We start from the raw sequence: 72,089 nt of genomic DNA, 5'->3' as shown, positions 1-72,089 counted from the left end.
AGAAACTCCCAAACCTAAAACACACTAGTAAAAGGATTTAAGTATCTTATTGAATTAATGAGCTAAACTTACATCAGTAGAGCAGGGCTTATCAATTTATGTTCCAAAGAATGTCAACATTTCCAGAAATAACAAACCTCATCATAAAAATTTCTTGATTCATTGTCAGAGAAGTATTAAAAACTGTGCATATGTGTTCAACATTAAAGACATCTTCTTACCATTGCTAACATCTAGTAGAGAATATGTTTTCTTTTTTTTCCACTTAGAGCTATATTTCCTTTGATATTCCTTAGCAATTTTGCTTTTTTTAAAATTTATTTTTATTGTACACAAATGGGATACATATGTTTCTTTGTACATGAAGTAAAGGCATACCATTTGTGTAGTCATAATTTTACATAGGATAATAGTGTTTGATTCATTCCATTATTTTTTTCCTTCCCCCCACCCCTCCCACCCCACTTTTCCCTCTACACAGTTCCTCTTTCCTCCATTCTTACCTCCTTCCCATCCCCCACTGTGTGTCATCATCCACTGATCAGGGAGATCATTCGTCCTTTGGATTTTTGAGATTGGCTTATCTCACTTAGCATGATATTCTCCAATTTCATCCATTTGCCTGCAAATGACATAATTTTATATTCTTTATGGCTGAGTAATATTCCATTGTGTATATATATATATATATATATATATATATATATATATATATATACCACAGTTTCTTTATCCATTCAATTGAAGAGCATCTAGGTTGGTTCCACAATCTGGCTATTGTGAATTGAGCAGTTATGAACATTGATGTGGCTGCATCTCTGTAGTATGCTGATTTTAAGTGCTTTGGGTATAGGCCAAGGAGTGGGATAGCTGGGTCAAATAGTGGTTCCATTGCAAGTTTTCTAAGGAATCTCCACATTGCTTTCCAGAGTGGCTGCACTAATTTGCAACTCCACCAGCAATGTATGAGTGTACCTTTCTCCCCACATCCTTTGCCATCACCTGTTGTTGCTTGTATTCTTGATAATTGCCATTCTAATTGGGGTGAGATGGAATCTTAGGGTAGTTTTGATTTGCATTTCCCTTATTACTAGGGATGTTGAACATTTTTTCATATATCTGTTGATTGCTTGTACATCTTCTTCTGTGAAGTGTCTGTTCATTTCCTTAGCCCATTTGTTGATTAGGTTATTTGTATTCTTGGTGTAGAGTTTTTTTGAGTTCTTTATAGATTCTGGAGATTAGTGCTCTATCTGAAGTATGATTGGCAAAGATTTTTCTCCCACTCTGTAGGCTCTTTCTTCACATTGCTGATAGTTTCCTTTGCTGAGAGAAAGCTTTTTAGTTTGAATCTATCCCAGTTATTGATTCTTGCTTTTATTTCTTGTACTATGGGAGTCCTGTTGAGGAAGTCTGATCCTAAGCCAACATGCTAAAGATTTGGACCTACTTTTTCTTCTATAATATACAGGGTCTCTGGTCTGATTCCAAGGTCCTTAATCCATTTTGAGTTGAGTTTCATGAATGGTGAGAGATATGGGTTTAGTTTCATTCTGTTGCATATGAATTTCCAATTTTCCCAGCACCATTTGTTGAAGAGGCTATCTTTTCTCCATTGCATATTTTTGGCACCTTTGTCTAGTATGAGAAAATTGTATTTATTTAGGTTTGTGTCCATGTCCTCTATTCTACCATTGATCTACCTGTCTATTTTGGTACCAATACCATGCCATTTTTGTTACTATTGCTTTGTAATATAGTTGAAGTTCTGGTATTGCGATACACCTGCTTCATCAGTTGTTAGAGTGCTTGCTTTGCAAGCATAAGGCCCTGGGTTCAATCCCCAGCACTGCAAAAAAAAAAAAAAAAAAAAAAAAAAGAAAGGAAGAAAAGAGAATACATTTTCATAGCAAACATTCACATTTGTGGAATTAGAATAGCAGAGAGATAGCTCTGAGAGCTTTCCAATATCATTCAAGCTTCCATCCTGCTACACAAACCCTCTTGATTCTATTTATGATGTCAGGATCCCAGACAGCAATAAAAGAGAGAGGCTTCAAATGAACTTGATTGTTATTCCTAATTGGTACCTGTGTTTTCTCCTATGATATGTGTTAGAAAACTCAGTACTAAATGTATTCTCACTTAAAATGATAATCCTGGGAACCTAATGCACATCTCTTTTTCCAAATTCTTTTTTACTCTGGTTCCATTTTAATTGCTAAAGTTATTTATATTTGAGGAAAATATAATTTAGAAATTTTGTGTATCAAAAAATATTTTATACTGCTACTCATGGATTATTTTTAGCATCATGAAAGACTCTAAATCACCTGCATTTTAAGAGGCAAAACTGAAGTAAAAGATACAACATTGCTTACAATATGTATATGCTGTCCATCTCTAACCAAGAGTAACCTAATAAAATTTACAGAAATTCCAATGGGAGTATGACTTTTATATTATACATAAGGAAAAAACTTTGAAAAACATCAATTTATGAATTCTAAAATTCAATTTTATTTCAAAGAGATTAATATGGTCCATAGCCCATATCATTGTAAATTAATAGAAATTATCATGCAAACTGCAAAATTTTAGTCAAAATACATTTCAAAACAGGAGTCATAAACTCCTTTATAGTGGCAAAGTGAAAGCTGCCGTGTATCTGCAACAAACTGAAGGACATACATGCCCAGTATGAAGGGGGCACCCTGTGCACCACACAGTAACAGGGGCTCAGAGGAGACCCCGTGTGGTTCTTCAACAGAAGCTTGAAATCCAGATTTCTACATGAGTTTCCTGAACTTTAATATTGACTCAGTTTATATAAATATATAAATATATCCATAAGATTAAAAAAAAGATATTTCTATTCTAATCAAGGAAACCCTGCTTATAAACAACATTTGTTTGCCCACGTCACTGTTAAGTCAGATGTATTTCAAATATTTTTGAAATAAAGGTGGTTGATGTTTACCATCTTTGGTACTTCAAGATTTTCAATGCCTGAATACAGTTTTGCTGCCATTGTTGTGTCCTTGCAAAAGAGCATGATGGAAAGGAGTTTCACCCCTGTAATTTCTAACATTTAGATCAGTACCATTTTTCTAGAAGAATAGGTGCACATTCCTCTTCCTGCTGTTGGATGGTCTATTGGTTTTGTACCAAGAAATAGATTGTAAATTTCAGGAATTTACGAAAACATTCCACAGGTTTCACTAAGGAGATATATTTATATGACATTAAGTAATTTTTATCCTAAACATTTCAGTTGAATTCATTTCCTGCAGAAATCCTTTGCTACACCTACTGTAATCAGTGGTGTGTCGTAGTCACCATCACAGAGGTGAATGTTACAGCTGTCTCTAATAGAAGAGCCACCACTTCTGCTGTCCGTAGGCACTATGAAAGTAAGGGGATATCTTAGGAGGCCATAGTGATCCTGCTAAAATATAGAATTATTCATGTAATTGTAAACATTAAATATCATGAAAGTCTTGCCCTCCAAAACAAATAACTTTCTTCTGAAGAAAGTACAAAATTTACTATGCAATATTTACTAGCTATTATTACTTATTGAATTAATCAATGAGCTGTTTATTCCATTGATATTTTCATTTTCTTTCTTTTTCTTTTTTCATTTTGTACTGATGGTGATGGAATCCCAAGGCACCCACCCCAACCACTGAAACATATACTGAACCCTTTTTATTTTTCATTTTGAGACAGTGTCTCACCAAGTTGCCCAGACTGGCCTCAAACTTTCAGTCCTCCTGCCTCAACCTTCCATGTCACTAGGATTACATGCATATGCCACTGCTTCTGACCCACTGAATTTTGATTTTTGTCTTGTTTAGTTTTTGTGGTGCTCGGGTTAAAACCCCGGGCCTGGATCATTCTAGTGAGGGCTTTATCACCAAGCTACATTCCTAGCCCACATCTGCCCATTTACATAGAAAGAGCTTTTTTTTTTTTTCTTTTGAATTTAGCTCAACTTGGGTTGGAATCCTACTTTAATCTCTGTTACATACTAGCCATCCACTAACCCTTCTATGCCTCAATTTCCTCACCTATAAAATGGAGATTCATATTAGTAGTTATGTCCCAGGACACCTCAGTGATAGTAAATGAGAATATATGCAAAGTATTTGAAAAGTTTCTAGGACAAATAACAATTCAATATTTGTTAGCTAATATAATTATTACTACTAATTAACAAGGTAATATTTCAATTATGAAACAATACAATTATACTAATTTAGCATATGTCTCTTAAGTACTCTGTTTTTCAGAGTCTTAGATGATCTTTTCCCTAACATTTTAACATCACTGACATGGAATGCTACTCATAATCCATGATACATTGTAAATATAATTGGCAGCATTTAAAATATTTTTTCATATACAAAATAAAGGACCATTGCATAATCCATAGTGCCTTACCTTAAGTGAATTGTGATTAAACAACAGGTCCGTGACAATTTTAGTCATTTGGGTGGCATTTAAATAAATTTTATTTATTAAAAAAGTCCTATGGGCAAAGAGGGCTGAATAACAACAACAAAAAGACCAAATTAAAAGCAAAGTTATTCTTTCTTTATTTTTTCAAGGAACTTAAAGCCAAAGGAAACATAACTCAAATGAATTAGTATGGCTCACTTTATTCAATATTTAGATTTATAGGATGTATGTCATTCTGTATTCTCAATGTTTAATATCAGTATTACTATAGTCATAACTTTTTAGAAGGGAAATTCACAATTTCCTATCTCCAGAAGTGATTTTGTTTGAAAAGAGAGAGGAAATGCTTCACTTGATATTGAGTTCTATCATTTCAGTCCTAAATCTTTGGTTAGTGAAACATGAAGTTCTTAAGGATAAAGGATTCTGAGAGGGAGTAAAATATGTCAGCTGCATGTTAGACATTCAGTTTATGAATGGTGAATAAATGGAAAGAAAATATAGGTAAATAAATTTGGGGCATTGGTATTTTTAAGCAAAACTTTTATAAATAAATCAATACTTTTGTAGTAGTAATAATCTTTTATAATTACTCTTATTTTCACAAGGATGCAATTAAAACAAAATAATAATCCTACAATTACATATAAGTAACAAATCTATATGTAAAAATCATGCATATATACAAATATATATGTAGTAATATCTACAACCACAGATGGACAGACTCCTTTCACTTCTGAAGAGGTTAAAAATTGGCAGATTATAGTAATCTATGCAAACACATACACACATACACAGAAGTTAGAAGAAAATGAGACTCTTATCTGCACAAGATTCATATCTCTTCTTTCCTAAGGATTATTTTATTAAGAAAAAGCTCTCACTAGAACTTTTACACATAGTCAACACAGAAATAACAGGGATTAAAAAGAAAAAGTAGAAGCGAATGTGGAATTTTACATAAACTTCCCCTGTGGTAGGTAAAAACAAGCAGAAGATAGAAAATATCAAAATATTTACTTAATACAGGATATATTTTCTGCTATCAGTGAAACTAAGCAAGAAACAAATAAAAAGATAAGGATAAATTGTCAAATATTGGAAATAAACAACTATTGCTAAAAAGGAAAAGAAATTTTTACTTGTATCTGAATGCCTAAAAATAACAAATTTTACCACATTTTCTTTTTATTCATGACTAACACAAGACTATGATCTATTTTTTATGTATAATCAAACTCGTTTTATTTCAATTGATATGCAAAATAACATCTTCCTATGTCAACATACATTTATAATTTTGCCACCTTCACAGGTCACATAATATCCTGGGCTAGGAATGTACTGCATTTTATTTATACCAGCAGTAATGTGGGTGCTTCTTAATACATGACTATTTTAGGCAGTGCTGAGAAAAACAAACTGTATTATCTCTTATTATTTCCTAAAGATTTTTAGTATAATGGAATTAATGGATAGAAACATACACATTATTAAAATATATAGTACTGTCACGTTTTTGAAAAGTCATAAGCAACTTAAACTTTGTGCAACACAGGTAGAAATGCTCTTTCTTCTCACAAATTTTGTAGCTGAACAAACAGTATTTCATTTATCATTTAACTTACATTAATTCTCTTACCAGGGACACAGAATAATTTTTCCTACATCCATAGAACACTTGTGAATCTGGAAAAGAGTACTTTCCCTATTTAAATTAGAGTTCAGAGGCTGGGGGATACAGCTCAGTGGTAGAACACTTGCATAGCAGGCTCAAGGTGATGGGTTCAATTCCCAGGAGCAAAATTTTAAAAAATATAATATGAAAAAGAGAGAGAAAAGTAGGAACATTTTCTTTCATTTTTAAGAAGGACTTTACAAATATAAAATGTAAAAAGGAACATTTGTGTTTTCTTCTATCATTTTTCTCATTTTGTATTATTTGAAATTAGTAATCTATATTCAATTAGGGAATTATTTTTGTGACATAAAAATCTAGCTGGTTTTCTCCAAATGATTACTAGACTTTTCATTCACAAATATTTCTTTTCCTACTAATATGTCACCAATAGCACATTTTAATTTTTTCCAAATATTTGGATATTTATGGGGTTTTGGTCTGTTCCATGTACTTATTTGCTTTTTAGTCTGTCAGTGAACAAGTAGTTGGTGAAAAATAATAGTGTATTTTGATACCAGGTGGTAAGTCTTTATTTATTATAAACATTTTTCAGTGCCATCATGACCCTACAAGACTCATCTGTAACTTCAAAGAGTCCTTACAAGGCCCCTCAGTAGTCAGCATGCATACTACGTATACCCCAGTATAAATGACTACTGCATTGTAGTTGAAGAATTTTTTAGCCTGGTGTTGCTAGATTGTGAGAAATATTTTTCTTATAATGCACTTTTCTACAATGTATATAACATGCTTTTAAAAATGTTTGCATTAAAAATAGACTGCTGTGGTAATTAATTTGGTGAGTTAAAACTCTTCTAAACAGTCAATGGGTCACTTTATAGGGGAATCCTCAGTAGCTGGAAAACCAGCTAGTGTGTTTTCTTTTTGCTGCTCATTAAGAGGGCTTTGGTACTAGACTGCTCCAAGGTCTGCAGGTCCCAGGTGCTGAGACGTCTGTGGAGTATGAAAGCCAAGCATCCTGGTGAGAGGGGAGCTGGCCACCCTTCAGCACTGTGCCTCTGATCACAGCCTGGATGGTGCAGGCTTCTTCCCCAAGATTCCCTCTGTCCCTGCCACGCCCCCTTTGGCCACTTGACCCTCTGGTCCCTGACCTCCCAGGCCCTATTGCCTGTCCTTTTGGTTCATGTCATCCACCTGTCATTCCCCACGAGAGAGGAGATCCCTCACTAGGGCTACATCTCCCAGCCCTTGCAGCCCTGTGATCTTGCCCACAGGCTTGTATCCAGTAACCTTACATCAGAAGCCAAAGGTCATAAACTGCTTCCATGCAGAATCATTAGCAGCGTGAGAGGCCCGTTCCCTTATCGGGACCTTTCACTGCCTCAGGAACCCAGTGCTGGGGTTTATAGATTGACCAGCCGAGTCTCTCCTCAGCAGCCGACCCGGCCACTTGACCCTTAGGTATCAGTCAAGGGCATTAATAGTCGTTGCCAAGTAACACTGCGAAGCACTTGAGAGCGCCAGCGCTGCCAAGATGTGCCCAGCCAGCAGAGACGGCGCTCCAACCAGCGCCGGGTCCTCCGCGCAGAAGGTGGAGGAGTGGACACTCAGTTCCCGAGGCGGCGCTGGGAGATGACATCTGGAAGGGCACCGCCAGGTCCCTGTGGATTGTTCGGTAGGAGAAGGAGACCTCGCCCTGGGTTCCTGAGGCACAGCTTGCAGAGCAGCACAGGTGGAGTTGGATGAAGCTTAAGCGTCCTGCTGCCGGATCAAAAATTACTGAGCGCGGTGCCGGGAGAAGCCCTTCCCCAACTCCTGGAAGGCCAGACAGGCGCCGCCCAGGTTCACCAAGGCCACCTTGCTGCACCCGATAGTCGCGACTGGCCCCCCGAGATTCCCTAGATCCCCAGGCTGCGTGGGTTCCGGGAACTTGACTAGCGTGTCAGACAGGGTAGAGCGCTCTAGGGCCTGCTCTCCCTCTGCGCTCTAGGGATCCAGGCAGCCCAGAGGCAGTTCTAGGAATGCTCCATTACTGTTGCACTCCCTGAGGAGGACAGGAAGTTCTCTACCTCTCCAGAGCTGCCCACCACAGGTCAAGGAAGAGGCTGTCCCTTCAGCTGACCGTCTTCCCCAGGTGATACCCCTTCCCGGGCTGGGGCACCTTTTTCCATGCTGCAGCTTGCAGTCACCTACCTCCCTGAGGGGCAAAGGCAATGGGAGGAGGCCCATGGCTGGATAAGGGTCCGACCTTAGCTAGGGCAGTGGTCAAGCTGCCTTCCAGATGCCAGAGATCCAGGACTGGGTTTAAAATAAACAGGCATTTCAAGGTACTTAATGCCTGGTGTTATGGTTTGGATATCTGGTGTCCCTAATGCTCATGTGTGACCCAATGTAAGAACGTTTAGAGGTGAAATTAGATTAGATGATGACAGTGGTAACCTAATTGGTGCATTAATCCACTGATATGGATTAATTGGGTGGGAGCTATAGGCAGGTAGCTTGTGCCTGGGGGATGTAGGTCACTGGGGGATGTGCCTTTGGAGTATATACTTTGTCTCTGGTGAGTAGAGATCTCCTTCTCTGCTTCCTGACTGTCCTGTCTTGAGCAGCTTTCCTCTGCCAGGTTCCTCCACTATGATGTTGTACCTCAACTCATGTCCAGAGCCTGCACAGTCAACTGACCTCTGACTGAACCTGGCAAACAGTTACCCCAAATAAACTTTCCTCCTCTAGGTTGTTCTTGTAAGCTATACTGGTTACAAAGTTGACTAAAACACCTGTCTCCAAGAAAAATCCCCTAAAATAATTTGTGTAAATCTCCCTGTCCTTACCATTATTCCCTTCCCACATCTCCCTGGGTCTCAGTAGGTCTTCAGGGGAGTTCAGCACATGCACTGACTGAGGCTGTTTTAATGATTTCAGAGTCCAGCAATGTACCAGCAGGTGCAAACTTTTGAGGAGAAACCAGAGCACATTTTCCACATGAAATTAAAATGTATTTCTGCCTGCCTCCTGCCCCTCCCTTTCACCCCAGCTTTACATTTATGTTTTCTTAACTTTTATTTTAGTTTCCCTTATTAAATCAAATCATAATCTACCATTTATAGTGAAGCATGGTGGATAGTGCTTAGGAATGACTTCCATTTTCATTGTTATTTATTTATTATTGGAGATTTACCCCTGAACTACATGCCCAATCCTATTTGCATTTTGAATTTTGAGATAGGGTTGAGGCTGTCTTGAACTTGTTATTCTCCTTCCTAGCCTTCTGAGTTGCTGAAATCTCAGGTCTATGCTGCTGATTGAAGCCAGAACATGGCTCCTCTCTTCTCCTCCCTTCCTGTCCCTTCCCCTTGCCTCCCCTCTCCTCTCCTCCCCTCCTCTCTGGAACTCTACACTGAGCTACATCCATAGTTCTTATTTATTTTTCATTTTGAAACAGGGTCTTGTTCAATTGCTGGCATTGAACATTTGATCCTCTGTCTCAGCCTTGCAAGTTTCTGGGATTAGAAGTATGCACCACCTCTCCTGGCTTTTTTTCCTTTTTAAGAGTATCATTTTATTTTTAATTTTAATAATTGATTACATTTTCATTTTAAATAGTCTGGCTCTTATTTAAATCATGTTTGCAATAATTTATTTTGGTCAGTTATTTTAGAAATATAATACATATTTGATATTTATAAATTTCATATTCTATAATTTATACCTTTTTACTTGAAATGCACTAGCTACTTACTTTCAATGATTTTTTTTAACTATTAGAAGTTCTGAACATGATTTTATATACTCATTTTATTAGGGTGTACAGTTATAAATAATTGTAGGTTTCATTTTTACTTATTCATGAGTACATTTAGTTTTCTTCATTTCAATCCCCAGTACTTCCTCTCTCTCTCCTTTCCATTCTTCCCCTAATCCCTTCTTGGTACTTGATTGATCTTGCCTCTTTTTATTTCATTGGTGCACTCTAAGTATCTATAAAATTGGAATATATTGTGACATATTTATACATGCAGTAGCATAATTTGGTCAACTTTATTCCTCAGTTTTTCCCCTTTCCCTCTCCTCTTCTCTCACCCTTGGTGCCTCACTTCTACTCTACTGATCTCCCTTCTATTTTCTGGAGGTGACCTTTTATCATTCCTTTTCTCTCCCTCTTTCTCGCTTCCTCATATGAAATAAAATGTCCAACCCTTGACTTTCTGAATCTAGCTTATATTATTTTGCATGATTTTTTTTTTTTTTTGGAGAAACAGCTTCTTGGTTTGTCATTTTCCAAATGATCCATGCTTTCCCATTAGGTTAAAATGCTACTTTAAGGTGCTATGGGCACCACAGTCAGTGCTGGGTGGGAGCCGCCAAGATGCATAGGGATATAGCACAACCATCAGCAAATCAGTGCCTGTAGGTGAAAGCCATCATATAGAACCTCTGGCAGGAGGTTATTTGTTTCATGGTGTTGGGGATCAACCTCAGGGGCTTCCATGTGTACCTGTACAAGGCAGTTCCTCTACCACTGCTCTAGTCAATAAAGTATTTTGGAAGGTAGCCACACCCATTTACTTACTGTCCATAACGAGATTACATCACACTCACAGAGATTTAATGACTCACATGTGCATTATGAATAAAGCTGTTTATATATTTATCTCTTATCATATCCCAACCCAGTTTTAAAATATTGGTGATAGTTTTTGCAAATTTTAGATTTTCTAAGTGAACAATCTCAAGAGAAACAAGAACTTTTCATCTCTTTTTCTAGTATATATGCCATTGATCTCTTATACTTTCTTATTTAGCTACATACATCTATTTGTTATTTAAATAATGATTATTTACTTTTGACTGGTTCCAGCAATAGCTAGCATGTCTCAGATTCAAGATTTTAATTGAAATGTTACTCATGTTGTGCCATCTAAAAAAGGCACTTCTCCTGGTTTTTTTAGAGATGGTGCTTGTCCTATTTAAGGAATTCCTTTCTACTTCCACTGTTGTTTTGATTAGAAACACCAAGTTTTTCCTTCTCTTATCTACTGAGAGTTTCCTCTGTCTTCCTCTTTTAATCTATTGTTTAGAGTTGAATTCTCTGAGAAAGAATCTCTTTCACTTCTGGATTTATTTCCTTAGAATATATTTTTCTTGTTTGATAGATTCTCCTGGCAAATATTATAATTAGACTTTTTTCACTTTCATTCATTTGTGACATTTTTGGAACATTTTTGAGGTTTTCATATACATGTTTTTCCAAATTAATAAAATGAAACACTGAGGGTTCCATGTTAGATCCCCATGATCGGGAACATTTCAAAACTCCTTAGAATCTAGTGGCCTGGACTTTAGCCAGAACGCAGCTATTAACCATATGGTCCCCTTGCCTTTATAATGAAAACTCACAGTCCCCTTTCTGAAGTGAGATCGTATCCATTCATGTTTGTACCTACCTCAAAATGAAAAAAAAAAAAAAAGGGAGGGCCTGCACAGGTCATTTACAGTTAGAGGATCACAGTTACATACCCAGTGCTACAAACACAAACAAAACAAAAATTGAGAGTCACAATTTATTGATCACTTGCATTTTCAGTCAGATATTAGATAAACTTATTCCTGATATTGTATTTATTTTTTCACTTTAATATTTCATAATAGTTCTAATAATGAAGTTTTTGTGACATTACTTCTGAAAATAAGCCCTAAGAAGTCTTACATTTTTTGAAGTCCTTCAGCTATTGCAAAATCACATGGCTCCGTCTGCTGCCTGGTCTTGGAGTGCTCCTTAAACTGGTTTGTCCATGGCTGAGAATTCCAGTTTGGATCTCTCCTCCCATGAGTGACTTTATACAAGGGAAGACCTTCACCAGGGAGTCAGAGAGACATTTCAGGACTCTCCAACCTCTTCTAGGACCCATCTTCTCTGGGCTTGGGCATTTAGTTTTCCACGCAGAGAACTGTGCCCTTCTGTGAGAAGCACATGATCTCTTGCTCCACCTGGTGTCCGTGTACAGTACTGCAGGTTCCCTGGTGCTTAGCAAGCTACCAAGTCCTCCCCTGTTCTCAGTGATCACTGGTCATCCAAAGTATGCCACCAGTGCTGTCACAGGAGATAGAAAGCAATTCCCTGTAGAGCCGGAACATAGAAATTATGTTGCCTCTTCTCTCTAATCCCCAAGGGGAATTGAGAATTGGGAATTTTCTTCACAGCAAAGGAAACAATCAAGAACATGAAGAGAGAGCCTAAAGAATGAGAGAAAATCTTTGCCTGCTGCACCTCAGATAGAGCATTAACCTCCAGGATACGCAGAGAACTCAAAAAACTTACCATAAAGAAATAATAACTCGATCAATAAATGGGCAAAGCAACTGAACAGACCATTTTCAGAAGAAGAAATATGAATGATCAACAAATATATGAAAAAATGTTCAACATCTCTAGCAATAGAAGAAATGCAAATTAAAACTACACTGAGATTCCATCTCACTCCAGTCAAAATGGCAATTATCAAGAAAAAAAAGTAACAATAAATGTTGGCAGGGATGTAGATAAAAAGTATACTCATACATTGCTGGTGGGATTACAAATTGGTGCAACCACTCTGGGAAGCAGTATGGAAATGCCTCAGAAAATATGGAATGGAACTACCATTTGACCCAGTTATCCCACTCCTTGGCATATCCCCAAAGATCTTAAAATTAGCATAATATGGTGACTCAGACACATAAATATTTACAGCAGTGCAATTCACAATAGCTAAGCTATGGAACCAACCTAGGTGCCCTTTAACAGATGAATGGATAAAGAAAATGTGGCATATATACACAATGGAATATTACTCAGCCATAAAGAAGAATGAAATTATGGCATTTGCTGGTAAATGGATGGAACTGGAAACTATCATGCTAAGTGAAACAAGCCAATCCCTAAAAGACACAAAGGTCAAATGTACTCTCTGATATGTGTATGCTAACTTACAATATGCCCTGGGGGTTGGGGAGTGGGGATAGAAGTTCACTGGATTAGACAAAGGGGAATGAAGGGAAGGGAGGGGAGACAGGAATAGGAAAGACAGCAGAATGAATCGGAAACAACTTTCCTGTGTTCTTATATGAATACATGATGAGTCAAACTCTACATTGTGTACAACCACAAAAATGGAAAGTTATTCTCCATGTATGTGTGATATGTCAAAATACATTCTACTAACTAAATAGATATAACTAAAAAGAAGAGATAAAAAATTTTTAAACAAAAGCTAGCCTCAACAACTTAGCACAAATTTGTCTCAAAATAAATTTTTTTAAAAAGGGTGAGGGATGTAACTCAATGATTAAAGTATCCCTGAGTTCAATCTCCCATACCACATCCCCCACAAAAAAAAAAAAAAATGGAGGGCCTGGGATATGCCCTAGGGTTGGTCCTGCACTGCCAAAAAAAGAAAAAAGAAAAAGAGAAGGAAAAGGAAAATAAATGAATTTAAATCTGTGAGAGCTCCTTTCAAGGACAGATCTAAGTGGCATAATTGAGGAGAATCTAAATTTTCTTCTTTAAATGTATTTTCATTTCTAACAATGATCATGTAGTATGTTTGTAATAATTTGAAGATTTTTAAAAATTTCATGGATGTTGCCCCAAAATATTTTGACCAAGGTTTTAGGTAATCCATAAAATTTCAATTTAAACTTGAAGACGCTCTGATTATTTCTTCCTGATATATATTCTCTCATACTTAACAAAGATCACAGAAAGAATAATAATATTAAGGGAAGTAGTTCTTGCTGGAGAAAACCCTCTAATTTTAGGATATTTTATACTTATCAAACATACAAATAATTAGTCATATTGAAATGTTAAGTTCAATAACTAACAGGAGGCAAATTAAAAAAATTTAATGAACTGAATGTTTTGTGAATTGTATAGAAAGCCCCTGTGAGGGAAAAATGGTATAGTGCATTGTAAAATAATAATATTACCTATGAACAGGACAGTGACATGCATGCTGGGTTCCACTGAATATTCACTGCATAGCAACACCTTGAGTTTGACATAAGGATTAGTAAATTAGTGGCCCTGGGCCCAATTCTGCCCACAGCCTGTTTTTGTAAATGTTTGTTGTTGTTGTTGTTGTTTTGTTTCATTTTGCAGTTCTAGGATTGAACCCCAGATTTCATAAATGTTTGGTAAGCACTCTATCACTGAGCTACACCTTTATCCTCTGAAAATGTGGTTTTATTATATAGCCCCACACATTCACCTACTATCTGTTGCAGATTTCAGCCTTTGACCACAGAGAACTTCTGACCCACAAAGCCTGAAATCTTTACTATCTGGCCCTCTGCAGAAAAAAAAATTGTCAATTCCTTGTTCAGTCTATCAAAGTCCCTTTGGTATCATTTTAATAATACCACCAAATATATTGACATATTTGTGGAACAGGGATCCCTCTGTGCAATCCCCTAGCAATAATGTGAGGGTCTAATAGTTGACCATTAACACACTAGGCACAAAAATATTAACCTAATAAATAGCAATTTTGCTGTATCCAGGTAGAGTGCCAGTAGAGCAAGCAGCTTCCTTTGCAACTCCATGGTTGTTACAAGTATTAAAACAAAATGTGTCATCAAACTAAGTGCTTTAAATGTACTTGAATCATGAAATAAACAGTGCACTATAGATCTAACCTCATTTTTAAAAACAGTTGCATATCACATTATTTTTGGAGTATTTTGACTATTTCTAATTTGTATATGATAAGACTTAAATATAATACATATACATATATTTTTCCTTCCTGTATATGCTATCTATTATATATTGTTCATTTGTATGAATTCTCAACATGATTAGATTAAGAGACGTCTGGGTGTCAATCAGGGTGTTTCCAGAAATGACCAGCATGTGGAACAGCAAACTGATGGGTAGACCCACCTTAAATGTGGGCAGTACCTGTCCAGTGAGTTGGGGATCTGAATGAAACAAAAAGGTGGAAGAATAAGGAAGCAGCAGCATAAGCAAGCTTGATTCTTCTTGAGCAGGTGCTTTGGTTGCTGCTATTACCAGAGGACATCGGACTCCAGCTCCTTCTAAAGCAGACTCTAGCAACTCTCTAAGGAGTTTCCAGGTCTTTGGTTCCAGATTGGGACTGTATCATTTGTCCCTCTCATTATCAGGTTCCAGCTTCTTAGACAGAACAGGTCTGGTTCCTCTACTCTCTGATCTGCAGAAGACCATTGTGGAACTATCTAGCTTCTAGTTGTGTAAGCCAATCTAATAAATCACACACACACACACACACACACATATATATATATGTATATATATATATATACACATACATACATATATATATCCCATGTTCATATATATACATACATATATGTATTTCCTTTTGATTCTGCTCTTCTAGAGAATGCTTTTATATATTCACATTCATAGATCATATATAATATGTGATGAATGTCCTTAACATGACAAAATCTATTAGATGGTGTATAGTTAGTAGTTACTGAGTGCTCCATGTGGTAACGAAGGAGGAACCTTGGCACAGAGAGGGAGCCACTGTCCAGACAAGCCAAGCAGTGTGACCCCATATTCCAGAAGCATCAAAGACCTTCCCTTGCAGGCAGAGAGGAGGTAAGTTCCTGCAAAGTGCAGGCCCTGGGAACAAGAGGTGGGTGCAAATCAAAGGGTTTCCATTCTTGCCAAGTGATAAAACTGTGGTAAGTTTAAAAGGAACTGGCTTTCTGCAAACAAGGCAACTCCTCTTAGTCAGAAATCTCCTATTGTTACAACTGTATCAACTGCCAGGTGGTAAGTTCAAAAGGCATTAGTCAGACCAATGGAGAACATTCTAATAGTTTTTCAGGGGAAATGATTTGATGAAAATGAAAACTAATTGACTGTGAAGGCAAAAATATAGGTTTCTAATGATAAATTTGATTGTTAACTGAATTAGAACTTGTAAATCTGTGTTTACAAATTGCCAGTTATTAATTTTTCACTAATATGGGAAAAATTTTGGACCTTGTGGAGGATACCTACTGAATCTTGCTTCCAGATGGACTCCAGTCTAGAAAAATGTGTACCCACACAACCCTATTACTTCTGCCACACATAAATCAGAAATTCCCAAACCATGGGCAGAGGAATATTGATCCACACATGTGCTAAAATATTGACCCCTCTATGCTTTGATGAAGCTAGATGGAACCCAAAGCAATTAGTACTTCAGATCAATAAATAAGAAATATGACATGTGGAATAGAGCATAAAATAACAAGTAATTTGATGAAATTGATAGACAATAAGACAAATACACATTCACATTCTATACTCGGCAAACAATACACATAAAGAACAGATTTAAAGCCTTTGCAAATGGGTGGTCCTGGTGGTACTCTCCCTCCACTCCAGAGGTTGTTGAGCAAGACAGCAAGGTGACTAGTAAATACTGGTGCTTATTTATAAAATTACCTAAATGATATTGAGTACCAATCACTGATTTTTTCAGATAAGGCCCTTTCTCATAATCGGAAATCTCCTACTATTACATGGTCCACAGGTGCTCCCTCCAAACTTCTCTATCGATATGAAATTTGCAAGATGAGAGACGTGGCTCCCTCCTTCCAGAAGTACTGCATCCAGTTGTACCCAAGCACATCTTTGTGTGATGAGCTGGGGACCACATTCATTCTACTAACCCTTATATAAACTGTAATTTAAACATTTAAGCTGTAATTAAATTAATTACAGAGAGACAGAATGTTAGAAATGTAAACCTTGGTTCTCAAAGTCACAATCATTTGAACAGTGCCTCTGGCACTTAATGATTGTGCTATTATAGGAAATATATATAACTCAGGATATGGATTTTGATGACAATAATGCCTATCTAACACACTTGTATGAGAACTAACAAAGAATAGAATGTAAAGGACTTAGCTCTATGACTGAGTCAAAACAGGTGTTCAACACATTGGTGGGCTATAGGTATAGTTCAGTGGTAGAGCACTTAACTAGCACATTTGAGGTCCAGGGTTTGATATCTAGCATCACAAATATAAGTAAACAAAATTAAATATTAGCAATGTATGTATAATGTATATCACAGAACACAGCCTGTTGTAGGACTTCATTTTCATTATTTCTGATCATTTTTCTTCCAAATTATCAATCTTTCTTCTTAATAACAAACTGACTTCCATTAATGTTGGCTATTTATACAAATTAATTCCTCCATTATAAGGTGTAGATTCATCACAATTGCCTATAAAACTACCCTCCCATACTCATATACACATCACCACCACCACTACCACAAGGTTTGATCTGTTAAGACAATTTCCAAGAAATGTCTTCTGAGTGAACTGAGCAATGAATGGCAGGATCATTTACTGTGATGCTCTTGCAGGAGACAAAAGATGTCAATTTGAAAGGTCCCTCCTTAATGAATAAAATGCATCAACTTTTAATAGTATTCAATCACCTCCCTTATTCTCAATTTAATTTAGCAGAAAATTGTTTGTTTTTTCAATAAATTTCATTAAGCCAGTGGGAAGGAAAAAATGTAATATTATGCAGTCATCATCATACCTAAATCATGGGGTTGTTTTGAGAATTAAAATAGGGTCCTTTTTAAAAACTATTTAAATATCTTTTTTATTTACGTTTTATGTGGTGCTGAGGACTGAACCCAGTGCATCATACATGCTAGGAAAGCACTCTACCACTGAGCCACAACTCAGTCCCTAAAATAAGATCTTTTGAAAAAAATTAATATAATTTATATCACCCTAGCCAGACAGGACTAATGAAAACAGAGTTGAACTAAGGAAAAGGGGAACATTATAACAGATACTATAGCTAGCAAAAGAGAAAGTAATATAATAAAGTCTTTTACACGAATAAATCTGATGGATGAACTAGACAAATTGTTCTGCACATTGTTTGAAAAATGCAACTTACCAAATGGGACACATGGAGAAACAAAATCTGTGCAGTTCAACATCTGTTAAAGAAATTAAATTTGTCATTAAAAGACATGCTATAAAGAAATCTTTGGACAAACAAAAATTACTGAGCAATTGTAACATTTAAAGAAAAAAAATTATACTAATCTTAGCCTTTGAGTGTAAAAAATTCCCCACTTGCTTCATAAAATAAACTATTGGCACTGAAACCTCAGGAGATAGGGGAATTATTAATACTCCTAATGAGCTCCCATGGAAAAAACTTAAAACTTAAAATAACTAGCAAATAAAATCCAGTTGCTCTCCCAAACTTTAACAATGTATCTCCTTACAAGAACACAGCAAAGGGGGTGGGGAATACACTGGGCCTCTTGAGAACAGCACTGCTTCATAACCTCAGAGTGCTAAAGACTGATCTTTCATGCTTCGATTGTTGAGTGCACAAGTCCCTAGGCATAAGAAATTTGCCCTGTGATTTTAACAGGTTTAAAACTGAGTTGTTAGGTGCCTTCCTGTAGCTTCTGGTTCCTCTCTTTCCCTGCAGAGGTACACCTTGGGGACTTACCTGCCGGTGGATGGTACAGCAGGGGAAGCGGGGAGACAGCACAGGAGGAAAGTACCAGTGGAAGGAAGAAGGAAAGGGTGCATTTTAGCTGGGAAGAGAAGATGACTTTGTTGTTGAAATCACACACATAAGCCTTCGAGGAAACCAAAACCACTACTGCTACAAAGGCCCCCAGAGTGAGCTATCACTCGCAGAGAGAAACAGCCACAGCCAGCACCCTACCCGACCCACCACCAGCAAAATTTGGGAGCAGGCGCTTTACTATTTTCCAACGAGACCTCTCAATCTCTAGTCTCTGAGATCACCCGTAAAAGCAGAGGGCTTGGGAGTCCCGCGTGCTGGTGCCTTAAATGCTGTAATCAAGAGGCAGATGAGGACCCGGTCCAGTGTGGACAGCAACCAAAGTACTTCAGGAAGAGGGAGCCCCTTCTAAGCTGCTTCCTACAAGAACACTCTCTTCCCTTTGTGCGCAAAGGGACTGTATAAAAAGTCGCTTCCACTAGGAGCCCACAAATTTGTTTAAGGATTTACACGCCGGTCTGCGCTGCTGAGAGCACACAGTGGGCGTCGGTTCCGGCCCAGTGCATCTCCAGGGCGCGCTGCGTGTAGCTGCGGCTTCTGGGTTGAGTGTGGCTGACCCGGGAGAAAACTGAGGGCGTGGGTGCGCAAAGAGTGGATCACCAAGAGCCCATCATTGGCGCCTTGTAACTCCAGCATTTCTGCTATGGTGCGCTGAACAGAGCCACAGCTGTGGGAAGAGGTATCTGATCGCCTGCAGTAAACTACTAGGTGGGCTAGACAGCACTGTCATAAACATTACGTCATGGACAGTAATTCTTAAACTTGATGCATAATATAATATGAAAATCAACTGAGAACAAAAAGAGCAAGAGCACATGAGTACTCAACTTATTTGAATTCTTCACGGGATTTAGGAAACAAGTGTGTGCAGTGAAACCAGCTGAATTTAAAATTTTAGCATGACAGAATTTTAAATTCTGAATTCTCTCTTGTAAAAGACATCTTGGCGGATTTTCACTGAATTAGTGGCAGTGATTTAGAGGAATGTTCAAATGAGCAAAAATCAGGTTTTCCAGAAAGATTTGTGTTGAATCTTTGTAATCAATCTAGTTTTACATGTTACTGACCTGTCCTTAATGAAGATGGGAGTCAGGTGAAAACTTGCAGAGCAATTTGACACTGTCAGGACATCCAGGTGTGAGCAGGGTACCTGACCAAGGTTACCCTAGTTGAGCAGGGTGGCTCCCTGTTGTGAATTGCCAGTCTTCTGGGTCTTATGTTAGCAAGTGGTCATGGTGCAGTAGGATCACCTTCACAGTGGGGTATACTTTATGGTTGGTTCTGCAACTGAATATCTATGATGACTTTCACTTTTAGAAAATGTGTGTCATTAGAAATGTATTGCACACCATGTGAAAACTGCTGAGGAAGACTGAAGCTTTTACTGATCTACATTTATTATTTAAAAATACATAGTCAGAGCAGCTTTATTTTTATTACCATTTTACTAATGGCAATGATCGCATACATTTGACTTTGGAAATTTACTATCTTATATATTGTTCATTAAATTCAATACATTTGAACTCTGTAGTTTGAAATATTAGCTACTGTACATTAAATACACATAGAAATAGTTGTATGTTAACTATTTCAACTTTTATAAGAAAATCATAAACTAGAGGAACTTCAAAAAAAGATCTATTTGCACATGGAAAACAAAATTGTTGTGCATTGATTTCAGACTTAAATTGACATTAGAAGTATGTTGTGTACACATGCACACACACACATACATACATATATAAATAACATACTTAGTTTTAGCATTCAAGTAGTATAAAAAGATTCTTGACAACTTTGCTTACTAATCAAAGTAATGCTTTAATATTTATTTTTCAGTCAATTTTGTGAATAAACAGAAGTAAATGAATGATGGTAAAGCTCTAGTAATCTATTGTCACATAAACATTTTATGATACTGATGAACATATAGGAATGTATATTTTATCTTTATATAAACACAAATTTGTATATTAAAGAAGTATTTATTAAATGTGCCAATTCAGAATAAAAACTTAACAGTTTATTTGTTGGCAATAATACATGTATTAATACCAAAAGGACATCACATTCATTCAATTAAGCTGAAAATAGTTTTTCAGATACTGTTAGATTTCCACAGGGAAATCTTTAGATTATTACCAATATGATCCTAATTCTTCAGATGAACAGAACAGACAGATCTGAGTTACCATTGAGGTGGGGATAGTTATTTGGTTTTTAAGTATTTTTACAAAACAGGTATGCTATTTGGTTTTATACCCAACTGAATACTTTTTCCTATTAGGACAAAAGTAAGAAAAGTATGCTTCTCAACAAAACTAGATTAATCTAAAAGAAGAAAAAAGAAAAAGAAAGAAGAGATGTAAGCTTATACAATTGAGATGAAGCTAGGGCTGTCATTGGCAATTGAATAAATAAATGCCTGTATCCACCCAAGTTAGCCAGAAGCTGAGATTGTGTGTTCTTGTTTATATCTTGTTTGATTACAATCACTAGTGTCTCTCTGATAATACATTCCAGGGGATGTATTTATGTTCTGTGGGAAGCAGTATAACATACTGTCAGCTGCCAGGGACATTTTTTTTTTTTTCTCTATTTAACTTAGAATTTCGTCATTCCAAGAGCATAGGAATTTCTAGTATTCAGGTGTTATACATTCTTTCACCATCCCATTCCCAGCCCACCTTTATTAAAGATTATTAGAGAGTTTTCTCAAATTTAATCTTCTGAAATTTTCCATGTCAGTCTTTAAAATAAAAGCAATTATTGGGAAAATTGAAACCATAGAAACATTGAAATAAAAGCAATTATTGAGAAAGTTGAAACCCAAGAAGCATTGAAAATTTATTTGCATGACTCATTAGCACTGGAAAGTGATGAACTAAAATTTACTGCAGCAAATTGAAACACACATCAAAAAATTAACTGACTATAATGGACCTGCAAATCTAATGAGGCCGAATAAATAGTATAGTTATATTCTGATATACACTGAATAAACAATCATCATGTGAAATTTGTGGGTTTTATAAGCTGAAACAGTTGGAGTTTTCCTAGATAATGAGAAATACTAATTCAGAAGTCCTTTAGATACTGTGCCAGAATTCCTGAGTAATCAATGCTTGCCATTCTTCTGTAAAATATATTGACTAATGCTCTTAGCAATCTTAATAGTTAGATCTGAAAACTTAATCTCACATATACCTACAGACATCTGCTCTATTGCACAACTGTTTTCTAATTCATGTTTTTTCTGAGAATAGGATTTCTACTTATCAATTCAAAAAAAAAAAATCCATGCATATTCAGACTCAGGAATACACCATCCATTTAATTCCAATTCTTACTCACTAACACTTTAAACAATAGGGCAATCTGATTGGTGAAACAAGTCAAAAACCTGAAAGAGAATTTCAGGATAGACCTGAGCCTCACTGTCAATTGAGAACTCAGACTGCTGTTGTAGTTGCTTTTCCACTGTACATATTTGAGAGGTTTTAGAGGTTGAATTGCTCACTAGAATATAAATACCACTAGAAAAGATCTCTTTTCTATTTATCTTAACTGTTGGCTTCCTAGTATATAACAATAGCAAGCAGATGAAAGAAGTTGTTGAAAGACTAAAATGAAACAAAGTTCTATGGAAACTTTCTAACCACAGAAAGATGCAGTGCCTCATTGCATTCAAAATTTTAATTTCCAAAATATATATAAAACTATGGGTCCAGTAGCAGAGGACAGAAAATTATTCTAGTTGTTTGATCTATGAGTTTTTTTACTATTTCAAGTAAATCTTGAATAATTACTATTGTACAGAACTAAGAAGAAAAAAGGAATATTGCCTCTTCCTAACTGCTACTTTGTATTGCACTTACTAGGAGAAAATAAGGAACTTTTCTCTCTTTTTGTTTTTTTTTGTTTTTTTTGTTTTCTTTTTTTCTTTTTTTCTTTTTATTGTAAACAAATGGGATACATGTTGTTTCTCTATTTGTACATGGCGTAAAGGCATACCATTTGTGTAATCATAAATTTACATAGGGTAATGTTGTTTGATTCATTCTGCCATTTTTTCCCTTCCCCCCCTCCCCTCCCACCCTTTCCCTCCATCTATACAGTCCTTCCTTCCTCCATTCCTGTCCCCCTCCCTAAACCCAACTCCAACCCCAACACTAACCCTTCCCACCCCCCATTATGTGTCATCATCCACTTATTAGCGATATCATTCTTCCTTTGGTTTTTTGAGATTGGCTTATCTCACTTAGCATGATATTCTCCAGTTTCATCCATTTGCCTGCAAATGCCATAATTTTATCATTCTTTATGGCTGAGTAATATTCCATTGTATATATATACCACATTTTCTTTATCCATTCATCAATTGAAGGACATCTAGGTTGGTTCCACAATCTGGCTAATATAGGTCTTCCTGAAGATCTTTTATTTTCGTATTTTTATTGGTGAATTATAGGTGTACATAATGGTGGGATTCACTTTTACATATTCATCATACTTGCACACAATAGAACACTATAATTTGGCCAGTATAATTTCCTAATATTTCCCCTTCTCCTCTTCTCCCCTTCTACCTCCCGAGTCTCTCTGCTCTACTTTATGATCTCCCTTCGATTTTCCTGAGATCCTAAACCCCCTCCTTTCTTATGAAATTTTTATTTTATGTGAAAGCTACAGAGTTGATTTCCAGATAACTTTTAGAGTTTCTATGAAAAAGAGGCTATTAACAGGAACACTGAAAGAGGATTTCTGGAAGCAGAAAGATGATTTAATTTCCATTTAAATAGATAGTTTCTTATTAAAGCTATCTTAGTTTTTTTTGTTGTTGTTTTCATTGTTATCATTTTGTGGTATTGGGGATCCAATGTAAGGCCACAAGCTTGCTAGGCAAGAACCCGCTACTGAGCTACATCCTCAGTCTTGTATCTTAGTTTTTAAATCTTTCTTCTAGAATTTTCCATTATTTACATCCAGAGCAAATTTTTACATGCCACCTCAAGACTACATACAGAAATTCCATCCATAGAGTGCTCTTCAAACGCCCATACTTCAGATGACAAAATGAACCTCAATGATGTGAACTGACATCTGAGGGTCAGTTAGGAAAGAACAACACTGTCCTGGGTGAGGTAGAGTCATTCAGCTAAGGAGGCAACAGACACTGATGTTGCCTACAAGTCTGCCAAGCAGATGATAATGTAGTGGTTCCCATTAATTATTCCTCAACCACACCCCTCCTATTATTTAAGTCCTTGTTCCCTGTTAGAGGAATAATTATAATACTGGGTCCCATGCCTGAGGGACTAAGTGGAGACATCATGATACTCCACAAATCTGAGGTTAAAAAGAACCTAGGGTCTGTACAAAGCAATGCCCTGCTCATAAATTTTCTCTTTAGTGGTCAGCAACTTCAGTCATCAGTTCCAGGAACTGGGAGAGGCCCTAGGTTACTTTTGTGACATTATTCTGTCACTGCTGGTCTTTCCCTATTGCATGCTCTGTGCTAGTGGTTGGGCTGGATGGAGCTGAAATGAGCAGAACTAGGCTGTAAGCAAGCAGTTCATAGTCCAATGGTGTCAGGACCCATCACCAGATAAAAATGTCCAGAGAGTTCCCCAACAGAATCACTGGTGGACATGGATATCTGGACCTGGCACAGAACTCATTTCTGATGTGTCCCCACAGAGACCCAGGGAGAAAGCTGAGGGAATTTGGTCCTTTGAGATCTGCAGGTCAGACCCTTTGGAGAAGTTTAATCCTGCAGCCAGGAACTCTTGATCTGCTAGGAATGCAATTTCCTCCCTGGCTTGTCTGACAGCAACAGTCAGTTCTCCAGTTGTCTCCCTCCCCAGGACATCTTATTCCCCTGGGCCCACTTGTCAGTCACAAACCCATTTTTCCTCATAGGTCCAGCTCAGTTCTGCCTCCATGGCTAAACCTTAATAAGAGTGAAGAGCATTGTCCAAGAATATGGCAGGGTCTTTGATCAACACCACACATGTTGTAATCATCCAAGAACCCTGGGAGGCAATCACTATGTTAGTGAAGCCTATTTTCCTGAAGAGGATTCTGAGGCTCAGTAAGGTAGTATCACTGAATTCAGACGATCCACCCCACTAGTTCTAGAGTTCTGTGCAAAGATTAGTCTGTCCCACCCTACAGGGTATTCAACACTGCTCCTTGACAGCCCAGGCCTTCTGCTGTAATTAGAAATATCCCAACCACTATCCAAGGTCCAGGTACTGCTCAATTCCTGACAACCCCCCAAGGTATAGCTGCCCTAACTTCCCAGTTCTTGCATTCTTCCTGGGGCAGGGTTGATCCAGCTAGTATGGGCAGGTAACCACAACAAAGTCAAATCACAGGTTGTCACCTGGCCCATGAAGACACCCAGTTCTTCACATGATAGGCCTTAATAAACACAGTCTGAAGACAGCATTGTGAGATGGGATGGGGTGCCCTGGGACAGTGACATCAGGCCAGATGAGGAACCTGATGACTCTAAGCATTCAGTCCTTCTAGTAAGGCAAAAAGCTGAGGAATCACAGCCCTAGCCCACTTCCCCCTGCCTGTAGCAGCTAAGCCTGGTCCAGCTCCACTTATTCAGTCACCACTCTGCAAAGCCAGGAAATCCAGGACAGCTGGATAGATCCAGATATCTGAGGCCCTGCTAGAGTCCTCACCACACACATCCTGGCTACTGAATCCTGAAACCTTAACCATTGCTATCAACAATGTTTGTCCACCACAAATTCACATGCTGAAGACTAAATCCCCAATGTGATATTGTTTGTAACTAGGACTCTTGGGAGGTAATTAGGTTATGAGGATGGAGCCCTCCTAAATGGAATTAGTGCTATATTAAGAAGAGATATGAGAGAAATGATTCTGCCTTTCCTTCTCCTTCAACCCTACTTCACCTGTCCCTCTCTCTCTTTCTTTCATTAAGTACACTTGATCTTGAACTTCTGAGGTCCCAAAACTGTCAGAAAAATATTCTGTTGTTTAAGTTACCCACTCTGTAGTTTTCTGTTCTAGGAAGCTTAGTTACTAGATAGTTGTTCTCTAAACCAACTACAATGTATTGAGACAAATATCTTTCCTCTGTGAATGACAAAGTGGAGGCAGGGACAGCCTAGAAGTTGAGCAGAAGGGAGTGGAGCTCTTCTGTCCCAGAAGAAGCAGTACCCGGTGCCAAAGGCCCAGGGAGAAAATGCTCCCTGCCACATGCTCCACAGGGACCATCAGACATCTGAACATCCACTTCCAGAAGCTAGAGCCTAATTTATTTTTCCTTATTGCTGTGTCTCAGATCTGCAGCCTTCTGCCTAGTGATGATGACCTGTGGAGAGCGGTGACAGAGGATGGGAAAGCAGTGACTGAGACTGGAGGCCTCTGATGACCTCATGGCTGTGGCATGCCTGGTGCCTGGGAATGTTCCTGTGAAAGGGTACAGGATACTTAGCTGCTGTGGTAATGCCCTGCATGAGGAGGCTCTGTGCAAGAGTGCTATCAGCCCTGACCTTGGTCTCAGGTACATGGCTCCTGGGAATAGAGGAATTCTTAGGCTAGATAACCACAGTGTTTCACCAACTCCATTACTCCTGAGCCTGCCCACTTTACAATAACTTTAAACAATAGACTTTCTTGAGAGCTACACAAAGCTCCTTACATTGCACTTTGCAGCTATAGATTGCAACTGCAGAAAAGCTACAAAGATATACTAGTTTCTATACTTGCCTGAATACAGAGAATAATGCTTGCATAGTCTTTAACCTGATAATGAGACATATAATAAAGATTGCTGGCTTAACTCTCTAGATCTGCTTCTCCATCAGAGAGCAGCACTCCACCTGATCCCAGTTTTATCTTCAACTATGTGTTTGTGAGTATTTAATTTTCTAATCCCCCTTTTGCCCCTCGCCAGAACCACAAGTTTGACTGCACCAGACACGGCAAATCACCTTTCATTCAGTATCCTAGATTCTCATCCCGTCATGAGGTTTTAGTTTCAGGGACAGAATAGACCCCTGAGAAAAAGAAATAGTTATTTCCAGGTTTTTTTTTTTTTTTTCAATATCTTGGAATCACATTTTTACATCCCCTGCTCCATATCTTCATGATTCATCAGGTCATAAGCTTCTGAACTTCCTACAACTAGCTGAAAATTATCAACTCGTCTTGACAGACAATATCCGAAGATTCTCCTTTGCTTTCTACTGAAAAGTTCACTTATTTCCTTTCCTCTCCCTAATATGTCTAACAGCCCTTTCAACTGAGACTTCTTCAGCCTGGACCTTTGTCAGATGATTTATTGATTCATCTGTTCCCCACTCCTCCTCTTCAGCAATATTAGTATAGAATTGATTTTACCTCTATTTTAGGTGTGTTAATACCCAATTACTTTTGAAAAAAAAACCCTAGTTCCCTCCTGGATTCCTTGCCTTGTCTTTGACAAGATCTCCATTCTCTGAATGGATGTTATTGCCCTTGTTCTCCTCTTCAGGAAAAGTTGCTAGTTAATTGATTTTGAGCTACAACTCTTTAGATTCATGATCTTACTCATCGCATGAGTCTTGGATACCCCCAAGGAGATCCTGAGAATTTATTCAGTTTCTGTAAGAGTTTATAAGTGCACGTGTCTTAGGTTCTTGGATCTGGTTCCTTCTTCCATATCCTATATCTTTCTTTCAACATCAAATATTGGTTGTTCTTGGTTCAAACATTCTCTTGTTGTAACCTATGGCAGACCATGATGCAATGAGTGCAATTCCTAATCATGGGGTTTGGCTTGTCTAGAATATCAAGCACTTTGGGATTTTCATCTACTACCATCACAGGTTGAAATTTGAGAAGCTATTGTGTGGTTGCCAGTCCTCAAGAACTTAAGCTGGTGGAGAACACAAATTATTCAAATTGTCAGTTGCTCTGAGGGATATGTGTCCTGTAGCAGGCGAAAGAAGCCCTGGGAAAGAAGATAGAAGAAACCCAAGTCAGGGAAACTTGTGCTGAGGCAGGAGGAAGAAAAGGTTTTGTTACTCTGAAGAAATGAACAAACAAAACCACATGTAGGGAGAACAGTGTGTGCCAGGAAGGAGGCAAGGGTAGTTTCCTAGGAAGTAAGGAAGAGTAAAGAAGGGAGATAGAAAAGTAACAGGAGACTAGTAACAGCTAAAAGACAGATATCAGGGAGAGGGTCCCCAAATGCCCAGAGTTTGGTGTGGACTCAGGGACACATAGTGACTTTGGAGTCTAACAGACTTTAGGACACAGGGAGGAATATTGAAGCTCATCCCACAGGTCACCCAGAAAGATTGAATGCCATACATTGTGTGAGATGCCCAGATCTGATCCTATATCGCATATCACAGGACCATCCAATGACAAGACTTATACAGATTCCCTGGGTCTTAAGTTCTCTTAGTAAATTAGGCTTGTTGAGTTTTGTAACCAAGTCTTAATCTTCCCCACATTCATCTTACTGCCAGGCTCCCAAAGACCTAAACATAGAGCCCATCCTGCTTCTGTGATTTCCACAAAACTTCCCTCTGAAAGCTGCTAGTTGTTCTTTAATATCATTGGATATGCCCAGGTGATTAGGTACTGGGTTATAGGACAGAGCCTGAGTGTCCCTCAAGCTACTGTGGAGGAAAGAATGAACAGAGCAGCCATAAACTATTATCTTTAGAAACTTTTACTTGCAAAACTGGCCTTTGATTGGAGTCTCAGAATTTGACTTTCTAGAGTTCCCACCATCCTCAGAATGTCTCGGAGTGGTTCACTGTGTCTAAAAATTTGAATAAACAATATGATTTATTCTAAACATCTGTTTTCCTTCTGGAAGCCTGGAATTGAAGTATATTCTAGGCAGAAATTGCCTACTTAACCAGCACCCAATAAATAATCTTGAATACTAAGTTTCTAATGAACTGCCTCAGTATACCATATAATACATGTGTTGTCACAGTTTCTTAGTAGAGGAATTAAGCACATCCTTTTTGACTCCATCGGCATAGGACCCTTAGAAGTTTGCACCTGACTTCTTCCACAATCCAGCTCATGTTTTTATTTAACTTTTGTTGATTTGCTTTGTATCCTTTCACTATGCTAAATCATGGCTATGAGTACTACCATATCCTGAGTCCAGTGGTGGGTCCTCCTAATGACTCATGGAACCTGGGGATAGTCTTGGGGATGCCCAACATGGGTAACACTGTGTACCAACTACAAATGTTATGAGAATTTAAATGAGATATTGCCTACCAAGTAATTGGCACATAGAGGCATACATCAGGTGCTTAATAAATGCCTGTTCCTTCTTCCCTGCATTTAATCTTTCTAAATAATTTAATTTTTTCTCTCATTGCTCCTTATTACTGATTTATTCATTGGCGAATGCTTACCATGCTCTCTCCATAACAGTTTGCAAGATACAGGTGATCACAGTGAGTCAGATCCTCTCTCCTGACCTTGTAGTCCAGTGTCTGATGTTTTCGGTCCCCATTTCTTTCTCTGTGTTGGCTGGCTTGAGATATCAGGGCCAACAAAGTCCTAATCTCCCCTCAAGAGGTGTACCTGAGCCCCTGATCCTTCAAGGACAAACCTCTGGTCAGCTCAGTTTCCTAGCTTGTTCTTAAAGAAGAAGAGTTCATGCCTGTAATCCCAGTTACTCAGGAGGTTGAGGCAGGAGGATCACAAGTTTGAGGTCATCCAGGACAGCTTAGTGAGACTGTATCCCTGAAATAAATAAATAAATAAATAAATAAATGTCAATTGGCAGTCCCCACTTTATAAGATGAAGAATTTTCCTATGTTTATAGTCTGAAATGAGGGTTCCTACAAAATTCTCATCTTACCTCACAGTCTACAGCTGCAACTTCATGAAAAAGTAGCTTCAAACAGAGAACCAGACAATGGGCCCTCAAACCACCAGACCTGCAGCAGAGATTCCTCATGGCTTTACTCATGGTTCAACATTCATAACAGAGTCTTTCATAACCAGAGGGCCCATACCACAGTTTCAAGTGCAGTTTGAGGTACATCCTAGTGACTGGAACTTGGAAAAAAATCCTGGACTCTTGATCCCTGAGGCTTAATTTCAAAGACCGGAACAGAGGGACAAGGTGCTGTTATCCCCATCCTTCAGTCAGGATCTCAGAAAATTGAACCAGAGACAGATGACCTGAATCTAGACTGTCAGGACAGGCACCAGAGCTCACACCTAGAAACCAGAGTTCAAAGCAAAAGTTTTAGTCAAGTCCTGAGGCCAGTCAAGAGAACAGATCCCAAAGCTTAGAGATCAGAGTCTACATCCAGAACATACAGTCCATACATAGTATCCTGGAAAGGGAAATGACATATAGAGGGGAGAGGGTCAGAGCTGCCATCCCTGTGACACCCAGCACTCCAAGAGAATCAAGAGATCTGGGTGTGAATCCAGTTCCTAAAATGTCAAGTTCTTCATTACCCCTGACATTTAAAATGCATTTCCTTCAATCTACAATGTTCTTCCTTGCACTTCTATACTTTAAAACTGCTCATCTTTCCTAGAAAGGCACAATCTTTGGATGTTCTCTACATTGTTGTTTTCTTCATAGCAGAAATTGTGCTAACATAAGTTTGTGTTAACTTACCCTGTTAAATTTTTTATCTCACAAAGGAAGCTATATTCTCCTTTTTCTCCCTAGGTCTTGTCCCAGAGACTGACATATAATGGATTTGGGTAGTAATCTGTAGAACAAGCAAACTGGATGGGGATGTGTACGTGGAGGCTCTCTGTGCATCCATCCCTCGGCCCCTGCTGTTCTCACTGTGGCCAGGAGGTGGCAGGGCTGACCCACGACTTTTCCTGTGGACACACCAAAATGTATTTCCTTCAAGTGCTTCTGGTCTTCAGAGTTCAGTGAGTCTTCATCCTCCACTGTGGTTCTTGGAGGCTGTACAGAGTTTCTTGAGAGGACAAGATCCTCTGCCTCCACCATTCTATGGATCTTTAAAGAGGGGAGTCAACTTGGGGCAAATATTCCTGAGTCAGACCCTCCTGGTTTTTCTAGGCCACTGCATCTGTCCCAGGAATAGGGGGAGCAGTCAGCCTTCCTGATATATTTTAAGTTGTTAATTACTCTCCTAAGCCCATTTTACGAGTAAATAACTGAGGTTTAGCTAGGTGAGGGCCCTTGTCTAAGCGGCTATGCTTGGGTGGGTATGGAGTAGAATCACATATGTGCACCTCTCCTGTCCCTAACACCCTCCCACACCTCTCCACTGATTTGAGGGCAAGGTTTCTGGGTACCAAGCTGGTCAGGAGGGGCAACTGGTATCTAGCCAAGCCCTTTGGGACCATCTCTTCTCAGCCAGGTAACACCTTCCTTAGAATTAACCCTTCCAATTTCACTACTCAGTCATTCTGGTTCATGATATCTACTTTTCTGTCCTTGAGAGCCTCACCTAAATCCATCTTCCTACTCCCAAGGGGTGGTTGTGGGGGGTTGGTCGAGATTTCCAGACCTAAATGGGTCGCCTAATGCTGAACTGGGCTGGGAGCCAGTTGGTTGTGCCTGGAAAGAAAGGAAGAGGAAGCCCAAAGGGGACCTATGGACTCAGATCCAGCAAGGCCCACCCCTCCACCTTCCTTGGCTGCTTAGTCTCTCCTACACAACCCGCTTGAGGAATCCTTGTCATTATATCTGCACATGGAAGGCACACACAGAACATTTATAGACTTGAGGTGTACCTAGACATGAGAGTGCACAGACATGAAGATACACAGACACACCTAATCTGCCGGTTATCAAAGGACTCTTGGTTACAAATTTATCCTTCCATTTATGCTGTTGATAAAGGACAGAATTCCTTTGTGTTTTTCAAGTGGGCACAGTGACAAACTTTTCAAACAGATGGTGCTAGGGTGATGTCACAAGAACAAGGGCCTCCTGCAGTTTCTGGATGTCCCTCAGTGGGTCTGCTTTGTGAGTTGAGAATACTCTGTAGAGCCAGGGCCAGCACTCTGGATGAGGCAGAGAGCTTACTGCAGTGACCTGGTCTCAACTCAACCTTCCTGCAGTCCTAGGAACTGGGAAAGAGCCTGGAGCTTCCTACCCACCCTGCCTGTGATTTCCTCTGCTTGTACCCTTCCCCCCAGGTCTCCCACAGTCCAAGCAGTGCTCCAGGCCTGCTGCTGCAGCTGCACCCCATTCCCACTGTGCAACCATTATGGCCACCAGCTTCAGTCTGCCTGTGCCACCCTGATTCCTGTCTACCCCATGCCTGTAGAGCTACTCTGGCTCAGAAAACAAGTGTAGTTCCTGGCCATTCAGTGGGTTCAACAACAACTTTTCCAATGGACTCTGAACCATAGAAAATTTTTAATATCCTATAATCATCATTTTAATCACAGTTTAATATTTTATATTTTAAACTTCCCCTCTTTAGATCACTTTGTGATATCTGTCTCCTAAATGGCTCCAGAGCATTGGACCTTTTCAGAGTTCAAAATCAAAGGTGTGTGGTATGATCACAGGTGGGGTCACACGATTTACAAAAAGGCATAGGCTCTCATACAGAAATCTAACATGGAAGTACATGTAGACATGTTCATGTATTTGTACATACCTGGATACAGCATAGATTTTTTTCCAAGTGTACAGTGTAGGATTTTGGAAAACTAAATTGATGATGCAATCAATCCATTATTGCAATAGTTGAACTTGCTGTTTCTGGTCCCAGGAAGATAAGAGAAGAGCTAAGAGGGTACCAAGGACGTTGAATTTATGATGTGGTCTTGAGACTTTCATAATTTTCTCTTCCAAAGGGGTCATCCTTGTTCTCAGTTGAATCAAGTGTGGCTGCTAAAGGAAGTTGGATACAGCAATCAAAAGTGAGACAAAAGCTATGAGACAGGGGTATTTCAGCCCAACTCCCTAAATTTCTGAACCTACCCTCTATGCCTGCCTGTTGGGTTTGCCTGCCAGTATGACTGTAGGACAAATGAACTCCCTGATACACCTGCAAATGGTATGTGTATTTTCATGTATTTGTCTTTGTTGAAAAGAAGGCCCATGATGTCTCTGGATTCTCTCAGGTTCATGACAAACAAAGAAAAAACAGTATGAGTGGAAACACAGGACAGTATAGGATGGGAAGTATGGAAGGAAGAACATTAGCATCACGAGGAGCACTACTGAGCTGCTGTCAGTTTTCTCACAGTCAGACCAGGCTGTGGAATTCTATTGCTGACCATGAACAATTCCCCCAATGGCCAACTTAAAACAAAACCACTCTGTATGAAACATGAAATCACTCCAAAATATGTCTACACATAAAGAAAAGAGACACTCCTCTGTGAACCACAAAAGTGGAAATCATGCCCTTCTCAAGCAACATGAACATCTGCTGATCCTTTACAAAGTATAGCTTTGCTCCCTTCCACTCCACTCATCTCGAAATATTAAGACACCCAATCAGAGTTGCCTGGCTTTCTGATAGTTTCCTAAACTTATTCTCAAATCACCCAACATGAAACCAAATCCCATAAAAAATCCTGTCTTGGCAATCTATTACTGAAAGTCTCATGGTAGACCATTGTGTGCAATAACTCTCCTGCAAAAGATAGGAAAAAGAAAACTAAAATCTGAAAAAAAAGTAAAATAATTGACTTGGAGTTTTCCTGACAACCTTTGGAGGGTAATGACAACTTCCACATATTGCCTTTGTGATACCTGCAGCATCCTTGTGGAAAAGGGAATGGGCTCAAATCTTATTTTATAGAGGTCAAAACCAAGGTTATCCAGAATATGTGGTTTGTCTAAACTCACAATCAGATGGAACTGTGCAGAACACTGCTTCCAAGGGGAAAAAAAAAAAAACCTATGGCACAGTCATCCCACAGAGGAGGAGGGCTTGTCTGCATCAGGCTGTCAAGGTGAGCTGTGCCATGCACTCTGAGAGTGAACCCCACAAGGGTGCACAGCCAAGGCAGTGGTGCCCTCTTTCACACAACAGGGAACTGAGGCCATAAAGGCATTAGAACCTGGCCAAGCTTACATAGACAGGAAGTGGCAGACCTGAGATTCCACCCAGGTTACCAAAGGAGGTGGGATGGAGGCAGGCAGTCTTCCTATAGGTCAGAGAGGCAGTCATCTCTGCAGCCTCTTGGAGTGAGGTAGATTTCCAGTGGGGCTGTCAGAATGGAGGCAGTACTGGGAAGGCCCTAAAATCCTGAACAAAGGCACATAGTGGCCTTCTATGTGGTGCGGAGATCAGAGCGTATAATCAGAGGATGATGCATGTAGAGAGAGGCATCACACAGCACAGGTCTGCTGGAGCCCAGAGAGCAGGAAGGTGCTCATAAATGGGTGGTGCTCAAATCTGTGGGTCAACTGTCAGATTGACTTGCCACCCAGAAGCCCTCCCCAACTCAACTCAATTCCAGGAAATGTCATGGTCCAGGAAAGCAGTTTCCTGGCTTTGAGCTTAGCACACAAGAAAAGCAAACACTGTGATTAAAGTGAGTACCTCCAGGGTGACCTGATGTCAATTACTTCACCTTACCTCCTCCACTGGAGCAGAGGACAGAAGCTCTGGATAGTAAACAGTAGTGATGAGAGGTAAACAAGATGCCTGCAGACTCTCTGGGCACCAATCTAATAGCTATCATTTGCTTTAGCCATGTGAGTCACTACCACCCGGATATGCCTGCAGGCACAGGAGATGGGTCAGCAGGAAGTAAGGAAATCAGGCCCTTCACAAACCAAAGAGAGTCCAGTGGAAAGGAGCCTGGAAGGGCATCTGACTCACATCCTTTCTGGTGTTTGGAGGTCCCTACAAACCCCCGTCCCAAATGGGACTGAGGCCCTGTATGACACTTGCATAATGGGGTCCCTCAATGCCCCAAACTAACTTGGTATTTTCATGATAGCAGCTGCAGTTTGGATCTGGAATATCCCTCAAAGGCCTATGTATTAAAGTCTTGGTGCCTAGGCCACAGCACTTTTGGAAAGTCATGTAAACTTTGAGAGGTGGGGCCCAATGAGAGGTTTTGGGTCATTAAAGGCATGCCCTTAAATAGGATTGTACAGTCCTGATTTATTTTTCTTTCTCTCTCATTCCTGGCCATGGTGTGAACAGTCTTCCTCTACCATAATCTTCTATCTCAGTGCACTGCCTCACTACAGGTACAAAAGCAACCACAAAAGCAACTGGACCAAGGAACCATAGACTTCAAAACTATGAAGAAAAATAAACCTTTCCTTCTTTATATGTTGGCTATTTCAGGTATTTTGTTACAGTAATAGAAAACCAACTAACCCAGAAAAACAGCTCGAAGAAATTTAGTTCAGAATTTAGTGAATTGTGCTTCCTAAAGGTATTGCTCCTTTCCTTCTACACTATCCCTGTTGATTACTGGAACATGTTTATTTACTCACAAGATAACGCATCCTATTCTCCCCAGATTTGTTCTTCCTTTGCCTTTGTTTTCTATTTTAACTGAATGGTCCTTAGGCATTTATATTGGAAAATTGTGTACCCATGAAAATGGTCTCCTTGTTCACCACTTCATATTCCACATATTTCCAATGTAGGTCTGCTTTTTTCCAGTTCAACTCCCTTTTAATCTTTCTCCACACTGTAGTCAGAACAAACCTTACAAAATTCAAATGTGATCATCTGTCTTCTTCTGGAATCCACCAAAGACCTGTGGGAGAATCCCCAAAGTCTTGAACACAGTTTACAAGTCCTATTATCAATCAGTGACTCCCTCCTCTCCTATCATACGGATCTCACACTGCAAACCAGGGCAGGCTGAATAGTGTTACCATTGGGAAGCCAGCCCCTTCTTTCTCACCTTCAAACCATTGCACAGGTTATTCACATGGTGAAACTGGGACAAACTACTAAAGGAAGCACTGATGGTCTTTGCAACATGAATTTCTTGAGACTCCCTTTGAAAACTTTTTGTTTTGAAATCATCTTAGTTTAACTTAACAGTTGAAAGAATCATGAAGAAAATTCCCGACATAGAGGCCCCGCCTCCTCTCCCTTGCCCTCTCTCTCTGGTCAGAATTACATGGCAGCGACTGCGCAAATCAAGAGCCGCTAAAATGCTGCTGCTGCCTTGGTAGTCTGAGACCTGAATGGAACCTTGGGGGCTGTGCATGGGACCCCTACTCCCTGATGAGTCAGATAAGTCCCATGGTATCAGAGTACGATGGTCATTGGTAGCTTTGATTGTGACTGTGGTGAGCTGGAGCTACCTGATCCCTAATAAGACATCTGTCAACCAACAGTCACCAGGGCTTCCTGTTGAAATACATAGCAACAAAGGAAGAAAAGAAACACAATGGAAATAGTGCTCTTCGGCACCTTAGAATGATGCTGCTCAGGACCAATCCATCACTGAATGTGTCTGCACTATGAGGAGAATGTTCATAGAAGCCTGTTATGTGCATATTTATTCATATTTTAGCTAAATGTTAAAGCATTTATCACAGTATATCTGAGTGAATTGTATGTAATTTCATTCCGTTTTAGTTTCTTGAGTGTTTTCTTTAGATGTTTGCAGAGTTGCTCCCTCTTTCTTGAACTATGAGTACTGCAATCGTTTTAAGTCTCAATATGAGTAGAGCTTTTTGAGCTTTAAATCTGAGGGGAACTCAACAGGCTTGGTTGGCATATGCAGTGAACATCAAGAAACCTTCTTGCTATTGAAGCATAATTATTTTTCTCCCTTTTTCAAAGACCTTTCCTTTTGATGCCAGTGTTCTTCCTTGTTTACACAAGTTCAATAATCTGAAGGGAAGTCAAGAGTAAGGGTTTTAAAATGGCAGAGAAACTTGAAAGTCTTATGAACATTCATGGTTTTGATCTGGGTTCTAGTTATATGGTCTTCAAACCACTGGCTTGTGGAGGCAATGGCTTCGTTTTATCTACTGTAGACAATGACTGTGACAAAAGAGTAGCCATCAAGAGAATTGTCCTTACTGATCCCTGGAGTGTCAAACATACTCTCCCTGAAATCAAAATTATTAGAAGACTTGACTATGATAGCACTGTGAAAGTTTTTGAAATTCTTGGCCCCAGTGGAAGCCAGTTAACAGACGATGTGGGCTCTGTTAACAAACTGAAGAGTGTTTACATTGTTCAGGAGTACACGGAGACAGACTTGGCTAATGTGCTGGAGCAGGGCCCTTTACTGGAAGAGCATGCCAAGCTTCTAATGTATCAGCTGTTTTGTGGGCTCAAGTATATTCACTCTATACCAGCTAATCTTTTCATTAATACTGAAGACTAAGACTAGGTGACTCTGAAGACTAAGACTAGGTGACTTTGGTCTTTCTTGCATGGATCATGGATCTTCATTATTCCCATATGAGTCATCTTTCTGAAGGCTTGGTTACTAAATGGTACAGATCTCCATGTCTTTTACTTTCTCTAATAATTACACTAAAGTCATCGACATGTGGGCGGCAGACTGCGTCTTTGCTGAAAATGCTGACTAGTAAAACCTTCTTTGCAGGTAGGTACACATGAACTTGAACAAATGCATCTGATTTTAAAATCTAATCCTGTTGTACATGCGGAAGATAGTCAGGAACTTCTCAATGTTATGCCAGGTTACATTAGAAATGACATGACCGAGCCACACAAACCTTTATTTCAGCTGCTTCCAGGAATTAGTCGAGAAGCACTGGATTTCCTGGAACAAATTTTGACGTTAACCCTTTGGATGAGTTGACAGCAGAGGAAGCACTCTCTCAACCTTACCTGAGTATATATTCTTTTCCAATGGATGAGCCAATTTCAGGCCATCCTTTTCATATTGATGATGAAGTTGATTTCATATTGAATGAAGCAAAAATGCTGTATTTTGCTTATGGCTGAAACTCACAGTCACATTTATAACTGGAAAAAGTACCTTGATTGCTAGTTTTTGGAGCATGATTAACCTACACATAACAACTTTGATATTGATAGAGTTCAGTTTGACCCAAGTGCTCTGTATGATGTCACTGATGAAGAAGTACAAGTTGACTCTCAAAAATATTTGGATGGAGATTGAGAAAAGTACCTGGAGGACCCTGCTTTTGATACCAATTATTTTACTGAGACTTATTGGCAGTACTCAGACCATCATGAAAACAAATATTGTAACCTAAAGAGCAGCCATACTTGTAACTACACAACAAGGTCATCATCATATTTAGATAATTTAGTTTGGAGAGATAGTGAAGTTAATCATTATTATGAACCCAACAATATTATAGATCTTTCCAATTAGAAAGAACAAAGCAAAGATAAATCTAATAAGAAAGACAAGTCAAAATGTGAAAGGAATGGATTTGTTAAAACCCAGATAGCACTAAAGGAAGCATCACAGCAACTGAAAAAGAAAGGGAAAAGAATCAGGGATTTGATTTTGATTCCTTTGTTGCAAGAACTATTCAACTTAGTTCACAACATGAGCCTACTAATGTTGTTGATAAATTAAATGACTGGAATAGCTCAATGTCCCCACTAGTGTTGAAAAGTTTGATATCAAAGTCAGCAAGCCGAGAAAAATGGGAAAAAGGAATGTCAAATTTGGCTCAGTTAGAAGCCACATAACTGGTATAAGTTGTTTTCCTTCTCAACTTATTCATCCCTCCTGACCTTTCAAAAAAACTGGTTGATGGGTAAACATTCCTCCCTACCACTCACAAACTGGCTATCCCAAGCAGGAAAGAAGATACTGAAATGCTAAAACCTGAGCCAGTAGAGGATGGGAAGCTTGGGGGAAGAGGAAATGAGGAAGGATTTCTGAACAACACTGGGGAGTTCTTTTAACAAGCAGCCTGAATCCATAGGCATCACACAATTTCATAGTCTAGTGGGTTCACCATTTAATTCAACCAGGTCACCTTAACACCTTCTGCTATGAAATATTCCCCTCAGATTCCTCATAAAACAGCAGCATTCTGAAACATCCGAACTAAAACACTCAGTAGACATTTCTTTTTGTATTCTCTTTTTATTATTGTCAGTGTTTAAGTCATTTTTGACTTGAATCAGATGGTGTCCTTTAGTGAGGATTCTTAATAGTTCTTGGTTTTTAAAATTCAGAATTTTTTTCAAATATGAGATAGTTTTCATTTTAACTGGTATATCATTTGACCACAAAAAAGAACAGAGCAAAATAATGCAATGCAGGAGGAGACAGAAGAAATGCACCAAGACAAGTAAAAAACATTCTCCCATAGAACAATGATAACAATGATCTATTTTACAGGAAACAAAATACTTGCCTTGAAATTTTCACAGTAAGACTGTACATAATCACATGAAAATATCTATTTTTCTAAAGCATTTTCCATTCATTAGTATTTTCCTGTTTTTCACACTGTACACATTTTTTAAAATGCATGATACTAGCAGAAACTAAAAATGAATGCTGAATTTGGTAAACATGTGTTATCTACCTCAAGGTAACAAAAGTATGTGGCAAAACACATACCACCCATAGTGCTTCACAATTAGCACTTCTATTTAGCCAGTGTTTATTGTAGTAAACTATTAAGACTCATTGTTTATAAATGTTCTGGTATTCATTCTATATAGTAAGGTGTTAATATATCACATTTTATTTATTTTAGCAAATCACTATATTTTCCATATTTAATTATAAAATAAACTTAGTTTTAAAATTTTGTTTGCAACTACACTTTTTCCATTGGGCACTATGGTTTATTACCTACTTAACTGAATATATAATATCAGCTTATTCTAAGGCTGTCCATGTACTTAATTTACATAAGTGTTCATTTTAAGTAAAGTACTTACTATGTATAGGAATTTGTAGTTTGAAGGTGCTTGATCTATCTTCAAAGAAAAATTAGGAATTGCTTTATTATAAAATGATCCTTGCTTTATTATAAAATGATGAAGTCTTAATTGTGTTTATTTTTTTTAAATACTGTAATGTTAGACTTGTGTGCATGAAAGTAATTAAGGTGCATCGTTATTGTAGTCGAAAAGTTGTACATGAAAAGACATTTTTTGTCTTTACTGTATGTTTTTACTGAATGATCTATTCCTCATCCCAAGGCAATCATGAATAAAATTATGTTAAATGTAAAAAAAAAGAAAGGAAAGAAAATTCTCATATACTTTTCAATCATCATTCTCCAATGAATGACAGAATCTAACATACCATAATATAAGTATCAAAACAAGGAAATTAACAAATACAACAATAAGATACAGATACTATTTGGATTTAGCTGTCATTTATCTACATACTTTTCTTTTTCTTCATGTTTAGCTATATGAAAATTCTTTTGTGTAATCATAGGTTTTTATAATTACCACAATCATCACCCCCAATAAAATTTCCCACTGTAAATCTTCATAGTTATATCATGGTATATAAGTATCTATTCCTGTCAAGCACTGATTTGTTTTCTATAACTATAGTTTTGTCTTTCCAGAATGTTTTATGTAAACAATCGTACACTTTGTAAACATTTGAGCTTAAATTTGTTTTGCTCAACATAATGCCCTTGAGATTAATCCAATTCATTTTATGAGTCAATTGTCTGTTCCCTTTTCCCCTGTGCTTTCAATCATATGATGTACCACAGTATATCCATTTACATGTTGAAAATAATTCAGTTATTTTGAGTATTTTTATTCATTAAATCTGAAGTTTCCAAAATGTGAAATACACATATGGTAGAATACTATTGAACCTCAAAAATGAGCGAAATTACAATCCATGCTGCAACACAGATGAAACACATATATTCTGCTAAGTGAAATAAGTCAGACACAAAAATGAAAATTGTTGCAAGGTTCCAAGTATATGAGATACCTAGAAAATTTAAATTCATGGAGACAGAGGGTAGGAAGTAGTTATCAACAGTTGGATGGGTTGAGAAATGGACAGTTATTGTTCAAAAGTGAGAAATTTTCAGTTTGTGATGATGAAACTGTTCTGAAGATGTGAAGAATGCTCAACAGTGTGGATGGTCTCACTGCCACAGAGTTGTACATTTAATAACATCCAAAATGGTAGATTTTGACATAATAAATACAGAAAAATAAAGTAAATGATTATAATACGACACAGTGTAAGTAATAAGAAAGAAAATAATGCAAGCCAAGAGAACAGAGAGGCCAGGTAGAACTAGTTTATATAAGATAAAGACAGGTGTCTCTGAGATAGGAGTATTTTAATAGAAAGGAAAGAGCCAGTCACTGAAGGGAGGGGGATTTACAGGCAGGGAGATGTCAAGTGTGGACCCTGAGGCAGGAGCCATTATCCAATGGCAGCAAGAGATCTGCCATGCCTTCATAGATGAATGTGTGTGCACATGTGCACGCCTGTATATACACTTGGTGTGCAAGAGAATGTGTGGGCATTCGTGGGTGCCTGCATTTTTCTCTAGTGGAGACAAGGATCTTGAAGTGACTAACCAGTCAAACGTGTTCATAGTAACTGCAGGGAGAACTGGCAAAATAGTTGACAAAGAAAGAATTGTGCTTCATTAAAGCAGACAGCCACATAGTGCTGTGCAGGAGGCCCCAGGAAATGCTCTTAAAATGAGTTTAGCACCTCCTAGAAAGAGTTGTTTATTAATCTGGGGTTGAAGGCCAGGTTCAGGCTATTCCTTTTTGCAAGGTTGATTGCTAAACCCAGCCTCCTCCCTTGCTCTGAGGATCTGCCAGTTTCAGGCTGGAGGGCCAGCTCCAGCTTCCTTGTTGCTGAAACCCTGCTGTGCAGAAGCCCCATAGTAAGTAATTTATGTTGATCTGGGTTCCTGGGTCGGGAGTCCAGGGCCTCATCTTGACTCTGGAGACCTGGAAGAGGCTTTCTAGGGGCAGGGGTAGAGGCACAGCAAACAGAAATCATGTTCGGTATCTCTTTCTGTTTTTGCAGAAACACTGTACCATGGAGTTTTCTTAATTACCTATTGCAGAGAGTCATACAGCCTTAGATCCATGGGATTGGGCAGCTAAAGTTTCCCAGGGAGGAACAACTGGAAGAAAGCTTTGAAGGGCAGAGATTTTGAAAAATGGGAGAGGGGTTTGAGACATGTTGTCTAATTGCCAGAAGTTTGACTCACAAAATACGCAGAAAACATGAGAGGAAGTAGAGAGGGATCTAGCACTCTGCTTGGGCGAAAGTATTGGGAAGTTTCTAGTGAACAAGCTATAGTGAGATATCTTGATGGAAATAAAATTCACAATAGCCAGATTGTGGAACCAACCTAGATGTCCTTCAATTGATGAATGGATAAAGAAAATGTGGTATATATATACAATGGAATATTACTCAGCCATAAAGAACGATAAAATTATGGCATTTGCAGGCAAATGGAGGAAACTGGAGAATATCATGCTAAGTGAGATAAGCCAATCTCAAAAAAACAAAGGAAGAATGATATCGCTAATAAGTGGATGATGACACATAATGGGGGGTGGGAAGGGTTAGTGTTGGGGTTGGAGTTGGGTTTAGGGAGGGGGCAGGAATGGAGGAAGGAAGGACTGTATAGATGGAGGGAAAGGGTGGGAGGGGAGGGGGGGAAGGGAAAAAATGGCAGGATGAATCAAACAGCATTACCCTATGTAAATTTATGATTACACAAATGGTATGCCTTTACGCCATGTACAGACAGAGAAAAAACATGTATCCCATTTGTTTACAATTAAAAAAATAAATAAATAAATAAAAATAATTAAAAAAAAAAAAAAAAAAAACACCAATTGGAAGCAGACTTGATTTATTTCTGGGGTAGGCTAGTGACTAGCAGATGACTTGATCTGAGGTTGGGTCCTGACTCTTCCTCTCTGCAAATCTGCACACAATCTGCAGCTTAGTGCCTAGAACTGAATAAATGAGAGTTAACTGACCCTGGAAGGAAATTGTCTGTACAGAGATAAAACTGGTTTGGGGTTGCAGATGGGCACAAAGGGAGGTGGGGGGAGAGAGGGAGCTTCAGCAGACACGTGGTTCTCCAGTCTTCCTTAAGCCAACAGGCATGAGTGAGTGGAGATATGTGAGTGGATATATGCCACAGGGAGCACATTTCCAGTCTTCTAGCAGCAACACAGAGGCCTGGGTTCTGGTGATGCCCTCAAAGTCTCCTGCTGCATGTCAATGTGCTGTCTTTTGTTAAAATACTAATCACACAATGTCACAAGGAAGGTTTCCCTTTCCGAATACTCAATCTAGAGTCCAGGAAGAGGTCACCCATTTCTATTTTGCCTGTGCCCAAGTTTCAGGACAAAGGGCATGTGTGGCAACTATGTGCTGTTTCACTGACCAAGATAATCTTTCTTGACTTTTCTCACAGTAAGGTGACGGCCATGTTCTTGTTTCCACCATTCTTTCTCCTTCTTCTGAGTCTGGTGACATCAGAAACTGTAACCAATGAGGAAGTTCAAAAGACCTGCCCTGTGATGGCCTGTATTCCTCCAGGCATGAATGGTTTCCCAGGCAAAGATGGACGTGATGGAGCCAAGGGAGAAAAGGGAGAACCAGGTACTGGTTGGCTCTTCCAGCTGTGTGACTCTTGACCTTTCAGAGAAAACTGGCTGGAGATATGGGATGAATGTCCTATATAGGCAGATTAAGTTTTTCTCTACTATATAATATAACTCAAAACAGAGATGCATCTCCTGTCCTCTGCCAATCCAGACCTCCACCCACCAGTTTGTGACATGTGTTTGTCTTGCCTGTCCAGGAAAGCATTCTTCAAGGCAGGCTGTCCCATGGAAAATGGAGGATTATTTCTTCTCTGAATCATTGGAAGCAGTGGCTCAAAAGATTGGCCCTGGGCCAATGTCTCCTTTCTCTGGGAAGGGGTTGGGCATCAACTTCTTGAGAAAAGACAGCAAAAGCACTCATGTTTTCTTTATCTTCCAACAGGTCAAGGGCTCAGAGGCTTGCAGGGCCCACCTGGAAAGTTAGGACCTGCAGGCCTCCCAGGGCCCCCTGGATCAAAAGGAGCAGTGGGCGAAAAGGGAGATCGTGGAATATGTCCAGGTAAGATCCTTCCAGCTAAGTCTTAGTTGAAGGTGCTCAGGGTTCTGGAACCCAGAACATCAGGTGGGAGGTGCCCTTTTCCTGATGCTTTATGGGAAGAGGCCTGACTGCTTCTTGGCCCACAGCCCTCAGCCCTCTTTAGGTTACTTGGAGCCTCAAGGGATTTCTATCAATGCCTAAGTATAGATTTTCTAACCTCTCAGGGCCACTTCCTCATCAACTATACCCTGGGTCCAGAGAGAGAAAATAGGACACCTGAGTGTAGGCTTAATACAGCTTTTATCCCCAAAGAGTATATCCATGACATGGCAGTTATATTTTCTTCATGACAAACCAAGTCAAAACTTAGTGGGTTCAAAACACAACCATTTATTTCAATACAATTTTGTGGGCCAGCCACAGAAATTCTGGTTTTAGTTGAGCTCAGCTGTGGTTAACTGATGGATGGCCCATGGTTTCATTCATATGTGGGTATCAGCTGGAGTGAGGAGATTAATTGGGCCATGGGCTGTAGGGGTGCCAGGCTAGCTCAGGCACAGGTAAAAACTGTGGAGTCAAGACCCAGACCCCAGAAGTTGGGTAGAAGCAGGCTTGTGGCAAGCAGCCTGCAAACTCGTTTATTGCAGGAAAAACCATACATTTTATAGGCTTTTAGCCCAATCACAATGTGGCACGGGGGATCAGACCACCAGGCCCCTATACAGGTTCCCTTGGTAACACTAGGTCAATTGGGCAGCAGTTGTTTACTTTCCTAAGTGGCCAGAGCAGAATGCTCCTCTCCATAGGTATTCCTGACGGGCGTGAATGTGTGAAGGTTTTCCTTTTACACACTTGAAACGTTCACAGCTGCTAGCCAAGACTTAGGATTTCTCCCAACAATGAGCGTCTGATCTGACAGGCTAGCCAGGGCTTGTTCAAATAGCAGATATTGTAAGATTCCCAATCATAGAAAGAACAGAAGCTTCAAGGAAGGCCTCATGAAGCTCAGACCACATGCATTATCATTTCTGCCACATTGTGTTTATCAGTCCTAAGAAGTCACAAGTTCAATCCAGTTTCAAGGTGTGTGAAAATAGTCCCCATTTTTCTCGTGAGAAAAACTGCTATTTTTTGCCATCTATGACACACAAGTTGCCTCAGGCTATCCTCATTCAGATAATGAGCAACTCAAATACACACACACACACACACACACACACACACACATATCTTACGTTTTCTTGAGTTATTTCAGAAGAATTTGAGAAAAACAAAAACAAAACACCAAAAGACAACAAAAACAAAACCTGTTCCAAATAAAAATATTCTGACCTTTTTAGTTAATATTTACTAGCTCATAAAATTCCTCCAGAGGTTTCTTTTAGTCTTTGAGGTTTCTTTTAGCCATTTATTGAAAAAAAAAATTAGTGGTGAGCTTTAGCTGCAGATTTCTGTCATTCTAGGTAACCAGGGAGTGCATATGTGCATGTGATATGTATGTGTACATAAGGTGTCTTTAGATACAGTCATCAGATAAGACTGATGTTTTGGACTGAGTGGAAATGGAGGTATTTTTCTTCTTAGTATTTTTCATCTTCCTTCAAAGATGGTATATCAATATAAAGAAACCTTTTTGAAAAAGGTACCCACCCCCTTATATGCACAGTTCTGGGACCCTTTCTCAACAATGCTATTTTAATTTTCTAGAATGTGATGCTAGCATACCTGCTTCAGAAAGAGCAGCTCTCAAAGCAGAATTGGAAGGCATCAGAAAGTGTAAGTTCTCTCTCTTATTCTTCAAGCAGCTTAAAATTAGGGAATGGTGAAGGTCAGTGAATATTTATTGAATATGTAAAATTTTCTAGTACCTGGATAGACATTTCTTTTATTCTAATCTCATGAAATCCTCACAACCAACCTTAGGTAGAAATGGAGGTAAAGGACATTAAACTGCTTGTTTAAATGCATGATAGAACTAATAAGTATTAGAATTGGTTTATCAATTGAAGTCAATCTGACTTTGGAGACCCTAATTCTCTACTCTGTCTTTTTCTCACTGAAAATGATATCTATGCCCCTTTGTTATGCTGGTGTCTTGACCTGGCGATGAGACCAAGTTGTTCTTTCTGTCTGGGTCAAATATGCTGAGACATTTCTGTTTAGTCTCGAGTTAATGGTGTGGTAGAATTCAAAATTCCAAATTATATGTGTTCTAGACTTCTGATCCAAAAGAACGAAGGCTTTGTGCCAGTTTTAAGGTTGACGGCTTTAACAAAAAGATAATGTACCTGTTAAAATAGAATTTCAAATAAAAAAGCAAAAGTTTCAGTATTAAGCATATTTAAAAAATTGCATGGGAGTTTGCATGGATGAAAAATACATTATTTATCTGAAATTCAAATTTAACTGCATATAACTTTATTTTATCTGGCAACTGGAAATCTTCACCCCATGACATACAGTAGCTAGGGGTTAAAAACAAGCCAGAATCACCTACTTTTTCATATTTTAGTGCTGTTATTGTCCGTGAGCAAAAAAGTTGGAAAGAAGTTCTTCTGGAACAGTGGTGAAACCAGGAACTTTAACAGCGCCAAGGCTCTGTGTGCCCAGCTCCAGGCCTCCATGGCCACCCCACTGAATGCTGAAGAGAATGAAGCCATCCAGAGTCTGGTCAAAGACTCTGCCTTTCTAGGCATGACAGACAAGGAGAACGAAGGCCAGTTTGTGGACACCACAGGAAGGAGAGTGACCTACGAAAACTGGAACAGGGGAGAGCCCAACAATGCTGGCAGCGGGGAACACTGTGTGCAGATGCTACAGGACGGCACATGGAATGATGCCTATTGCTCCTCCGCCTTTCTGACAGTCTGTGAGTTCTCTGCCTGAGCAACGTGCCCCTCAGTTCCCCCGTGCCCTTGCTGCACCCTGAAGACCTACACTCTGCTCTGAAGATGAAGACAGCAGTTTCCCCATACCTAGTACTGAGTTGCTACTTTTGTGGAGCATTGGAGAAGATGAGAAGAGATTGAATGATGAGATGCGGGGGATAGAAATGAGAAGAGACTGGTAATGGTGCAACATAGATTTCTGGTTCAGCCCAAATCACTAACAACAATGAAACAACAACAATCATGGTGATACTATCGGCATGAAGCAGCATGGTAATATTAATAATATATTTTAAATGTTTACTTTGAGCTAGATGCTACATTTTTGTATCTTGCAATAATTATCTAATTTAATTAAACTATGACACTTTTGTGTGAGTGTTTACTTTTTAAGGTACAAAAATAAAATGAGTTCATTTTTCTATTTACTACAAGCATGTGTACTCTGTTGTGCTCTCTTTTCTCTCTGGGTTGAGGGTTTCCAGGGTAATGAATCCCTATACTAACATCTTCCATGGCTTCTCAGCCAGTCTCAAATATCAAGAAAACCTATCACGTAGCTTTATCTCTGAATTCTAGTTCCTTTTAAATGAGATATTAAACTAGGTAAAGAATATAAATCTCAAGTGAGCAGATTCATGAGTTCTCTCACACTACACACCCATGTAGACACCTTATAGGTTAAGCTACAGGACAATTTTAGTATCCTAGAAGCCCCTTTATAACTCCTTCTAGTTGATATTCTCAAAGGTAAATAATATTCTGACCCCTATCATAACACATTAATTTTATCTGTTACTATACATATACAACTATCCTGTATGTTCTATTTTATATCTTGCTCTTTATTCACTCTAAAGTCTAGCTGTGGGACATTTACACTGTTAGATGCAGCAGTAGTTTGTTTTCATCGCTATGCAGAATTGCATTATATTAATGTACTTCAGTTTACCCTTTTTATAATTACTGGACACTTGGCTTATAAATTTTAACCATTAAGAAAGAAACTTCATGAGCATTTCTCTGTGTCTTTTAGTATGCATGGTATACTAATTTCTCTTGGCTCTCTACTCAGGGAAGAGTCAGCAGGTCACAGGGAAAGCATGCATTTACCTTCAGTAGATACTGCTAGTTTTCCAAAGTGACCATACAGATTTCCCATCAGCAAAGTGTGTCAGTCCTAGGTATGCCACATCCTTGTGAAAAGGTAATACTTTCAGTCCTTGGAATTTCAGCATTCTTGTGACTGCAAAGTTTTACCTCCCTATGGTTCGAATCTGTTTTCCCATCATATCATAATGTTGACAATTTCTTATGCTAACCAGATACCTGGACATCTTCTCTTGTGAAATACCTGTTAGAGTCATTTGCATTTTGTTTGGACAATATTTTTTAAATTTATAAATTACTTTTACATTCAAAATACAATTTTATTTATATATAGTGCAAATATTTCTCCAGTATTTTACTTACATCCAGTGTTGACTTTCAATGACAATAATTTCTTAATTTTAAGAAAATATCATTTACTCATATTTTCTTTCAAAGTTGTACTTTTTGGGTTTAAGAAATCAATGCTTGTTCCAAAATCATGAAGATATTCTCCTATACATTTTTTTTTAAATCTATATTGCTAAATCTTCCACCTATCCCTAGAACATATGTACTTGATACAGCACTAATTTGTTCAAAAGCCATTTTTCCTCCCTTAATTGGAGTGTTGCATTTTTCCACATCAGCAGATTATTTATGTGTGGATCTGTTTTGGACTTTCTATTCTATTCTTCTGTTCTCTGTGTTGATTGCTGTGCCAAACACTACACTCTCTTAATTATGTTAATATGTAATAGGAACAGAAATCTGGCTGTGGAAGCCTCCTAGCATTTTTCTTCTTTTAGCTAAAGATTTTAAGATGATTTTTTAGTCAGCTTCTCAACTTCTACAAAAACCTGAAGACATTTTCATTAGGACTGCATTAATCCTACCACTTCACTTAGGCAGAGTTGGCAACTTACTACTAAGTCTCCAATGATTGTATTTCTTCATTTAACAGGGATTTCCTAAAATTTTCTTGGTATATTTTGAAGACTTTAACTTAGTGCTCTTGCATAATTTATTACAGTGGAATGAGAGGTTTTATATATATATATATTTTGTTTGTTTGTTTGTTTTGTTTTTTGTGGTACTGGGGATCGAACTCAGGGCCTTGTGCTTGTGAGGCAAGCACTCTACCAGTTGACCTATCTCCCCAGCCCTAAAAATGTATTTGTAATAATTATTTTCTACTATTGCACATAGAGATAAAATTAATTTTGTATATGATCCTATTACATTTAGTAACCTCAACATGTTAATTTTTTAATTCTAGTAGCTTCTTCTAGTTTTTCTATATATATACCATGTAATCTAAAAACTTGGGAGTTACTTCATTCTTCCTTTTCTTTTCTTCTTCCCTTCCTTTTTCTTTTTTCCCCTTTTTCTTGCCTCATTGCACTGGTTAACAGTTCCAGTACAATGCTGAATGGGAGTAATAATGGTGACCTTCCTTTCCCAGTTCCTTAGGCTGACTTTATTTTAGTGATGAAGATTTAGTTTTTCACCTTTTTTAAAAAGTTAAAGTTCCTATTTATCTCAACTCCCTTCTCCTCCCAGAAATTTTCCTGTATTTCACAGGCTTGTAAAGTCCCAATGTCCACCACTCTGTCTTGTTTCTGCTTCCTTGAATGTAGTCTTCAGGTATTGGACTGAGAGAAGGACTGATGGGTCTGAGGAGTAGCTGTCCTGCCTGTTTTTACCATGCTAACCTACCTTGTTGTCAGTAGATCCCCTGTAATGGGGTACAGTCTCAAAACAACATGCTTAAATCAGCTTATTTCCAATTCTTCTTTGCATTCCTCTCTCCCCTAGACCTGAGACCTGCTCTGCAAAGTCTTCAGTAACATTTGGTTTTGCCTCAAATAATGCCATATGTCAGAGCTTAATATTTACCAACCTTGAGAAAATCTGAACATCCCTGAAAATGTTCCTGAGATATGTTAAATAGTCTCAAAATCTTGGCAACACATAGTCTCCTAGGTAAAAGGTTTGAAAGACAACAGAACTTATAAGGAGGAATTGGACCTAGTAGACTTGCTACAAAAAAAAAAAAAAAAAAAAAAAAAAAAACTCACATCACTTCCTTAATTAGAAGTCAAATAATCAGTTAGGTGTTGGTGGCACATACCTATAATGCCAGCAGAGCCAGGAGAATCTCGAGTTCAAAGATAGCCTCAGCAACTTAGCAAAATCCTGAGCAACTTGGAGTAACATAGTCTCAAAATAAAATATTAAAAGGGCTGGGGATGTTGCTCAATGGTTAAGAACCCCTGGGTGCAATCCCAAGTACAAAAAAAAATTTGTCAAATAATCAGTACAATAAACACCGTACAATCTGAGTCCTAGGTCCAAAACTGAAAGTCACCGAGGATGCTCCTGCTATTGTGTTTTGCCTTGTGACAGGCAGAAACAACTGAAAACCATATAACAAAATGTTTCTGAATATGAATAAACAGTCTTACATTGTCGGAGTACTGCAGACCCCCAGCCCTTCGGCGTGGCCAAGATGGCGCCTGGCAAGGTGCCAAGGAAGTGCTGAGAACAAAACCAGGTACCTCCAGCAGACTAATACTCTCTGCCAACAAGTGGCGTATTTTGAGGAAGTTAATGTGATTGGCCATGGGTCCTCGTGGACACTGCATGATTGCTATATCCACACTATTGTGCTCCATTACTGTCCATGCTTTTCCCTCGTGATCTATAAGCTGATTGGTTGATGTATGTAATGTAAGGCACTTGCAAGAGCGGCCCGCCGCTGCTGGCCAGCCAGAAGAAGCAGACTGCAGAAAATAAAGAACTTGCCCTGATCCGGTTTCGTGTTTCTCTGCGGGCAGGGGACGCGATAGATGGTGCCGAAACACCCGGGAACGAGAAAAAATATAAGGGTAAGTTCACATAAGTTTTCAAATCAAGAAAAATTAGTTTGAGAGTTCAAAAGGTGAGACGTCTCGAGGTTCGCGGAGCAGCGACAATTCATTACAGGAGGTTCCCCAGCAGAGGGACAATTCATTACAGGAGGTTCCCCAGCAGAGGGACAATTCATTACAGGAGGTTCCCCAGCAGAGGGACAATTCATTACAGGAGGTTCCCCAGCAGAGGGACAATTCATCACAGGAGGTTCCCCAGCGGAGGGACAATTCATTACAGGAGGTTCCCCAGCGGAGGGACAATTCATCACAGGAGGTTCCCCAGCGGAGGGACAATTCATCATAAGAGGTTCCCCAGAGGAGGGACGATTCATCATAAAAGGTTCCCCGTGGGAGGGACGATTCAAGTGGTACCAAACCGTGTGCGTGTGTGAGTGAGCGTGTGTGCGTGCGCGCGCCTGTCTTTTGTTTGTGTGTTTAAACTAGTAAACTACCTCATAGTCATGGGAACGGATCTGTCTAAGATTAGAATGCAGCGGCCTCTTAGAGAACTTTTAAAAAATCACGGAACACCATTGAAGGCAAACACGGCCTTCAAGTTCCTAGATACTGTAGAGAAAGTCTCTCCGTGGTTTTTAGACGAGGGATTATTAAATCTTCCTCAGTGGGAACAGCTAGGAGAGGATTTGCGTGACGCGGAGAGACGCGAGCCTTTGCCAATGGGAACTCTGGCAATATGGTCACTTGTTAAATCTTGTTTGATACAGCAAGGTAAATCAAAAAACCCTTTTAGGGATTTAAAGGGGCCTTTAGAAGAAGGAAGTCAGATCTTAGAAAAAATTAAAGAGGAACGATCATATTCTCAGACTTCAGAAAGAGTGGGAACATAATATAGTAGCCATAGTCCCCACAAGTATTGGGAGATAATTGTTTCATGATTTTCTGCATTCGAACCTAATCTGATTTCTCAACCAGGTAAAAAAAGGGTTAAAAGGTCCTGGGTGATCCTCCCTCCCCCCTGCCTGGCCTTGTCAAAGCCTACAATGGATTATAAATTACAGCAGTCTCAGCGGGAAGGAGGAGGGGTAACCTAAAGAAAAGAAAAAAAAAAAAAGGGTGTCCGTTTTAAACTTAACTAACTTATTTTCTAGGATTCTTTGTTTGTTTTGTTTTTCTTTAATGCTGTATTTTTGAGCTCATAATTTTGATCCTGCATACCTAGGTTAATGATTTTTTTTTCTTTTTGATCAGTTCTATTTTTTATTCAACTAAAGTTTTTAAACATCTGTTTCATTGCAATGAACATTTACCTATAAAGTTACAAGGCCTTTGATTTTATGTTATCTGTATGTCGTGCTGTCTAATGTCATGTTTTGTCAAAACTGAGCGCTCTTAAAGTTAAAATTTAAAAATGGATCCAAATACTTTTATTCACGTGATTTAAAAAGGTTCAATTTAAATTGGGTAAACTAATAAAAGTAAAATATCTTTGAAAATAACTTGCAAGTCTCCAGGTGGTCAAACTAATGAAATGTTAATGTTAAACAAAATGTCTAATATCAATTGCTTCTAGGACTTTTCTTCAGCAGGAAAGAGGCAACGGATCCTGTTCAGGACACTTGTCTGATATCTTGGTTTTTATAAAATAAATAAATTGGAGTTAACATGTATGGGATTACTCAAATGTGTTTGTAGAGACGTCTGGTTAATTTACAAAGTTAAAATGCTAATTGTTAAATAACATCAAGTACTTTTAACTTTTTAAATTACATGGGGTATCATACTTAAACATTATTGGTGTTTTCATAGGTTGGTAAATAAAAAGGATTTAAACTTGCTTTGTGTCATCACTAAACTAAAAACAAGGTTATTAGAAGTTATGTCCTAACAAGTGGAATTCTATATATAAAGGGTCCCAAAAGTTTCACCTGTGTTTCAATTAAGAGTACTATGAACAACAAAATATTTAATCTTATTAAAATAGAGTGATTTATCTAAATTCAAAAATTTCATAAGAGTTGTTTCAGAATGTGAACAAAAAGGGGTCAACAAATAAAAAAGACAAAATAAAAGGTTCTAGGTTTAAAATGTATTTAATAAAAAGAAAAAGGAAATGTTTCTGGGTAAGAAAGTCTGTGTGTAAGTAAAGGGCAAGTTTCAACAAGTCTGTATATAACTAAGTTGGTTATATGTATGTAAAACAGCTAAAGCTATTTAAGGTTTTTCCTAAGGTAAAATACTAATGTTCTAATATAAGCCAAAGTTTAATCTATATGGTAAAATGACATGGTAACATGGCAAGGATTTCTTAGAAACACTAATTTACTCTTAACTTTGTGTCTCTTAAGTTTTATTCTTTAGAACTATTAGTCTTAAAAATTGGGGTGTATACAATTATGGTTAAACAACTGTTAAAGTATTGTACTGTGTTACAGAGTCTAAATTTTTCTTTAAAAACTAAATTTGGTAAAAAAAAAAGTGTCAAGGTAATTGTGAAATGGTTTCTAGTTGTATATTAAATGTGTTCATATTTTTCAGGTATACAAGTTTTAAAGCAGGAAATTTATCAAGCTGCTATTCTCCAGATAAACTTGTCTGTAATGGTAATTTTAAGCTTATAAAGAGTAAATTTCATTGGGGATTAATTTCTATCATTTAGTGTTCTATTAGAGGACCTGTTATCAATAGGATATATGTAAAATTGGTTATACTTTACATTGAGATAAAAAATTTCAAATGTAAATGTATTTCTAAACATTAGAGCCTGACTTGTTTAAAGGTTAATTTTGTGAAACATGAAAATATTTTGCCACTTTGACAAAATATTTGGAAAAAGGAAAGTTAAAAGCTCTCTCAGCCTTTCTTTGATTCATGTTTTAGATACAATGTTAAATTGTGTTAATTATAAAGTTTGTATAGACTCAGGAAACAGTATATGTAAACTACTTAATGATATTTAAGGAAGAAACAAAGATCAACATCAGAATTAGAACACTTAAAATCTATAAACAGTCACGCCTTACCTGAGATAAGGCTCTGCCTCCCACCTTACTGCATGTTAGAGTGACTCCAAAATAAGTCAGACTTCAGCTTATTTAAAGTTATAATCAAAAGATTGGTTTTTGTTGTAAAATTACTATGATCTCCAATAGGAAATATAATGTGGTTCTCAGTCAAAATTCAAGATAGCTATTATACAAGCAGAATATATTTTTACTCTTGCTAATTTCATTTTGTAAAACTGTTACCTGTTAATGTTTTGCAGAAGTAGCTGCTTCAAGAACACGCAACCTAGGTAACTTATGATAATAAGCCATCACCTATAGAACAGATAGTGGTAACTTCCAGAACTAATGCAGACTCCAGTTAGATAAAAGGGTAAATAACTGTAAAGTTATGAACATTAAAGTTAAAGCCCAGTACTCTCACTTTATGACTGGTGAAACTGGCTTGCTGGATGATTAAGATCAAACTTAGAGATTGAAATTATGAGACTAGAGGATGAAAAATCACTCAGTGCATCTGCTGCAGAGGAGGGTCATAAAAAAAGGGAGACATCCCTTAATGCTTCCTAAGGAAGTCACCTCATCAAGGAGACCCTGCCTAACCAATGGTACTGGAGGAGCTAAAAAGCTGCTCTTCAGTTCTCTACAAGTGGCCCCTGTGGGAATTCAGCTGACTCCTTTACAAGACAGGAACCAGGTCAATTTGACCAGCTTGATCCTGGACACCCAGCAAAACAGTAAAAACCAAAAAATAGCCATTCTTGGGCATTTAAGAGAAATAATAATTAAATGTAACTTAGGATGTACACTTATGTTAGTCCACTAGTATGAAGATTAGAAGCTACAAATAAAAGAAAGATTCTTCAGCAAATGTGCCTGATAACAATCAAAAGAAACTGCCAGAGTCAGAAGTTTTTAGTCAGTTTAAGGCCTGCAGATCTTCCTAAGCTACACAGGTAGACTTAATCTATGTTTGCTCGTATGATTACCTAGCCCTAAGTAACAGAAATATAGAGCTCTCTACTAAACACAGGTTATACCAATAAAGGGATATTTTACACAATCAGATGACTTAAGTAGCTTAACTATATTTTTTGGGATATCTATGACATTAAGAGTTAAATGTTGTGTTTACATTCCTAATAACCTGGACTATGTTAAAGTTCCCAAATAAAGGCCTTGTCCTTTCCAGCCTTTGCTAGGTCTAGTTATGGGAACAATTTCTCAGTTCTTCCACCTCCTGGTGAAAGATTGACTTCTGTCATTTTCATGATACTCAGTGGCATGTTCCAGATGCTGCAACATTTACTTTGTACTAATTTCATTTCAGTACTCATGTCTTTTTGTTCTTCTATTATAGAAACACCCACCCCCAGATGACTTTACAACCTGCTCCTCCCCAACCAGACTTCTACCTTGGACCCCTCGATTGACCCGATTTTTAAAAAAGGAACTCCAAACTGCTTGCCCCTCACTGCCCCCTTTCAGCTTCGAAGCAGCCAGAACGACCGACGCCCCCTTTTCCTTAAAGCAGTTGGGAGTTCCTCTAGCTAAAGCGGAGAATGAAGCCAGAATTAAGGACAGGTAGTTAGTGTAGAAATAGGGAATCGGGTCAATTCGAGGAAATAAAGCCATAAAGCCATCTGCCTTTGCAAATGTCAAGGATCTCCGGAGCCCATTGATTACCAAATTTACCTGCCTATAGGGGATGTAGGGTGCGCTCACTTCTCGGGACTTTCAAAATATCAGCTTTCTCCCTGCCGGGAGAAGTCTGTATTATTCCCTTTAAACAATCCAAACTATGGTCCTTACTCAACAGTACCAAATGATTAAGCAAACTGATAACCGAGACAGGATGGACAAATGGATATAAGATTCTATCCATGATAAACAAAAAGGGGGAATAGAGGAGACCTTCAGGTCCCCTAAAGATAAACTTTCTCTTTGTCTCTTTGTTTGTGTTTTTTTTTTAACTGTGGGTAATAAGGGTAACCCGGTGCTTTACTGGAGCTGCGACTCAGTTTGTGTGTTTCCACGGAATAAACTAACTTACAACCTTTTTTTAGTCTCTTAGGAGGAACAGTTCAACTATGTAACAAAACAACTGCTTCTCTCAATTGTACTTCAGATTTGTGCTATCTCTCAATGTTAAAATGCTTCTAGGTTCCTGCTGGCAGACTTAATGTGTGTTCCTACCTTCCTACCAGTCCCAGTCTCTGTTACAGATGATGAATTGCCAGTATTGCTTTCCAGAAATAAGAGGGACTTTGGAATCACGGTAGCAGTCATTACCACCATAGTTGCATCAGCAGCAGCAGCAGCCGCAGCAGCTGTAGCCTTGACGACATCAGTACAGTCAGCAACTAAGCTTAATGAAGTGGTCCAGCAGACAGCTACTGCTCTGTCTACTCAACAAACAGTGGATCAACACCTAAAAGCAGGACTACTTTTGGTGAACCAGCGTGTGGACTTACTTCAAGAACAAATGGACCTTTTACAAGAACTGTTAAGCGTGGGGTGTATTTATCATCTGCCGGGACTGTGCATTACACCTGTAGCTTATCATAATCTTAGTTATGCAGCAAATTTGTCTAAAATCATATCTACTCAGCTACGTGCCAATTGGTCTTATAAATTTGATAATCTTACTGCCATTCTTAGATCACAAATTGTTAGCCTTAATTCTACTAGAGTTAATGTAGCCCCTATATCTGAAATGCAAAATTGGTTATCTTCTTCCTTCAGTTTTGTAAAGCAATGGGCAGGAATGGGAGCATTGTGTGTGTTTATGATCATTGCAATTGTCTTCCTCACACGCTTTATCATGCGTATACGCCAAGTTCATGCCAGAGATCGCATCATTTTCCATCAAGCCATGATGGCCTTAGAGGCTGGCAGCTCTCCTCAAGTCTGGCTGAGCATGCTGGATCGGTAGTCAACGACGGGTAAGGAAGGAGGTAACCGCGTACCGACCTAAGACAGGAGCTGTAGCATGCTCTGCAGTTATCCGATGACGGGTAAGGACGATGGTTGACCACTCCGCCTAAGACAGGCACGATCCCAAGCCAGCATTCTTTTAATAAATAAAAAAGGGGGAGCTGTCGGAGTACTGCAGACCCCCCCAGCCCTTCGGCGTGGCCAAGATGGCGCCTGGCAAGGTGCCAAGGAAGTGCTGAGAACAAAACCAGGTACCTCCAGCAGACTAATACTCTCTGCCAACAAGTGGCGTATTTTGAGGAAGTTAATGTGATTGGCCATGGGTCCTCATGGACACTGCATGATTGCTATATCCACACTATTGTGCTCCATTACTGTCCATGCTTTTCCCTCGTGATCTATAAGCTGATTGGTTGATGTATGTAATGTAAGGCGCTTGCAAGAGCGGCCCGCCGCTGCTGGCCAGCCAGAAGAAGCAGACTGCAGAAAATAAAGAACTTGCCCTGATCCGGTTTCGTGTTTCTCTGCGGGCAGGGGACGCGATATTACATGACTATTCTCTTCTCTCCCAGTTCCTGCCAGTGCTATGTGACCAACTTCTTCCATTTGTGGCCTTTCCCTGGAGAGTTATATTCTTCACATTTAACCCAACTCAGCATCACCTATAGATGTCATTTTATTTTCACAGATAACCCACCAGGTCATCACTCAGAGATGCCAAAGACAGAGGACAGATACCACTAAGGACAGGGATCCATTCACACTGCAAAGATTTGGGGGCATTACCTTGAACAACCTGACACACACAAAAAAACACCCAAAGAAATACCCCAAATAAACACCCATTATCAAACATTCACAAACTCCCATAAATACCATATAAGTACACACCAACTCAGATCAAAATCCTGACCTCAGCCCTTCTTATCTCCAGTTCTGACCTGATGGATACTCAAGGTCATGGTGGGAAATCGGGCCTTTGCCAGCAAGAGGGAGAAGTGAATATCCATGTGGATTACCACTCATCGCCATCCCTGAGGACCTTGAGGAGTGTGCAGATATCCTAATCATAAGTTTCATGAAGAAAGTTAACACTTCTACTTGGGCCTACAAGAGACCCCCTACGTGGGAAGTTCCTCTACTTGTTGGAGCCCTGCCACTGTGCTATTGGGTAGGGAGAGGTACCTGATGAACAAAGCACAGAACACAGAGGGTAAGAGCATGGCATAACCTGCGTGCCTTACGATATGGCTCATCAGGAAGTTCAAAATGATTATTTCCGAACAGGGACTGCTCTCTCAAGCCACCCTTCTTAGCACTGGTAACTGAATGCTAATGGTAACTTTAGGCCCACTCAGTTTGAACAATTTTATGTGACCAGTACTATAGAGGGTGGAATGGTGACTCCTGAAGATATATTCATGTCTAATCTCTCAAACTTGTGTATAGTAACTTACATGGCAAAAGAGTGGATATTATCTTATATGTGACATGAGTAAGTGAAGGATCTTGAGAAAGGGCTCATATGGTTGAAGTTTGTCACTGTCATTTTGGGTTGCTATCACAAAGTATCATTGATTGCATATAACAGAGTATCATAGATTGCATGGCTTATAAACAGCATAAATTTATTTTCCACAGTCCTAGAGGCTGACAATTCAAGTAGGGTAACAAGATGATCATGTTCTGTGAGCGCCCTATTCCAGGTTGCTGACAGCCAACTTTCCCTGCTATTCTTACAAGATGAGAAGACAGTAAAAGAGCTTTGGTGTCCCTTTATTAAGGGCAAAAGTTCCATGTAGGAGGGTGCCACTGTCATGATCTAATTATATCTGAAAATTCCAAACCTCTAATACTATTATATTGGGGGTTAAGATTTCAACATAGGAAATTTGGTGGGGGACCCAGGCATTCAGTCCATTTCAGACTCTTAAGTGCAATCGTCTATATCCCTATGTGAGACAAACCAAGGAAGGTCTGTAGACACCAGAAGCCAAAAGAGGCAAGGAACAGATTTTCCTTCACCAAAGCACCAGAAGGGAATACAGCCTTGTTAAAACCTTAATTTCAGACTTCTTAATCCAGAAATAGATTTTTTAAAAGTTCAGATCTTGGGTTAATTTACCACAGCAGTCCTAAGAAACTAATAGCACACATGGAGGGTTTTTCCTCAGGACTGGATGAGGAAACTGAATCTTGAAGGATGCATGAGCCTGTCCTTTGGACAATCTCTATGCAGTGACCACTTCCAGTAGCAGTAATCCCTACTAAAAGCTGTCTGTGGGTTGTAGGGCAACATCAGTCACTCCTCTTTCAGGACCCAGGAGGTCACCCTCTCATGCAGAGATAAAGAATATCCTCAGCTCATGGAGGCTCTAGAAAAGCTGGTTCTCATCTGTGTCCTTCCCTATCATTGTCTCACTCCTGGCCATTGTAATATGCGCATTCCTTGATAGTGTCGCCTAAACTTTGCACCTGCTTATGCTTATGCTCAATTTCAGGTTTTCAATAAAAGAATTCCTATCAATTATGTATTCCATGGACAATATCTTCTCCTCTCATGTCTGCAATCTATTGATTTCACTGCCTTCCCTGCCAGGAGTTGCTATTTTCTCCATATTTGTAAACCCAGCAGATCAGCTGGCCTCTCTGTACCCATCCATATTGTGGTCTCTGTCAGAGGTCTCAAATGGAGAGTAGTCATGAAAAGAATAACACATGCACTGTTACACTTATTCATAAAGCATTAGCTTGTGGGGTGGGGGCTGGAAACTGACACCCACTCACCCCACCCCACACACACCTCCCTTGCCACATCTGGCAGACAAATAGTTGAAGTGAAATTTCTTGCACAATATTATTAAGCTCTCCTTCCTGCTTTTGACCTAGAACATTAAAAGGGATATTTTACTATGAAACTACCAAATTATTTTACAATAAAACAAACAAATGCTTCAGTAGCAGCAGATCCAGAGCAGTATTTGTAGTTCACCCAGAGCTGAAAATTAAGCACCAGTGATGTAGGGATAAGAGGGTCCTTCCTTTAGATGGTAAGCACCCTGGTATTGTCAGTGTGCAAGTAAAGACGACAGCACCTAATATGTGACTGTCATAGAACAGGGGTTGTGTATACTTCACAAAATTAAAGACGATCTTTTTCAATTAAGCTCTTACATGGAATATAAATGCCTACAAGAAGTTCGAGAGCAATTTCATCAGGAAATGATAAATATTCAGATTTATAGTTTTATACCATAAGAGACTGAGTGTTCTGATGAATATAAATATTTTGGAAATCCAAAGTTATTTTTGATAACCACAGTCTTAAGTTAATTTCAGGATTTTTTTTTATATTTGGTTTTGGTAGCAAATTTTTAGGATACCAAATGACATACAAAAATACTTACAAGTGATAGCTAGATACAATGTGTACTATGCTATCTTCTTAGCTCAACTAGGCACTTAGGCTCAATAAACACTGTCTCGGCACTGGATCCACTTAGAGAATAGGAGTATAGAAAAGGAAACACAGCCTGCCATTATGGTAGCAGTGGGAGAGCCTGCCAGAGGTCCAGGAAGCAGTTCAGGACCTATTTTCTGTTCCTCCTATAAGAGTTCAGGTGTGACAGTGTTAGAACTACATAAGTAGGTGCAGTAGTAACTCACAAGTGACCCTGGCTTAAAGCCATTCAGCCCTGACAGGAATTAATATGAATTACAACTCCATAAGCAAAGTTTCGAGGTTTCCACAGGGACATGTGTGTTCCAAGAACCACCACACTTTTGGAAAGTACAGGATTATGGCTCCCAACTGATATCTTGACTTCATTCTGTGCTCCCATCAGAGGCATTTCACAGTCAGAGGTCCTTTCTACCATATGCCTAGTTGCTCAATAACATAGCTGACATTGCACCTTTATCAGTATTCCAGGCAAACAGATCTAGAAAGTTAACTCAAGATCAAATTCCACAAATAGAACAAAGGTTGTGTTAACCCTTGGCTCATACAGTGTCATTTCAAAAACATGTGTTCTCAGGTGTTCCACGAACAAAAAAGGAAAATCCAAATTTAAATAAAAAATGACATATGACACAATATAAACCTGTCACTGAAGTTTTCCCTATTAATATCATGAAGAAGACAGGTACTGGCATAATTCTTGTTCTGCGAAAATATCAATCATATTTTAATTCTACCCTCTATGGACTTCTTACTTGATCTTGTAGCTAACTATGGCTATAGACAAATATACTACCATAATCACACTCTAAATATAAATTTATGATCTCTAACACCAAGAGAATCCTATGTGTTCCCCATCCAGTAACCCTGATACATGTTTTTTTCTCCATTTACTATCAGAGGCTCCCAGATAATAACTTCAAATCTGATCAATTTTAAGGATTCAATATTTTCCTTCTTAGTCTTCCTTTTGCTTTTTATTTTACAGAAAAATGGAAAAAAATCAGCATTTAACTTCTTAACTTTTGTACAACAAAATCTCCTAATCTACTTGCATCAGTGACCATAAACTCTGGCCTCCCCTCCAGGTGAATTGTTTGAGTTCTCTTATAAGGCTAAGTTAGTTACTTATATACTAGATCTGACCTCCTTTAATGACTCAAGGACATTTCTCTAGCAGCTGATGTAATTTGATATATCAGTTTTCTTGCTCTATTTCATTCTTAGCAAGATGCAAACATATTTTATCTGATAAAAAAAATTATCCCTGGGCTTGAGTTGTAGCTCAGTGAAAGAGCATTTGCCTAGCATGTGTAAGGCACTGGGTTGGATTCTCAGCAGCACATATAAATAAATCAATAAAATAAAGGTCATTGACAACTAAAAAACTATTTGAAAAATAATTATCCTTGACCCAGTACACTCTGGTCATCCTCCATTTCTTTTTTTTTTTTTTAAATTTAGCTTTTAATTTTTTACAGACTGCATTTTGATTCATTGTACACAAATGGGGTACATAATTTTGTTTCTATGGTTGTACACAATGTAGATTCATACCATTCGTGTAATCAGCAAACTATAGTAACACAGCCACATCAATGTTTATAGCAGCCATCCTCCATTTCTATCCTCACTGCACCCAAAGAGCAACATTCCCAGAGTAAGACTTTCAGATGTACCATGAAAGAAACAAGATTTGTTTCCAGCACCATTTCCTCTTCTTAGGAGCACAGGAAGGAGCATGTCCTAGCATCCCTTGCAGTTGGGGTGGGAATAAAAGATCTAACTGAAGAAATGCAAATGTGAGCAAATTTGGTGCAATGCATCAATTCATGGCATTTAGTTGTCCTCAGTACCTCATCCATCTTTTCTCATTATCCATCAAAGATGAGTATGGGACCACCATGCTTGTGAAAATGGATCCATTAGACAGCCTTGACCTGGAGGGAGCTGTCTGTGAAGGGTCATAGAGGAAGGTTTTCCACCAGTCATAAACCTGAAGCCATGCACTCTAGTGGTGAACTTGAGGCTTTGGGAAATGCTGGTGCAGGATGTAGCTTAATATTGACTCCCCCCAAATATGTCTCCATGAAATCGTGTTCTAATCTTCTCTTTTTGCAGATTTCCAGCTTTTCTTTTTCATGCTCATTTGATTATCTGCTTTAGAACTCTTTGCCTATTGTTGTGATTCATGATCTATCCTGACAGTTAAATATCCAACAGACTTGCTCTCTCTTGAAAAACGTCAGTCACTTCATTTCCTATTTTTACAAGATGTTGATTTGCCAGTTTGATTGTGCTTCCTCAATCTGGTTAGGTTTATAATAACAATCTGCCAAATGAGCATTTCTCTTCTTCTGTACTGTTAATGTTGCATTGATTTTCCTTTAAATCATTAATTTCACATGACTGACATTGCAATAACTTTCAGTGTCCTCCTGGATTCTTGATTCCTGGTCATCAACATGATCTCTGCTATGATTTGGGCAAGTGATCTCCAAAGATGTATAGTTATGTGTGTGTCTTGACCCCATGATGGCAGTTTTGGGAGGTACTGATGATTACATTATGATGTACTGCCCTAGCTAGAAGCCCAAACCAGTGGGATTACTGGATCTTGGGCTTGAACCTACAGAAATGTGAACCATTTATTTATTTAATATGGACATATATCAGGTATTTTGTTATAGTTATGAAAAGTTGACTAAAGAAATCTCTACCCTCTATTTCTATATTATCACTTTTGATCTCTTCTCTCAGGGAAAATGCCAATTTCTTACTCTTGAACCAGACTTCTAAAGATTCAACACCTGACATTAATGCAACCACAGAAATCACTGTGGAGAATTTGAATCTTTTCTTGAGTTGCCTATAGTACTTTTAAATATATTTTAGCTTCTTCTATTTGTGTTTTTATATATTCCCTTTTTTATTCCAAAGTCTTTACCTTAATTTCAGTATCATACATCATTTCTTCTTCTTTCTGAATGTCGGTGTTTTTCTTTTTCCAGTGTTTCACTGTAGTGAAAAGGATATTTCTAATCACAGGTTTGGAAATATCCAGAACTTGCAACATTTCTGATTTTTCATCATTTCCATTGAAGAATGAATGTTTACGACCTTATATTTTGCTAAGTCTAGTGTTGTACTTCTTCTGGCATAGTCCCTGTCTACCTGTACAGAAAGACTTTCTTCGGCTGACACAAAAATTCAACATGAAACCAAGGGAACTTTGAAAAACTGAACTATCAGTGTCATTCTCTGCCATCTCCCACTGATGCCCATGGTCAACAAGACTTGGCCTCACATAATCAGGTACTTTTTGCCATGCAACATTTCAACATCTGCATCTCCAAACAGTAGAGACCCTAGGCAGGATAAGGTTCCTTCTTACTTGTTCAATGTGATATAGGGTCCTCTGCAGCTACCATAGCTAGTGGATCATACTTCTTGCAGGATGTGAATTCCAATTATATACTTTGATCTCCCTGACACAAAGAATCTAGGCTCCTCTGAAGACTCTGGCAGAAGCTTTGCTTAGGATAATAATGACCAGATTCAGGTGAGAACATTGTATAATGTGCCATTTGGTGGGAGGGATGTGCCTGTTCTTAGACAAAAGACTCTTTGCCAAAATACCCAATGCTTTACTCTTTTACTCTGCACTGAAATTCTCCACTGCCAAATCTGGGAATATCATTGACCTTCTATCAAAACAGCTGCTGGTTAGATGATAAGCAAGAGATCGGTACTAGATGCCACCCACGACATCAACATGGGAGACTGTGAAGAGGCAGTGGTACTGGGATAGGACTGACAATCTAGATGAAGAGCTTGAAGGCCACAGTGGCCCAGATGGTATAGGATAAAGGTGAGGGGTTATAGACTGCCCCATTTCCTTGTTACTATGTCTGCCATTAGTCCAGTCCCTTGCAGAAACCTACACGCAGGAAAAACTGGATATGGATGGGTCCAGTCCTGATGAACAACCCAATTCACAAACTACTCTCCTTCCTTAATCCAAATATTAGCCAGGATTTAATTTAAGTATAATTTATTGAAACCACTTGGTAAACTTTGCCCTTCTGTTTTAACACTGTTAGACAGAAATATTAATAGGATTTTTTTTTCTGTTTCAAATGCCTCTGTAAACTAAATTGTTCACAGATAATGTTGTATTGGTTAGAGAAAGGTAGACTGAAAACAGATATGAAGACCAATAGAATAGAATAGATAGAATAGAATAGAATAGAATAGAATAGAATACACAGAGACAAACCTACAGCAGTCTGATATTTGACAAAGGTACCAAAAATGTACCTTGGAGAAAAGACAGTCTTTTTAACAAATGGTGCTGGAGAAACTGGATAGCCATATGTAGAAAAATAAAATTAGAATCCTATATTTTACCCTGCACAAAATTCAAATCAAAATGAATGAAAAACTTAGGAATTAGACCAGAAATCTTGTAACTGCTGAAGAAAACATAAGATCACCTTCAAATAGGTGCTGACTTCCTTAACCAGATTTCAAAGAACAAGAAAAATACAAAAAAATAAGTTGGATGCCATTAAACTAAAAAGCTTCTACACAGAAAAAAAAAAGATTGAAAGCATGAAGAGAGAGCTTACTGAATGAAAGAAAATCTTGGCCAGTTACTCCTCTAATACAGAATTAATATCCAGAATCAAAATATTAACACCAAAAAAATCAATAAATGGGCAAAGGAATTAAACCAAAACTTCTAAATAGAAAAAATGCTAAAGACCAATAGTTATATGAAAAAATGTTCAACATCTCTAGGAATCAGGGAAATGCTAAATAAAACTACACTAAAACTACACTAAGACTTTATCTCAATCCAGTCAAGATGGCAATGATCAAGAATCAGAACAACAATAAATGCTGGTGAGGCTGTGGGCGATACATTGCTGGTGGAACTGCAAATTGATGCAACCACTGTGAGAAGCTGTTTGTTGATTCCTCAAAAAACAAGGGATGGAATCACTTATGCCCCAGCCATCCAACACCTGGGTATTTTCCCCAAAGAACTAAAATTGGCACACTAAAGTGACACAGCCATATCGATGTTTATAGCAGCACATTTCACAATTGCTAAATTATGGAAGCAACATAGAAGTCCATCAACAGATGAATGCATTAAGAAATTGTGATTTTATATATATATATATATATATATATATATAGGTATATATATATATATATGATGCACACACACACACACACACACAATAGAGTTCTACTCAGTCATTAAAAAGAATGAAATTATGGCATTTGCCAGTAAATGAATATTAACGGGCAATATAATGATCAGTGAAATTAGCCAAACTTAGAAACTCAAAGGTCCAATGTTTTCATTCATATGCAGAAGCTAGAGTAAATAAAGGAAAAGAGTAAAGGAGTATAAAATTACTAAAAGATCCAATCGAATAAAAATTAATAAATGAGCAAAAGTAAGTCTAGTAGAGTAAGGGAAGGAGAATGGGAGAGGGGAGAGAAAGGGAGATCATGAAAAGAAATTATTTCCAAGCATGTATGAGTTTGTCAGGATGATCCCAGCTACTATGTATAACCATAAAGCTCTAATTAAAAAATTTTAAAAACAAAAATTAAAAAAACAGTAGGATGACTTGTCAAATAAAAATCTACTATATTTCCAGAGAGTATAATGTAATGAGAAGAATGAAAAATAATTTCTATTTTCTGAATATATCCTGAAATATTATTAACCAGATATAAGAAAGTAAAACTACTTGCACAAAAATATTTTTATTGTTACACAACACACACACACACACACACACACTCATCACAGAAAGAGATCTTTTTTGGGGTTTTTTTTTGTTTTTGTTTTTGTTTTTGGCAGTGCCGGGATTGAACCCAGGGCCTTGTGCTTGTAAGGCAAGCACTGTACCAACTGAGCTGCATCCCCAACCCTGGAAATGTTTTTTAGTACAAATTTAATGACAGGAAGTGATTGTGGTGTTTCAGGATTTTGACTAATAATATCACACAGAGATTGAATAAAATCAAGAAGTAACACACATCCATTTGTTTTGGATGAGGGTGTCCAGCAAAAAACAGACAAACCCAAACCAAAAGCAAACCAAAACAACAACAACAAAACAAACAAACAAAAAACCCAGGGCAAGGGAGATGAAAAAAAAAGGACAACCAAGTTTTGAAAAAGAAGATGGCTGACATGTACACCAAGTCTTCTTTAGAAAGAGTTGAAGAAGAGTACAATTTTTTGCTGGGGTCTCCTATTGGGGTTTACAGTAAGCATCTTATTGGGGAAGGGAGGAGGAAATGAACAAAGAGATGAAGGTACTGGAGTAAGAAGAGGAGTAAGGAATGGGAACTCACTGGGTGTGTATAAATGGATGGTTCAGGGACCCTCCTATTTCAGAGGAAGCACTAACTCATGAACAGAGGTCAGGGAACAAATTCTCTAGTGAAATTTTGATTATCAGATTCATTGGGTTATGTTTTCAGAAACTGAAGTTGAATTTCTTTTTCCTTTATTCTTTGTCTCAGGTTTGAAACTTCCTATCTAACAATAATGAGATTCTGTTGAATCTCCTGAGGTCTCACAGTCATCAAGGGCTTTTCTTTCCAAGGACAGGATGATTCTTTTCAGTTGTACTTTGAGATCTTAGAATCACTTTCAGTGTATCTCTAGTTCTTTATTTTCATGTCTCATCAGATCATTGGCTTCAGAATTTTCCACCTCTTGCTGTAAATCAAGATCTACCTTGACAGGTAATAAACCCAAATATCCCATTTATTTTTGGTGATGCTTATCATTCGTTTAATTTCTCCTTCCTCAAGATATCTATCTGCCCCCTAATGGAAAGTTCTTTGACCTGGGCACCTTTGTTAAGTCCTCTAAGGCAAGATTTCTTCATTTCTTTGACAATGCTATTATAGAATAAATCTTTTCCTCTATCATGAATATTTAAATATGTACTTTATTTTGCAACGACTTTCAGTTTCCTCCCAGATACTTTCACCCTGTTTAGCAGCATGATCTTCATTCTCTGGTTCTCCTGATTCCATGTTCTCACCCACATCCTTTCTTCTCAGGAGACCTTCTGTGGTCTTGAGTCACTCTTCCTGTCAATACATGGCCTGACTTTTTATACAGGTCATAAACATCACTATGGACAGCCTGAGCTTTTTCTCAGTTGCTGGTAAACATTTTAGCCATGATTTCATTTTATGTTCCTGTGTTTTAATGGCTGTGCTTTCTTGGTCCAGAGCCTGGATCCTTCTTGCTGTCAAAGTCATCCTTTCCTCTTGTTTTGAACATTGACCTTTTTTTCTCCCATGCCTTACCACAATGCGTATGATGCTCCTTCTCACAGGCCTGAACAAATCCAAGTCATCAACCACTTCTGAGTTTTCAAACTAGGATGAGATGAAACTGATCAAGAGAATTACATTTTACTAAAGCTACTACTGAACTTCTACTGGAAGGTTCCTGTCTCCCTGTAGAAAACGTCTTTCTCTGAATGTTAGAAAAATTTTGGCTAAAAGTAAGAGAACTATGAGCACTTGAACTATCTCAACATTCTCCATTATCTCTCACTGACATCCAGAGACAGTGAGACTCAGTTTCACATCATCAGGGGCTTCTGTCATGAAATATCCTCCAGTGCTTCTTGGGTTTGATAAAAAATACTTTGCCTCAGCAGGATGAACTAGCTCCATAGTAGCCTACTATTATACAGAGGTTCCTAGAGATACTGTGGTTATTCACAACACACCTCACCATGCAGATGATTATTCTGAGTTTTACCTGGAACCAAACCTATACCAAGCACCCAGGGTAACTTACCTACCCAGGGTCAGGTGGGCAGACTCAAAGCAATAAAGAACTCACATACCCTTTGTTTCCTTGAAAGAAATAGGTATTCATTTACTTTTGGAAAAAAATAAAAGTGTTATGATCATTTTTTATTTCACAGAGAGATGGAATGAATATAAAAGCTTCTCTGGATGACCTTTTAGAGTCAATGTAAGGAATGGGAACTTTAAACCTTGAGAGATTCTGTAGGACAAGCAGAAGTCCCTGGGCCCTACCCTATCACCATTTAGTAGGCAAAACATGGGACAGCCCTGCACTCTGCTGGCTATGTTTTAAACTACAGGCGACCAAGGGAATATGAAGTCTAAGGAAGGCCTTTGAAGAATAGAAATGACTTTCAGTCAGAGACCTGGGGGACATGGAGAGAGAAGGGAAATATAGGCAAAGGAAATGGGGCAAATGATCCTGACTTTCAGTGATGATCAGTGTGCAGCCCCACAGACCTGGAACTTCTCAGGCATTGAGAATCATGTAGATGGCAGCTCAGCTTTTAATGGCTTTCTCCAGGGCACTGTCCTCCCAGGTGTGGGCTCTGTTCTCTGAATCTCAAGGACCTGGGCTCTCAAATGAAGCTGAAATCATACCCTCAGTGATTTGGTATCTGAAATCTGGAAAGAGGATTGGGATTGTGAACCAGCTACCTCTGTTCTGGTCTCTCAAGTTTGTATGCCTAGACTCTATAGTCCTGGCCTTGGTTCCAGCTTGGTTCCAGCTGTGGAACTGATCCTGGGCAGTGCTCTTGGTTTCCTAGAGAAGATACTCTTTATGCTCTGTGAATTGGACCTTAAATTAAGGGTCACTGGCTTTGCTTGAAGCTTGACCCTGTGGCTCGGGGCCTTCATTGGTAACTGACCTCTGGGTTCCAGGAGCTTTTCCTTCAGTGATGTACAGGGCCATGATGATACAAGTTTAATGAATTCCTTCAATCTTTTCTCTTCCTAACAGTTTTCTTATTCCAGTTCCTTGTTCTGGAACAACCCTTGTTCCAGAACAACTCCACCAGGGTTGGAGTTCTAGGTTCCAGGTCCTGTCCATATGTAGTTAAGTCCTTGGATCTTTTGCTGGTCAGTGGTGAAAAGACTGGATTCCATCTTTATCCTCTGGGCTAAGGAGTATCTTGAGTCTCAGGTTCTTAGTTCAGGACATGAGTTTTCTTATTTGGCCTTTGGGGTTCAGTGCTAGTCCCATAAGTCAAAGTTCTGTCTAGTGCTGGGGGATCCTGGCAAGGAGTGGGAGGTAGGGAAAATGAGTATAAGATGAAGTTGATGACTCAGGACTCTAAACCAGGGAGATAATAGGCACCACTACATCAGTACCTGCTTGGCAGACTCAGGGACAAGAACTGGATGACTTTTAGAAGTAATCTTGTCTTTCTGCAAAGAGAATCTGCTCTTTACTAAGTGGTTTATCTTCAGACATGACCTCACTTAATCTGAGCATCAGTTTTCTTATCAGTTACTTGAGGATCTGAATAGCACACACAGGCATGGAATTCCTGTTTGGTTTACAAGCATGACTAGCTTGTCCTAGCAACTCTATTTTGAGGAAGCAGGTTCCTGCCAGTCTCTCAAGACCAAGGCCATCCTGTGGGACTTCCAAAAACACCCTAGAGGAAGTCCTACCCCCAACCCCAACCAGGGGCAAGAAGTGAAATCCTGCTCTGTGGTGGTGAAGAATGGAAATGGGCCTTCCTAGGTATATTTTCCTACACCTTGACTCATGCAGCACACATTGACCTGGCCCTTCTCCCATCCTCAGGCCAGGGCAGACCAACTCTACCCCACAGGACTGGAAACACAGATCTCTTCTTCATCTTGTTAGCACCTCTGACCCATTGGGAAAATGTAAAATCGACATTTCAAGAGGCAGGTACCAATTACTTTCCATAAAATACTGACTTTTGATGCTGAAATTATATAAAATGCTGAACTATGGTCAGATAAATACTAATAGTCTCAGTACTAAGCTCTTAAAAGCTACCACAAACAAGCTGTGATAGATGATTATCACCAGCCAGTTCTGAGCATGTTCACCCATGTAGCCCCTGTCAGACTTTCCAGGCCCTTCAGCCCTGCCTAGTGCTATCTCCTCCGTGTCAGACCTACCACACACCCACTTCTACTACCTGGCTGCAGTCAGTTGGTCTCTCTGGCCTATTAAATTTCCTGCCCCTTCTATAACCCCCTCTCTCCCCTCTTGACTTGTTTCTGTTCTTACCTTTGGTCTTTGCTTAGTCTGTGTCCCATTCTAAATCAGATGTTCTGAGTTGAAATTATCTTTGCTCCTTTCTTTGAGATGCAGTCTTCATTGACTAGCCCATCTGAAAGAGCTAGACCCTTAAGAGATTTTGACTCATGACTAAGAGTTTAAGATCTGTGTGCTTTAGGACAAACCACTTATTCTGACACAAAATGTTTTTAACCCCATGTTATTTCTCCAGGGGTGTTATGAGGAGGATAAAGAGTGAAAACGAGAATGTCAATAGAACACCTGTAGTGAAAAACTGCCTGTTGCACACTTGTACTGAGGAGGTTGTGTCTTCTTGTTGTTGTTGTTGTTGTTGTTTTGTTTTTTTGTTTTTTCCTTGGAAGTGGGGCGCTTGTTTCATCAAGAGAGTCCTACCTACATCATGGGGAACCATGGATCTTCTCAGTAACAGTTTAAGAGAGGTTTGTAGGGAATTTGGGTTTGTACTTTGTGATTTTGAGAAGAATTCAATGAAGTGAGAGACAGATCTGGACTGGATACTGTCAAGAAGCAGGATGTCTTCATTTATTTCTATAACTAGGGAATAACCAGAAGGGACTAGCACCATAGTTAATTACCATAGTTAATACAGAAGCAGGAGTTACTCCTACTAGCCAGGACAGAGGCATGTTGGTCATAGTTATGTTGTACAGAGTGACCTTTCCTTTCTGAGCAAAGACATGATTCCTAAATGGTCTAGATTTTGTCTGTCAAAATTTTTATCTTACAGGGGAATCCATGAGTAATATTTTTTGGAATATATTTTCTGGACTTTGACATCAGGATAATGTTGGACTCATCAACAAAGTAGGGAGTGTTCCTTATTCCTCTTTTCTTCAAGAATTTGTGAAAGATTCATTTAATTTCTTCTTTAATGTTTAACAGAATCCACCAGTAAAACTATCTGAGCCGGGAGTTTCCTTTGTGGGGCAAATTTTGTTAAGAAATTCACTTTCATTGGTAGATAAGGAGCACTTGGAATTCTAAGCTTGATCTTGCCAAGTTAGGCATAGTTATTGACATAAAGTTTATAGTTATCCTTTATAACACTTTTGATATGTATTAGGACTAGTAGTAATAGGTCTTTTTCTCACTGATATTGCTAATTTTTGCTGCTTGGAAAGACCCTAACAGACATTATATAAATATGTTTTGATTTGTTGCCTAAGATCATAGGTGGTAAATTAGCAAAAGAATTGGAACTACAATTCAAATGTTTGGCACAAAAATTTTAAACAGTATTTACCAACATGTTTTTCAAGCGGAAAAAAGTAATTATTTTTGTTAATCTTGGAGTAGTTTTAATTAGAATAAATAATTGCATGAACTATCGTAGGCCCTACATAAAAACTTCTGGAACAAGAAAAATCAAATGTAAGCAAAAAAGAGATGTTCTTTTTAATTCCTGTAATATTAGTTGACTATGCTGTCATACCTTGATTTCATTTTATTATTATTTGCCATGAATGGTAACAGAAAAATCAAGGAGGCAGTCACCCATATGTGTCAACATTTTTTTTTTGTCAAGACAGCAGAGGGAGCTCTTCCATTGAGAAATTACACTAGCCACTAAGAATTGTGTTTTAAGATGTTTATACTGGGTAGCAAGAAATGCCTTAATAAAATTAGTATTTTGATGGTTTACTTCAAATTGTTGGCTTTCCAGGGAGGCCATGTCTGGAATTTAAGTAACATTAGTAATATTCTTGCTCGTTCCCTCATCTTTGAAAACATTATGAAAGCTCTTTTGGCCTTCCAAAAAAATGGTAATAATCTACACATACACACATACACAGAAAAAAATGGTGAGGAATTTAGGGAAACATTAAAAAAATTTTGACTCTTTCCCAAATATGCTTAATTGTTTTTCAGAGGTAGTTAAAAACATTTTTCTTATGGAAAATTTGAACATAGAAAAAAAATAACACAATGAGCTCAATAACCTCTAGCATTCTTTGC

General features: G+C 38.6%; 1 protein-coding gene and 1 pseudogene across 1 annotated transcript; both read left to right on the top strand.

Annotated features, from left to right (window-relative positions):
• Window positions 1–36,555: 36,555 nt before the first annotated feature.
• LOC124985661 (mitogen-activated protein kinase 6-like) lies at window positions 36,556–37,616 on the top strand (annotated as a pseudogene).
• Window positions 37,617–41,370: 3,754 nt separating this feature from the next.
• Window positions 41,371–47,059, top strand: Mbl2 (mannose binding lectin 2). Its single transcript, XM_047553418.1, has 5 exons — window positions 41,371–41,503; window positions 43,067–43,254; window positions 43,642–43,758; window positions 45,445–45,513; window positions 46,250–47,059. Exons 2-5 carry the CDS (start codon window positions 43,080–43,082, stop codon window positions 46,621–46,623), a joined length of 735 nt encoding a protein of 244 aa, XP_047409374.1. The 5' UTR covers window positions 41,371–41,503; window positions 43,067–43,079; the 3' UTR covers window positions 46,624–47,059.
• The last annotated feature ends 25,030 nt before the right edge of the window (window positions 47,060–72,089 follow it).

Source organism: Sciurus carolinensis, chromosome 5 (assembly GCF_902686445.1).
Source record: "Sciurus carolinensis chromosome 5, mSciCar1.2, whole genome shotgun sequence".
Classification (NCBI taxonomy): Eukaryota; Metazoa; Chordata; class Mammalia; order Rodentia; family Sciuridae; genus Sciurus; species Sciurus carolinensis.
The sequence above is the reverse complement of the archived record's forward strand: the minus strand, read 5'-3'. Positions and strand labels throughout refer to the sequence as shown.

Coding starts and splice junctions, on each gene's coding strand:
- Mbl2 (XM_047553418.1), top strand. CDS start 43,080: ATGTTCTTGTTTCCACCATTCTTTCTCCTTCTTCTGAGTCTGGTGACA. Junction 43,759..45,444: donor AGATCGTGGAATATGTCCAG/GTAAGATCCTTC, acceptor TTAATTTTCTAG/AATGTGATGCTAGCATACCT. Junction 45,514..46,249: donor ATTGGAAGGCATCAGAAAGT/GTAAGTTCTCTC, acceptor TTCATATTTTAG/TGCTGTTATTGTCCGTGAGC.